Source organism: Arvicola amphibius, chromosome 2 (genome assembly GCF_903992535.2).
Source record: "Arvicola amphibius chromosome 2, mArvAmp1.2, whole genome shotgun sequence".
Taxonomy (NCBI): domain Eukaryota; kingdom Metazoa; phylum Chordata; class Mammalia; order Rodentia; family Cricetidae; genus Arvicola; species Arvicola amphibius.
In genome coordinates, this window is record NC_052048.2 from 151691492 (window position 1) to 151763580 (window position 72089).

The 72089-nt window shown below is 40.1% G+C and overlaps 1 protein-coding gene across 6 annotated transcripts; it reads right to left on the reverse strand.

The window, feature by feature from the left end:
- Positions 1-6285: 6285 nt before the first annotated feature.
- Samd9 (sterile alpha motif domain containing 9) lies at positions 6286-36517 on the reverse strand. 6 transcript variants are annotated; one of them, XM_038320343.2, is made up of 5 exons: positions 36374-36482; positions 32129-32208; positions 23753-23833; positions 21025-21074; positions 6286-11469 (listed from the first exon to the last, which is right to left on the reverse strand). In XM_038320343.2, exon 5 carries the CDS (start codon positions 11459-11461, stop codon positions 6713-6715), a length of 4749 nt encoding a protein of 1582 aa, XP_038176271.1. In that variant the 5' UTR covers positions 11462-11469; positions 21025-21074; positions 23753-23833; positions 32129-32208; positions 36374-36482; the 3' UTR covers positions 6286-6712. The 6 variants fall into 6 exon arrangements, with proteins under 6 accessions (XP_038176271.1, XP_038176270.1, XP_038176272.1 ...); XM_038320342.2 differs by lacking the exon at positions 32129-32208 and having other exon boundaries at positions 36374-36516; XM_038320344.2 differs by lacking the exon at positions 21025-21074 and having other exon boundaries at positions 36374-36483.
- Between the last annotated feature and the right edge of the window lie 35572 nt (positions 36518-72089).

Genomic DNA, 72089 nt, shown 5'->3' on the forward strand with positions numbered 1-72089 from the left:
CTGCTGGTATTGGAGACCAGGATTCTGGTATGGTGGGAGTGGGGGAAGAAGATGTATGAAGAGGTCTCTGTGATCTGATAGGGATAAGGGCAGAGAGGAAAATGAGACTGCATCAAGTTTTCTGCTACAGAGCAGGGGCTAAGCCTGGAGAATATAGAGGAGCAGAATGAGAGGTGTGGATCTGCCCTCAGTCTACTTGTTGCCCTAGCAGGAGTGGCTCTTGGGTTAAGTAGGGGTGCCTGGGGTTGTGGACTGGGACAAAGCAATGAGTAGGGAGTAGGAGGTTAGAAGTGAGATTGACAGGTGATGGAAACAGGGGTACAGTGAAGGCTAAGGGTTTTCTGCTGAAGAGTTGAGGATGAGACTGGGAATTGGATCTGGGGGAACAGCTAGAATTCTTAAATTTTTCTATATGGTAGAATTCTCAAGTAAAACTATTTGAGGCTAGTTTAGGAGTTTTTGTGTGTGAATACATGTTCATGTATGTGTACATGTATACGCATGTGCTTGCGTGTTTATATATGTGGAGGCCAGAGGTTGGGTGTCTTCCTCAGTCACTACTCACCTTATTTTCAGAGCTGAAGGTGGAGTTCAATGCTTTGGCTATCAGGCTCCAGGCGTCATTTCCCTGTCTCTAGCCCGTGCCCACTAGACGTGAGGTTAGAGGCGCACCCCAAGTCATTGCCTGTTCCTATACCCTGAAAGGTTTCATGTAGGCTTTTCTCCAGTAGTCTCAAAGTTTTAGATAATTTGTTTCTTTTCTTTTGTGTGTGTGAGTCATGATAGAGGTCATCAGTTTTATTAATATTTTATAATAATTTTTAAAAGTTGATTTTTCTTTGTTGTTGTCATCTTAAAATTTAATTTTGCCAGTTCCTGTCTGTTCCCTTAAAAAGAAGTGCATCTTGGTGTGCTTTTCTCTGAAATTATAGGGCTAAGGTATTCTTAGCCTTTTGCCAAATTTACAGTACTTTTAATCATTATTTCTTCAAGTACTCTCTCAGCTCTGCTTTATTTCCTCATCCTGATTCCCTACAAACAAAATATTTTCTATGTATCTACCTATCTGTCTGTCTATCTATCATCTATATATCCATATCGATCATCTACATTATCTATCTATCTATATCTATATTTATCATCCATCTGTCTGTCAATCTATTATCTATCTATCTATCTATCTCTCATCTATCTATCTATCTATCTATCTATCTATCTATCTATCTATCTATCTGTAATATTCATCCATATGTCATCATCTATTTACCTGTTATCCAACTACCTATCTTATATATACATCTATTACATTACATATGCTTATATGTATATTTATTGTCCACAGGTTCCTGAGTCTGCATTTTTTCAGTGTATTGTTCCTTGGTTGCTCAGAATGAATGTTTTCTAGTGTGCTTTCTTCAAATTCACCAACCCATTTTTCTGTCTTCTTAATTTTGCTATTTGATCAATCCATTGACTTTTTTATTTCAATTGTAAAATTTCTGTGTAGTTCTTTATAGCCTTTATTATTTATTATGTTTCACTGTTTCTCATTTCTCTGATGGATTTCTGTTTCTTCTTTTAACTATGTCATACTTCTTTATGACACATCTTGACGACAGACTTCCAATTATTTGTGAGGTAAATCTATCACTTTTTCTGCCTCTACTTCAGCTTCTTTGCACTGTAGTCTGAGAATGTGAGTCCCTATTATAGTTATTATTTGAAATTGGTAAGAATTTATACAGTCTAGTCCTGAAACCAGGAAAAATAATCTGAAATGGATAAGACTATTCATCAATAATTTTACCACAGGACTGTGTAAATTCTTGAGCCCTTAGTTATGACAGCATTTGAATAGATTCGGACATCCTATAGAATGCCATATCGAATCCCTAAGTAATTGAGTTGCATGAATAGGAAATGACAAATTCATTTGGCAGCTTTGTGAGGACCAATGCCTTGGAGGATGTGAGGTAAGCCCCAGGAAGTTTCAGGAACCTACTGCATAGTTAAAAGTTTGTTTGCTTCCAGATGAATGTGAGTTGTCAGGATTTATTATTATAACTCTTGAAACATGAGTAAATGAGATAGTATTTAATTCAGGTTGAAGTAAGTAAAAGAACATTATTGCTCCATTTGATGATAGTTTCTATTACTGAACCAGCATGTGGAGTTGAGTGGGACAATGGTCTGTACCCTGTCAATTATATTTTAAATAAATGCTGATTGGCCAGTAGCCAGGCAGGAAGTATAGGCGCAGTGACCAGGTAGAAAGTAGAGGAGGGGCAAGGAGAATTCTGAGAAGAGGAGAAGTTTGATTCTGCAGTCGTGACTCAGCCACAGAAGAAGCAAGATGTGTCTGCCTCGCTGAATAAGGTATCAAGACATGTGGCTAACACAGACAAGTATAATGGGCTAATATAAGTTATGAGTTAATAAGAAGTCTGAGCTAATGGGCCATTCATTTTATAACTAATATAGATCTTTGTGTGACTTCTTTGGGACTTAACGATGGTGGGAACCGGGCAGACAGAAAACCTCAGACATTATAAAACCCCACTTTAGATTGCTGCATATTATATGAAACACAGTAAAGGAATTTAGAAAATGGTTAATTTCTATATGAGACTATTTCTTCCGTTTCTATCTCTTTGTGTGTATGTTCATGTACATATGTGTGCACACATGTGTGGAGGCTATATGTCGGTTTGGAGTGTTCACAGTTGATGTAGTTTCTCATTGGTGTTGTGGGATAATCTTTTTGTACACTGTGAAGATGTTTCTTTGCTCAGGCACCTTATGACCGGTTTAATAAAGAGCTGAATGACCATTATCTAGGCAGGACTTCTGGAAAGATATAGGAACTCTGGGAAGTAGGGAGGCAGAGGATTTGCCTGTGAGACAAGGAGGAAGTCAGATGTACAGTATGAAGAAGAGGTAGTGAACCAGCTGGCAGAACGTAGGATAATATAAATGGGTTAATTTAAGTTATAAAAGCTAGTTGGGAACAAACCTAAGCTAAGGCCATGCTTTCATAATTACTAAGAAGTACTGGGACCTGGAGTTTGTCAATTAGAGTACCAGTACTTTACCAGCACTGGGATTACCACCCAGGTTTTTTTTTTTTTTTTGTCAGTGCCAGGGATTGAACATGGGTCCCCTTGTTTATTTAGCAAGTATTTTACTGCTATAGCTGTCTCCTACCCACTTCCTGTTTTATGTGATCTTTTGCATGCTATACGATCTTTGGATCCTTTTTACACTGGTCAGCTCCTTTCTTTTCCAGTGCTAGGTACCTTAGTTTTTTTCTGTAGTCCACATTTGAGTCAATAATAAAAACATTTTATTTAATTCTCAGTTCACTTAAAGCTTCTAGAAAGACATTTGTTGAAATAAAGTGTCTCACTTTCATAAGCATTCGGAAGCAAATTGTTTTAGTTTAGCATATCTGACCTTAGACTCAGAACTGATCGCAGGTACCCTAAGACTGGTTTCTGAGAGATGTACGGCTCATTTGACATGTGGGTTTCCAGGAAAGTGTTAGAGTTCTCCAGGGAAATAGAATCAATAGCAGATTCAATAGAATACTCATCTTTCTCCTTATGTATATATCTTATGTATATATAAAGAAAGTAAATAGATTCTGGTGAGATTGAGAGAAGCCATCAGACTGTTGCAAGTTTGACCCCAAGCAAGAAGATAGAGAAAAGACTGAAGCATCTTTCATTTGCCAGATCTCTGACATTTACTCCTAGTTTTTTTCTAATCATTTGAAAGTTCCTTTTATTCTTGAACTTACTTTTTGGGGGGCCCATCCTCTGGCTCCTTGTTTCTTTTTTTTAAAGACTTTTTAATAATTGGTTCTTTGTGGTTGATATTCTATATTTTCTTAGCCCCATTTCCAGGCTGCTATTTCTTTGGGGAGCATTGATGAACCTATTTGTTTGATTATTGAGTTAATTAATTTTGCTGTTTCACAGTGACCCAGTCAATACTTTTTCCAGGAAAGCATTTTGCCTTCCTAGTTAGGTTGAATTGGGATATAGAATATAACACACATAATATCTAAGCCCAATTAGTGTTGTCTTTATTTGTATGTATTTAAGGTTTATCTCTTGGCTTAGGGTAGGAATCTCATACCTGAAAATCATAAACAAACAAACAAAAACAATAACAACACCACCACCACTTCAGCTCTTCCTTTCTCAACAGTCGTTCATTCCCTGTAGCTCTTTACTTAGGGGTGGAGCCTTGTGAATTTTTTCCCTGTCCATGTTGGCGTGTTGATTTGTGTGGTCTTTGTAGGTCTTGTGTAGGCTGCCATTTTGTTCTGAGTTCATAATTGAAACATCCCTGTACTGTCTACAAAGAATTATCGCATAGTCATTTTGATCCTTTGACTTAAGTCTTTCTGTCCCCTCTCCCACGATGTTCTCTGAGCCCTAGGTACAAGGGCTGTGTTATATATGTCCAATTTAAAACCAACCACACCATGATCATTGTCTGAATTTTGTCAAGTTGTAGAATGCTCTAATAGCCTCCACCTGTTAAGAAGAGAAGCTTTTTGATGAGATGTGAGAGCTGCATTTACCTATGTGTATACAAAAACTAGTGTTTAAAAAGCAGTTGAAAACTACATTACTTTAAAAAGATGGTAGTGATGAAGTCTCCTCTGGGGCCTAGGTTCTTTGCTAGATTTATACATGTGAATTCTCTCCAATAGAGTGAGTTTTAGACTAAGTTAGACAGCCATTGGCTACTCTCAAGATACAAGTTCCTGTATCACTCCACTGAGGACATAGTGTTGGTCATATTTTTATTGTGATTCTCAAGCTTTATAGCTGGGTGGGAGTACTGATTTCTTTTCTCATTTGGGATCTGGCCATCAGGAAGGAGGCTTCTATGTCAGTACCAGCTTGATTTAGTCAAGTCCTGTGACAAAGTATGTGGTTTCTTCAGAAATAGGGCCTTACGTTCATGTCTGGCAGACAGCTGAACATAATGACAACAGCTTATAATATTTTGGCAGTCTCTTTGATCCTCTTGACTAGGAACTCAAAAAGAGGTACTCCTTACTCATGTTGGGGTAAATAAAACAATATTTGTAAAAATATTTGCTTTATCCTATAGTCTGTACCATGCCTACTGCTGGCATTGAGAAAGTCAGAGTTTAGAAAGAGGCTCTTTAAAAACTATTACTATTTCAGTACAGGAGATTAAACTAGTGCCTTGAAAATGCCTGGTAAGTGATTTATTGCTGAACTCTATCTTCTGTCACAAAATCCTTTATTTATTTTAGCTCTGGGGACTGAACTAGAGCTTTATGTATCTACATGAGACCTCTGAACCTTCAACCCTTTATGAGGAGGTACTTTTGAAGAAATTTCCTTAGTCTACCAAAGGAATCTAGGCACAGAAATCATTCAGACAGCCTTCTGAGAGGGCTTGGTGCATATCATCCTAAATTTACAAGGCATCTTGCGATTGAAACTAGAAATCAGCTGCACCATTTTTCAATGGTGAAATAAACACTTGTGCTTGCTGTGTATCCAAGATGGGTCATGAGGAAGAGAGTGCTTGACCCAAAAGATATTGCACTCAAAAGAATCAGCTGTGAAGGTAAGACTTCAGCAGGGGTGATTCTATGCAGAATGCACTGAAACCTGACTCAGAAAAATGCCATGACCAGATATCCTAACTTCTATACTAAGACTGTGTTTGCTTAGAGGGATTATTTTTAGAAATAATTAAAATATCTTCACCAATAATAATCTTAAGATATCACCATCTGTCAGAAATAAAATAAATTAAGTATGGAAAAATCTATAATCTCACATAAATGTGGAACCCAAGAAACTGAACTCATGAGAGCAAAGGCACCAGACAAAGAGTACATTGCAATTACTAGGAAGGTATTGAAAATGAAGTGCTACTAGTAAAAGGGTATGAGGCTCAGAGTAGGTAAGAGATTCTATTCTACAGTATGATGATTATACTTAACAGCAAAGCAGCACATTACTGGAAATTCTAGGCTGGACATGATGACCTACCCCTTTAGTCCTATAACTTGGAAGGCAGAGGCAGGTCAGTCTCTGTGAGTTTGGGGCCAACCTGGTTTATTTAGTGAGTTCCAGGACAGGCGGGGCTACATAAAGAGACCCTGATTCAAAACAAAAACAAAACAAGCCAACACACACACGCAGATAGAGAATTGCTGGGAGAATTTCAGATATTCTTATGACAAGATGTAAGTTTGTGAATCAATAAATATATTCTTCAACTTAATTTAGTTTAATCATTTTGTAATTTATGCATATTTCAAAACATCACATTGGTTACCATAACTATGTATTTGTCAAGTAAAAGTAAAGAGTGAGCTGATAGATTATGAGATGAATTTTATGTAGGAGGCAGGAGGGAATCTCCTCCCAGCAAGATTCTAGTGAGACTATGATGATCAAAACAAATTATATATTTTGGCTTCATTTTATTTTGTGGCTATTTTAGAGTAATTTCTTGACAACATGGTTATACAGGGGAAAGTAAAAAGGATTCTATGTACCCATTGCACAGAAATAGCCTGAAGTTCAGTCTTATTTTTCTTCAACTACTCCTATTCCCACTACACAAAATTACCGAATTATATCTATAAGCAAATTAAAGAAAAAAGATGATACTAAAACCACATTTCTAGATAAAGAAACTCAAGATCTTAAACAGTTTTAATGTCATAAGCAAGAAGGCCTCCAATGGAAAACCCTAGATAAAAAGACACCTTTTCTATGCTCCTCCCACTTCTAAGTTGACCTAAGTGAGCAGGTGAAATTGGTATTGTGATTTTTTCATTGATTCCATACTCTATGTATAAATTGTTGTTTTCAGCTCGTCCCTGTAAACGATCCAAAAGATCCTGGACTTTTTTCTCTTCCCATACTTTTCCACTATGCCACCAAGAATTAATATCAGATACATTTTCATAATTTTCATCAATTTTCCCTTTGTGAATAAGTCTGTTTCTATTGCTGCCTTTCCCAAGAAAGAAATATGCAATTGGTTGCTTTGTGCGATACATGCGCTTATATTGCCCCCTGAAAGAATTTTCCAGTGCCCAAGCATACTTTTCCATTTGTTTAGAATCTTGATCTAAGTTTTGGGTTTCTGGCCAAAATAAAAGAGAAGCTAGGAAATAAGGTTCTGAAAACTTGTAAGTCAATCCAATTGATTGCAGGATCTCTCGAAGCTGCTCTTTCAGTCTTTTAATTGGTTGCACTAATTTGGAGGTAGGGTTAATACAAGAGAGGATGATGTTGGCCAAGATGAAATTTTGCTTTTCCTTTTGCTGGGTTTTGATAACACCTTGCTCAAGAAGGGAAGTGTATTTGTTCACTATGTCTTCCATGGAACCCACAGCATCTTTGGGACTTTTGATAAGATATTCTAAGAGTCCAGAAAACTTGTCTGCTTTTAAAGCTTCTAGGCTTCTCCGAGTCTTTTCTACTTGAAGTGGTAGACTGAGCTTTGATCTAATGTTCTGATTTTGTGATTCTTCCAAGGGGCCAAATATTTCTACATACCTCTTAAAGTACAAACCTACCTTTCTCCGACTTTTAGCCTCTTCATATTGCTTTATATTGTTTCTGGGTTTTAGAAGGACAAAGTAATCATCAAAAAAGTCAAAGGATCTCTTCAAAGAAGACTGCAGGTTAGTTAGATAAGGAATAAAATTCTTGAGTGCTGACTTAAATTCATTTAGATTCTCTGGAATATCACATTTTCCTGATATAAAGTTGATCATATCTCGTTTAGATAGTTCATTTTTGTTGTTAAAGAAAGGAATGAGTTGGAGGATCTGGATAGTGTAGAGTCCCACTTCTATCTCCCCTTGATAACCAGCTATGTTGTATGTATCATACCTCCTTTTAGACTTCTGATACATCCTTTCTTTCCCTTCATATTCTCTATCTTCAGTTTGGCGTTGAGAATCTTTGAAAGCATTGGATGCATGCACAGCTAAATCTAAGAGGTCAGTTAGATCATCAACTGAGATAGTCCCATTTCTTACATTGTCAACTATCCACCATCTTATTTTACTTTTGTAGACTTGACCTAGTGTATCTGAGATGTAGGAATTATCAGGCTGTATCTTTCTTGCTTGTTTTGCCCAAAAGAGAGCATTTGTAAAGTCCTTCTCTTTAAGGTAGAAATGTCTTGCTAAGGCTTGGCAAATGAATGCATTGGGGTTGAACCTACGATTAGCTTCAAGTAATACATCTTTAACTGCATCATTTCCTTCTTCTTTATGTAATGCTTCGATGAATGGGGAGAACAAGTTTCTTGTCTCACCTTCATGCTCATCACGCTGTCTTGTGAGCAAAAGTGTTTGCATGTCTTGGAAAAACTTGTCTTTTCCTATACCTGTGTCATAGAACAAATTTTCTGTGAGCATATCCATCACGATTTTACTTTTGTTCAAGTTGTAGTTTCTCTTCAATTCTTCCAGTGAGGCAGTGGCAATCTCATGGTGAATGATACGTACTCCATAGTAGCTCCCGCATTCTATCACCTCTGATTTGATTAGAATTGTAGAGTAGGTACCCATCTTGTCTTCAAACTTTTCTGTTCCCCAGAAAGCCTTCTTGTTTGAGATTCCTAGGAAATGCTCACACTGTGAGAGGGAAATGGTAGTGTCAGGTACATATGTGTTAAGAAGAGCCAGGAAAGCAAAGAGCTTTGCTTCCTTGGTAGCAACATTTTGCCCTTTCAGAATGTTCCTGACCACATTTTCTATATACTCTCTGTTAAAGCTCGTTTTCACGATCATAAAAGAATAAAAATCTTCAAATTTTTCATGCTGTTCTTTGATTTCTTTCAATTTAAGCTCAAATGCTCTCTGCTCTTTGTCAGACAGTTGGTGTACTAGAGCAACACTGTCTGGGGTCTTTGCACTTTTCTCAGGATTTTGTGACCTTGTACAATTTATAATGATCACCAGAGGTTTCTCATATCGAATATGTTTGTTAGCAACAGCAGTTTGAATGGAGGCCTGAAGAAGGTAGACGTTGTCTTGTTCCTCAAAATCATCAACGAGGAGCAGCACAGGTAAGTACTCCTGATGGCTCGTTGCTCCATAGGTGATTAAATTAGTCACCTGTTCTCCAATTTCTGAGAAATCCTCTGTCTTATTTTTCAGCACAGCACATCTGAATTTCTTTCTTAGCTCCCAGAGAATATGCATGGCCAAAGTGGTTCCTCCACAGCCTGGATGATGATAGAGATGGATAATTTTTGCACAAACTGGTTGAGAAGAATCTGCCCATTCTTGAATTTTTTTTTCAAGTTTTGCATATTTATCCCTTTTCACAAATGATGAAGAATAGTTTTCAGAAGAGAAGTAGAAGTTCCACCAGGATACTTTACCACCCCTGTAGAAGTCTTCCTCTTTGGATGTCTTGAATTCAAGTAATTTCTTTTTGTCTTTTTCCAAGAGTGTACCTTCACATTCATTCTCACAGAGAATTTCCAAGGCTGTCATGACTTCTTCTTCCTTTTTCAGAAGGACAGTAGATGAACCAATAGATGGTAAGAATCGCGTTGAAGACTGAGTTAAAGATTTTAACTTAAGAATAGTGCCATTTATCTCTGCAATATTTAAAGTAGAAATGCTTTGGCTTGATATTTCATCTTGTTGTCCTGATAGTCTTACTTCAAGAAGGTCTTTCCATACCTGATATATGTCTGGGTGTACACAAATACACAGTATGTTTTCCATTCCTTTAAGATCTTGATAGAAAGCACAGAAAGTCTCAATAAGAGGGTCTCTTGGGTCATCCACAGGGGACAGTAATAAAAATATTACCAAGAATCTCCCTTTTGGCATTATGTCATCATGTGTAAGAAATGAAATCAGCTTTCTGACCTCAGAAGCTCTTTCTCTTTGCCAAGAAATTGGGTCTAAGGGTTTGTATTTTTCACTTTCAAGGTCTAACCTGCCATTGCAGAAAATCCAGCTGGGTTGCTGGTAAAGATTCAGACTGTAAATTCTCTCATTTAATGTGTTTTTTCCTTCCATAAATTGGCTTGGGAAGTGGAGATTTGCTACTCGGCTTCTTTTGAAAGCCTTGACTACCCCTTTGCTCTCAGATTCAGGATCAAATTCCAACACAGCAAACCATTTAATTTCCTTCAGGAAGTCTAAGTGATTGTTTTGATCCGGGTGGCACTTATTGGTGACAAGTATGTACCATTCATAGTATGAGTTATCTAACAGATCCTGGTTTCCTGTCAAGAGTTCAATTAGCTTTTGTCCCTCGCTCTTGTTTCCATCGACTTTTACTTTGCATTTTGCTTCTGCTTCTTTCCTAGACTCTGTCACCGCTTTTAAATCTAACTTAAAGGTTTTGAAATCAACTTTATTCCCTATGATGTCCTTACTTTTGGGCCCATCTCGCACAAAGACTGAGTACTTTGAACTTTGTTGCCATGTTTGGGTCTTAAGATGTTGCATTTTGATCTGGAAAAAGTCTTCTCTGCATTCAGAGTATTGTGGAATGACATCTACTTCAATAACAAATCTGTTAGATGGAGTACTGTTTGGCAATAAAACTTCCACAAATCTTGGCTCTCGGATACTCTTCTTTGCTTGTTGGACCTGATGGACCTCAAAATACTGGTCTATCATCAGATTGAAGTGGTCAATTAGGGCATCCTTAGTGACCTTGGTGAGTTCCACGCCAACAATTTTTCCTTGGGGCTTGTCTTTGACTCCAAAATGAATGGTGCCATTAGTACGTGAATTCATACAAGCTGAAGCAAAACGGAAAGTCTCATTGCTAAATTTCATCTTAATGTCCACTTCTGTGGCTGTTTCTGTGTTTGTGAAGGCTTTGAATTCATGTACTGGGTCAATGAGATTAAGTGGCCCTGTTTCAGGCTGTAAGATGAAATGTAATTTGTAACGATATGGATTACTGAATTCATTAAAAGGGTATGCAACACATGTTGGTCCTGAAGGTGACTGTTCACCTTGTTGCTCTGTCTTGTCTTCCATCAGCTCATTTTTTTCTGATTTAGACCCTTTAGTCTCTGGCCTCACTACAGAGGCATCAGCCTTATCTGCATTCTCCTTACCCCTCTGGTTTTGCTTTGAAGTCTCTCTACATTCTGTCTGTGTTTTAGGAGTTATTTTATTACCCCCTTTCCCTTTAGATGTCTGGGTAGAATGTTTTGAAGATGTTTTCTGCAATTCTTTGAATAGCTCTTCTATTTGGATAGCTGGTCCATGGGTTAGGCCCATTTCAACAAGATTGTTTTTATTTAACCACTTCAAGACTGCTCCACTCACATCTTGTGCCTTCAAGGTTTCCCTGTGCTTTTGGTCAATCTTGTGGCTTTGTAACCACAGGTTTACATCCTCTTTAGTCCAGTCATCTGTATTTTCTGGAAGGTTGAGTTTCTCTGCCATTCTGATAGCTGTATAGAGAAGAAGAAACACGATGTTGGAGTTTATAAGTGAAGACATGAAGCATGCTGATTTTAAGTAGGTAAAATATGCACATGTCACAACATTTGAAAAGCTCTGAGACCAGTTTATTTTATGTTAACCAAGAGAAAACCCACCAAATACAAATGCACAGTACTTTCATATGAACTGTGCACAACTCTCTTTATTTGATTTGCTGTATATATGAGGTATTTGGGGATACTTCCATTCATAGATCATCCTTTATATGGTTGTCAACTATAATGTGTATTTTCTCTATTATTAAAAACGTTCAAATCTGGCATATAGAAGAAAAGAAATATTTGACACTAAGTGTAGAGCTAAGTATAGTTTGTTCAACTTGATGTGATAAGACAGATGAAACAGAACATGAGTGTCAAGCATAGTCAGAAAAGAGTAGAATAATCAAATAGTAATTAATGATTCATGATAGACATAAAATACATAATATTTGGAAATATTAATTGGGTTTCCCCAATTCTGATATTTTGTGCTATCTACTCAGAAAACATAAATTCCAGGGTAGATTACCAAGGTAATTGAGAGTTAGCTGTGGTCAGATGTAATTACTTGTCTACATCTTTCTAGTTAGAGCAAGTATAGGCCATTCAATGAGAACCTTTTCTATTGTTCAGTCTTATTGGATAGACCCAAAATATGAACACAGAAAGAGAGGTAGATTTCAACATTTCGGACAAGATGAGATTGGGTGCATTTAGGTTCCAGCCCTTTAATTAGCAAAAGGATGTTATTAGATTGCCATATTTTGTGCATATTTTGTGTAAAATATCTAAAGAAACATTTAAAAAGCTATTAAATAATTCATCAAAATATTCATATAAATGTAATTATAGAAAAACTGTCCAGTAGCTGAAAAGAAGATAGACAGATAAGATGGGCAAAGAAAAACAGAGAATAGAGAAAGCACAGAGGCAGTTAATCCTGCCCTAACATGTCAATAATCACTTTTAATATAAATGTTTATAAACAGAGATTAAAAATACAGAATTAGTAGCTTAGATTATAAACATGGTTATACTGAATCTTGTTTATATGACATCCAGTTGAAATATGATATGAGCAATTAAAAGTAAAAGTATATATAGATCTATATCATTCAAATATTATTCAATCAAACACAGAAGTAGTTATATCAACAAACTATAAACAAAGCAGAAAACATGATAACAGAATAAAGAAAATAATCAGGGACAAGGATATTATATATTGATAAAAGGTTACCCAACAAGATGTCACATAAATGCTAAAGGTATTTGCACTAGACAAAGTTGTTGCAAAATGTGTGATGTAAACACTGTTGGGATTTTACAATTTTAAGCAAATCTACATATATAACTAGAGACTTCAATATATTTCTTTGCCTTAATAGTAGATACAATAGTTAAACAACAATAGAAAAATATAGAAAAATTTAAGATTACCTTCAATCAATAGGCTGTAAACTGCTTTTATATAATAATCTAAGAACCACAAAATACCATTTTTAATAGACAAGATTTTCCATTTCCTAAACTATAAGACAAACTTCAACAAATTTAAAATAATTGAAATCATATAGGATGTTTGCCAATCACAATATAATTCTTAAGATTTTAATGCATTATTTAGTGCCTTTGGGTGTATATTTTATGTGTGTACACTGATGGGTACACGTGATTGTCAACTGATGGATTTTAGAACCACTATAGAAACAAATCTTTGGGCATTGTGGTGGTTAGAATAAGAATGACCCCCATAAGAATGCTTAGGGAATGGTGCTATTTGAAAGGATTAGGAAGTGTGACCTTGCTGGAGGAAGAATTTAGGATAGGCTTTGAGATTTTTAAAAGTTCAAGCCAAATCTAGTGCAATGGCTATTATTGGTTGTCAACTACATCTTGAATAAACTACAATCAAGTAATAGATTATAATCTTAAAAGTAACTACAATGAAATAATGAATGAATGTACAATCAAGTATACCTGTGATAGGTTTTTTACTTGCTTGGTTTGAAGTGAGTGAACCCACTTTTAGTCCAGACCTTTGTAGTAGGAAGACACATACCTTTGATATGGATCTTGAGACAGAATGATACCCTTAATCTGGACTATGACTGCTGGAAGTCTATATAAGGGCATAAAAGAAGGAAGCTTGCATTTTTTGCCTGTTTGCCATCATCTTGCCAGCACATTCATTCTTTCCTTCACTGGTATATTAGTGCCTACTTTGAGATTACAGCCTATACTGGAAGGCTAGCTGAGCCATCCTGTGTCTTGTGGACTGAGCAACTCCTGGATTCTTAGACTTTCCGTTCAGCTGGACTTTAGTCTGTAAGTCATTCCAATAAATTCCATATCCATACATATATGCATGCATACACATATACACACATATATACACAACACACACACACACACACACACACACACAGAGAGAGAGAGAGAGAGAGAGAGAGAGAGCCATTCTATAAGCTCTGTAGTCATTCTAGAGAATCCCGACTAATACACCCAGTGACTCTCTCTTCCTGCTGCCTGAGGACTTGATAACTCTTAGCTCCTTCTTCAGCACCATGTCTGCCTATATGTCACTGTGCTTCCTGCCATGCTGATAAAGGACTAAACATCAGAAACTGTGAGCCAGCCCTAATTAAATGCAGGATCATGGTGTCTTTTATAGCAATAGAATATTGCCTAAGACAGGCATTTCTGTGAGAGATTGTCTAGATTTGGTTACTTGAGATAGGAAAATTCAACTTGTAGATGAATGGTGCTGTTCTAAGGGCTGGGATCCAGGACTGAATAAGGAGAAAGCAAGGTGAGAACAAGTGTAGGTGGGGTTTTATCTGGACCACTGGTCCCCTAATAACCACTTAGAGACTTATTATTGCTTATAAATGCTCAACTGATAGCTTAGGCTTGTTGCTAACTAGCACTTATATCTTAAATTAACCCATATTTCTAATCAATGCTCTACCATGTAGTGGTACCTTTTTTCAGCTTGGCATGTTCATTTCCTGCTTTCTCTGATTGTGACTCGCGATTCTGCCTTTTTTCATCCCCAGTCTCTCTCTTTTGTCCACAAGTCCCGCTTAATCTCTACCTGCCTGGCTATTGGCCACTTAGCCCTTTATTCAACTAATCAGAAGGTACCTTGGCAAGGACACATCTTCACAGTGTACAAGAAGATTATTTCATGACACACAAGTTTTCATTACTCTCTGTTGTTGCATAGGGAGGGGGCCGCTTGTTTGTCCTGGCTGACTGGGTAGCTTACACCCTAAATAACCACACAGAAACTCTATTAGTTAAAACACTGTTTGGCCATTAGCTCTAACTTCTTATTGGCTAACTCTTACATATTAGTACCATCTCCATTAATCTGTGTATCGCCACGTGGCTGTGGCTTACTGGAGATTCTAACCTGCATCCGTCTCAGGCAGAAGATCCATGGCTTCTCTCACTCTGCCCTTCTTCCCAGCATTCAGTTCTGTCTTCTCCACCTACCTAAGTTCTGCCCTATCAGGTCCAAAGAAGTTTCTTTATTCATTAACCAATGAAAACAACACATGAACAGAAGAACTTCCTACACCACTCTGCTTCTTGACTGGGAACCCATGATGGAAGGAGACAGTCAATTCTAAAAAGTTGTTTTCTGACCTCTACATGCCTTGTGTAACATGTTTGCACACACACAAGTACATGTGCGCACACACACACACACACACTTATTCCATATTTAATTTTTTTATTTTACATTCAGTTTCTCATGCTGTTTTTGGCTGTTTATTTTACAGTTTTACAGATATACTTCCCACTTCCTTACCACTCTGTCCATTCTTCCTCCTTCCCACAAATCTTTTTCTCATGTTCATGTCTATTCTTTTTGTTTTGAAGCCCCCAAGATTAATCAGGGCCATCTGATGCACATAATTTTTCAAAAAAGGTTGGAAACAATTTTTAGCAAAATTTCAATAGTTTTATGAGTAGACAGTATTCTTTGTACTATTATAAAATTTATATGGAAAAAACCAAAAGATACAGTAGGATAGGTTAAAGAATAAGGTGGAGGAATCTTTCAAGACATTTTGACAATTACAATTATTTAAGGTCTGTGCTATTAGTGAAAAGACAAATATATCACTATATTAAGTTCCCAGAAATAGACTCATGCAAATATACCCAAATGATACTTGAGACTGATTCAAAACTTGATTCTGTGGCAGAGTCTAGGACAGTTGTCTCAACAAATGGATGCTGGCATAATGGGAAATCCATCATATACAAAAAGTGAATTTGGAATGGGTCATAGTTTTACATATATAATGCAAAACAATATTATGAAAATGTATACAAGAAAATCTTCATCATCTAGAAATAGTCAAAAATGCCTGTCCTGTCACCAAAAGCATTATTAATAATGAAAAAGCTAATCAGTTTAACTTAAACTGTCAAAATTAAAGACAACATAAAGATAATCAGAAAACAAGCTGTAGAGAGAAATATTTGTATTCAAACCACAAGAAGGACTTGTGTCTATACTAAACACTTAAAACTCATAAGTGAAAATATACAACTAGAAAACTAAGAAAAGGAGAGAAAGAGATATTACTGCTGAAAACGTAAATGGCAAATATACATGTTGGAAAACGTTAAACATAATTAGCCATCAGGAAAACGTAAATTAAAACCACAAAAAGATGTTAATATGCATTCATTTGACTAAAACAAAAAGTAGTGGCAGTGGTCACTCCAGGGAGTGATGACAGGCTGGAAATTTCCTGTGTGACTCCATGAATAAGAGTCAGGGTAGTGCAGGATAAACTGTGTTTTGAGGAAAGAAAGAACATTGGGAATCAAGAGAGAGGTAGTAGAACACCAAAAGAGCATGAAAAAGCACAAAGATGATGCATTATAAGTAGGAAACAGACAATACCCCCATCCCTCTACCCCATAGTTGGGAATAGATGGGGACTGCAGGGGACAAGAGAAAGCAGAAGCTCCAAACACAAGGCAAGCCCTGCAGTCCTGGTAACAACACACTGGCAATCTTGGCTTTAGGAAGAACTCCAATTCTCCCAAGGCTTAATCCAGTGTACTCTGGCAATGACTCCCCTGTGTGGCAGGCCAGCTAGTACTGGACAGAACTAAGGTAAACACAGGCAACACTTGCTCCACCAAAGCAGAAAGAAGCAGTGGCTGAGAACGTAATACCTTCTATTTCATTTTACTGCTTATTTGACTTAATATCTTTTTAATATAAATTTTTAATTTTCTAGTTTATAGGCATATCCCTCTTTAACCTTTAAGATTCTTTTTGCTATATACATCTATGTATTTGAAGCATTCAGTTGATATGTTTTGGCTTGTATGTTGTTGGAAAAGGTTCTTATATCTGTCTTTATTTTCTTCAAGCCAAATATACAATGTTTTCTCTACTTTGTTTTATACCCCTAGCCTATTTGCCTCCCTTCTCATTGTTACTATCTCCATTATTACCTCTTCTCATTCCTTACTTCACTACTTAAATATCAATTCCCTCCTTGCAAAAAAACAAAAACAAAAAGAGAAAAGCAAAAATCAACTCCTCCTCCCAAACTCTCTATAAACTGCATATTCCACAACCAAATCAGTACCCTAGCGCTTCTGTTTCCAAACGTTAGAAAGGACACAAGTAAGATTCCAAGGTCTTGCCTACCAGCTGACACTGGGACTGCTGTCACACCCCCACACTGCTACTGTTACAACTACTGTGTGTTAGTTATTAATACTCAGACTGACTGGATTAAAAAACAAGAGCCTGCTATCTGTTGTTTTCCAGAATTTAACATAGTAAGTGTGGTAGTTTGGATGTGATTGCCCCCACAAGCTCATAGATAGTGGCACTATCAGGAGCTGTGGCTTTGTTGGAGGAAGTGTCACCGAAGAGGAGGTCTCTGAGGTCTCATATATGTCCAAACCACACCCAACTTCCTGTTGCCATCAGATCAAGATGTAGAATTCTCAGCTCCTCACCATGTCTGTATGCACACTAAAATGAACTGATATCATGATAATGGACTGAACCCCTGAACCATAAACCATCCAATTAAATGTTTTCCTTTATAAGAGTTGCTCAGGTCATAGTGCCTCTTCACAGCAATAGAAACTTTAACTATAAAAGTAAGAAAGACATCTAAAATCTGAGAGTCAAGGGTTAGAAATTCATCTTCCAAGCAAATGGAAGTTGCAGTAGACCAATAAATCAACACAGGGATTTTTCACATCTGTTAAAGATTTCAAATCCAAACTAACCAGGAGAGATAAAGAGAGCTTTATAGCAAACCATCCACTGCAGCCCCTCTTCCTCTCTGTCCCCATTCCCAGTGATCATGCAGATTTTCTCCTACATCCTTCCTCGACTGCTTCAGCCCTATGTCCCAGCCACCACCCTGGCACTCCCTGGAACTCTCCTGGCCATGGTGGTCAGGGAATCAGGTAGGTGATTGTCACTCTCCCTCCTCTTCTTCAGTTAAAATTCTCCAGTCTTAACCTCATCTTTGTAGTAGACAACTTGTTGTTGCTTCTCCTTCCTCTGTCCCCATTTCCAAGGTCTGCATAGATCTTGGTGGCACACCCAGCTTTCCTCCCTCTATGTGCTCCTACAGCCCCACCCCTCTAACTCATTCACATCCCTTAGTGTCAGCTCCTAATACCTAGAAACAAGTTTTATCCAGGACCTGAGTGGCCACACCTGGATTTCAGGAATATACCCTACCAGGCAAACCACACTCTCCTAAGAATCTGAGAGAACAATGGAAAACCAAGAACAAAAACCTCAACAAAGACAGACCAGCTATCAGCCGCTAGAATTACAATGATCCCAAATTCAGATGTCTTGACACCAGCATAAAAACGCAAACAATAATATCTGAAACAACATGTCTCCTCTAGAGCCCATCAACCCATCAACAGGAGGCCTTGAGAAATAAAATATAGTTGATGCACAAGAAAGGATGTCTATGAATATGCTCAAGCTCCTTAAAGAAGAGATGAAAAAATTCCTTAAAGAAATCCATGAAAACACAAACAGTGGAATGAAAAGAATATGGAAATGGAATCATTAGAGAAACCCAAACTGAGGTAAAATTGGAAATGAAAAATTTGGGAATTCATGCAGAAAGCTCAAAGGAAAGTTTCACCAATAAAACATTAAAAATGGAAGACAGACTCTCAAGCACAGAAGACAAGATAAAAGAAATCAAAGGGAATGTTAAATCAAAGGGAATGTTAAATACAAAAAAATAAAAAATAAAAAAATCTGGGCACAAAACATCTAGGAAATCTGGCACACTGTGAAAAGACCAAAACTATGAATAATAAGAATGGAGGAAGGAAAAGAAATACAGAAAAAGGAATAGAAAATATTTTCAACAAAAACCATAGAAAAAAATCCCTAACCTAAAGAAAGAGTTATCTATCGAAGTATAAGAAGCATACAGAACACCTATTAGAGTGGATCAGAAAAGAAATTTCCCATGACATAAAATAATCAAAACAGTAAGTGTATACAACAAAGGAAGAGTGTTAAAGCTTCAAGGGAAAAACATCAAGTACCATATGAAGATAGACCTTTTTAGCATAACATTCCAGTTTTCAATGGAGACTCTAAAAGCCGGAAGTACTTAAGAGATCACAGATGCCAACCCAGATTACTATTACCAGCAAAACATTCAATAACAATAGATGGAGGAAGACATTCTAATATAAACCAAATACAAGCAGCATCTATCTACAAATTCAATTCTACAGAAGGTGCTGGAAGATGATTAACCTGAAGAGATTGACCACACACAAGAAAACCCAAGAAATAATCATCTCAGACCAGCAAATTAAAAAAGGGAGGGGAGATCCCACACCAGAACAACAAAATAGTGGTGATTTAGTTGGTGCTATAATTGATGTGATGAAACACCATGTCTAAACAACTTGGGGAGGAAGAAGCCTTTTGAATTGCATCTACCCACCACTGTTCAGCAATGAAGGAAGTCAGACAGGAACTCATACAAAGCAGGAGCTTGGAGGCAGAAACTGATTCATAGGCCATAGAGGAGTGTTGCCTACTAGCTTGCTTCTCATGCTCAGCCTGTTTGTTTATAGGACCTAGAACCACCAACCTATGGTGGCACCATCTATAATGGACTAGACCCTCCTTCATCAATCATTAATCAAGAAAATGCCCCATAGGTTTACCCAGAACCTCATCTTATGGAGACATTTTCTCAATCAAGGCTCCTTCATCTATGATGATTTCAGTTTGTGTCAAATTGATGTAGAACTAGCCAGCACAAAGGGAAACAAACAAATACTGCTCATAGATGACTCAATATCAATGGTCTCAATTTTCCAATAAAAAATACAGACTAACGTAACAGATAGAAAAACTGGATTAATTCTTCTTCTGTATCCAGGAAATATACCTTAACATCAAGGATAAAACATTATTTCAGAGTAGAAAAATGTAAAATGATGTTTCAAATAAATAGACACAAGGATTAAGCAGGTGTAACCATTTAAGGTCTGAAAAAAATAAACTTCAAACCACAACTATTCAGTAGAGATAGGGAAGAACACTAGATACTAAGAAAAAAATCTACCAAAAAGACATTGTAAATCTATATATCAAAAACAAGGGCAGCAAAGTTTATAAAAGAAACACCACAAAACTAAAATCACATATTGTTTCTCACACTGAGAGTGGGTGAATTCAGTACCCAAATTTCACCAAGACAAAAACTAAACAGAGGTGTTGGTGATAACTAACATCTTAAACCAAATAAACACGATAGGTATTTACAGAACATTAATACAAATGAAAACAGTACACCTTCTCTGAAACATCTCATGGAACTTTCTCCAAAACTGACTGCAGACTCAGACACAAAGCAAGTTTCACCCTACATCCCATCTGACCACCATATCCGCAACAGAAAGCCTACAAGCCCATGGAAACTGAACAACTCTCTACTGAAGGAAAAAATGGGTCAAGACAGAAATTTTTAAAAAATTAAAAAGTTTTTAGAATGAAGTGATGGAGGAGAGTTATCTATGTTTCTTTCATTGGTTAATTAATAAAGAAAACTGCCTTGGCCCTTTAAGAGACAGACAGAACAGAATTGTGGGAACAAGGAAGTAGAGTGGGGGAGACGCTTCAGGCAGTCGCGATAGTGAGTCTCCATGCTGCTCCTCTCCGAGATGGACGCAGGTTAAGATCTCTCCTGGTAAGCCACACCTCGTGGTGCTACCCAGATTACTAAATATGGGTTAAAGGAAGATGTGAGAATTAGCCAATAAGAGGCTGAAACTATGGGCCAGGCAGTGTTTTAAAAGAATACAGTTTCCGTGTAATTATTTTGGGTAAAGCTAGCCGGATGGCGGGACACAGCCCCGCCGCTTCACACTACAATGAAGTGAAAACAGAACATACCCAAAGTTATGGAAACAACAAAGGCAGCTATAAGAAGCAAGTTCATAACACTAAGTACTTACATAAAAAGTGGAAGATCTTATTTCAGCATTTAATAGCACATGGGAAAGCTCTAGAACAAAAAGAAGACATCACCCAAAAGAGTAAATGACAAGAGATAAACTCAGTGATGAAATCAGTAAAATAGAAACAATAAACAATCAATGAAACACAAAATCAATTTTTTGAGAAAATCAATAATATTGACAAACCCTTATCCAAATTAACTAAATGACAGAGAGAGAATATCCTAATTAACAAAATTTAAGGACAAAAGGGAGACATAACGACAGATATGGAATTCAGATAATCATATGAACATACTTTAAAAGCCTGTTCTCCACCAAAATGAAAAAAATCTAAAAGAAATGGATAATTTTCTTGATATATATCAAATACCAGAGTTAAATCAAGATAAAACAAGTGATTTAAGCAGATATATAAGCCCTAATGAAATAGAAGCAATGATTAAATCTCCCAACCAAAACAAGTCCAGGGCCTGAAGGGGTGTGGCCTATCAGCAATTATGATTAACCAGAGTAGCTTTAATATATAATATTCAGCTTTAATAAAGGAAAGAAAGGGGAACTTACAAAAGCCAAGGTTACAGCGAGGAGCACAGGGAAACAAAGAGAGTAAAAACAAACAAACACGAATCTTTTAAAGGTATTTGGAGCCCTGGAGGGGTCATGCCCCTCAGAAAAAGGGATTGGTCAGCTCCCCCATCAAGTGCCAGATAGTTATTAAGGCAGAATTCTGCAGACTTTCAAAGAAGAATTAACACCAACCTCCTTAAATTATTTCTCAGAATAGAAACAAGGAACATTTCCCAATTCTTTATACAAGTCCACAGTTACCCTGATACCTACATCACATAGAGACCCGATAAAGAAAGAGAGTTGCAGACTGATTTTCATTATGAACACAGATGCAAACATTCTCTGTAAAAGAGTTGCAAACAAAATCCAAGCATAGAAAATAGGTTATCAACCATGATCAAGCTGGCATCATTTGCTCTCAAATATTAAGATATTAAGATCCAGGGATGTCTTAATATATGTAAATAGAAAAATGTAACCCACCATATGAATAGATTGAAAAGCAAAAAAAAAAAAATGATCATTTAAGATGTAGAAAAGACCATTGACAAAATCCAACACCACTTTCATGATAAAAGTATCAGGAGAGACTAGGGATATGAAGGACATATTTCAAAATAATAGAGGCTGTGGTGGTTTGAATAAGAATGGCCCCATAAGCTCATATATTTGAATGCTTTGTCACCAGGGCTATTTGAGAAAGATTAGAAAGATTCAAATGTGTGGCCTTGTTGGAGGGACAGTGTTAATGGGAGTGGGCTTTATTAATGGGAATGGGTTTCCAGAGCTCATGCCAAGCTCAGTGTCTCTATCTTGGCCCTCATATCACAGTGTAGCTCTCAGGCACTGTTCCCTGCCATGATGATAAAAGTAGTCCTTTATCTCTGAAACTGTAAGCAAGATAGTGAAATATCACAGAACAAAATTATGTCACTTGCAAAAGAAAAGGTAGAACTGGAGATGGTCAAGTTCAGCAAAGCTAGGTCAGAAATATAATGGAGGAAAGGCACAGTGGGGAACACCTGCCTACTTCATGTCAGTCAGGAAGCAGAGAGGGAATCAGAGAGGAAGGGTCTGGTAGATCAAACAAAATCTTCAAAGCATGCCTCTACTAACACTCTTCCTGTAACTAGGCCACTTCCTTTAGTTTCTACTACTTTCCAATATAGCTATCAAACCACAAATCTATCCATGTGTTAATTCATGTATTCTGTCAGAGTCTGGATGATCTGCACCCTTTTAAGATGCAGTATTTCCATACATTGTAAGGAACAAGTTTTCAGTACATGAGCCTCCAAGGGATATTTTCTATCCACACCACAACACACAATACCCTCGTAAATCCCAAGATAATTCTGTGGAAAGAAAAAAGTCAGCCCCTGATGTCACAGTCTGTACACTTCAACTAACACATATTCTTGAAATGGCAAGGCCATTATAATGAACAGCAGATTAGTTGCTATTGGAGTTAAGATAAGATGGAGTATGAGAAATGAGCACAGCTAGAGAGACACACAGGAGAGATGTCTGTGTTGCAGTGCTTGTGTTTTGAAGGCACAAATGCCAATGCTGTGTTGTACTGTAGTGTTGAATGACTTTACCATTAGGGACCCTTGATAAAAGGTATATTCGCTATATGATTATTTCTTATAACTGCATTCAGATGATGGTGATTGCAAATAAAAGTTAAATTTAAAAGTATGCAAAATTAGAAAGGCATGCTTTAAAGAGAAAATATTTAAAAGAAAACAATAATGAAAATGTTGAGTATCAAAACATGAAAGAAATAGTACCATCAATGTCTGTGAAACTTACAGGATTTTATGCTTCTATAAAAATAAAAGAATGACTGACAGTTTAGTGAGTTTAAAGTGCAGCACAGCAAGCTTAAATAGGGAAGAAAGAGGAAGAAAACAGAGTTAACGGAAGAAATTCACAGAGAAAAGTAGAAAACAGTCACAAAGGAGATACCCACCCAAGCCAAAAAGTGATACTCAATACAAGGTAATGAAATGCAGAAGAATCCATCAAGAATAAAAGAGCGATGGAACAACTTACCAGATGCTACAGCAAAATTTAGGTGAATCAGAGGATATTGCAACCAACTTCACATGGATAAACTGTGAAAAGTGAGAGGAAATGTGTGACTTACCAAAACTGCCTCAAGAGTCAGGGAAAGGACTCCCACTGTCCAGTGTAAGGGCGTGGATCACAGAGGTCACTGATGTTCCCCCTAGAGTGACAAGAAACAAGATTCACGCGTTTGGAAAGCTGAGACCTTTGAGGTTGTGCAGCTGAAGACAGCTGACATGGCAGGAGTGTGTTCAGATCCGGGGATGGAAAGGTCTCTCCCTAGGTGAACTAGGACAATTTGCCAATTCTGGGTTGGAACTGAGGACAAGCCAGGACGAGTTGGAGGATGACAAACCAACGGGACTTTTGCCAGCCATGAGGATGGATGCAATAGGTTGGAGTCTACAGCAGCTCCAAAATCTTAGCTGGTTGTAGACGTTAAAAATTAAACTGCATGGAGACAGAGGCCCAGGGCCTCGGTGTGGACCTGAGGGAGGACGCTGCAGGGGCCCACGGTGGAGTCGGGTCCTTGGATCATGAAGCACCTCCAAGACTTGGACATGGTGAATCTTGAGTGAAGTTGCATTTTCTTAAAACAGTTGGCGGAGAGCTGCTTGGCCTGCAAGGGGACCTGTCAGTCTGCCAGAGGATCCATCATTCTTTGGGGTGAGTGAGGAGTGAGTGCCCGAACTGCGGCAGCCGCCCGGAGAGGGACCACCTACACTCCACAACTCCCCCTGCCTCCAGCACACTTCCTGCTCTTCCTGCAGGGGTTATTCTCCCCGGATACCGCCTCTCTCTCCCTGTCCCTTCCCAGCTTGCACCCAGAATCCTCCCCCCCTCCCCCTGCCTCATCCTCCCGTCTTTGGGGCCACAAAATCCCACAGCTCAGCCTGTTTGGGCTCTGGGGACCTGGAATTGAGTGCACCCAGACCGGTGGGAGGTCCCCTCCTTCATTTGACTGCCCGGGGCAAGGTAGGCCTTTGTCTGAGAGCTGCTTGGCCTGCAAGGGGACCTGACAGTCTGCCAGAGGATCCATCATTCTTTGGGGTGAGTGAGGAGTGAGTGCCCGAACCACGGCAGCTGCCCGGAGAGGGACCACCTACACTCCACAACTCCCCCTGCCTCCAGCACACTTCCTGCTCTTCCTGCAGGGGTTATTCTCCCCGGATACCGCCTCTCTCTCCCTGTCCCTTCCCAGCTTGCACCCAGAATCCTCCCCCCTCCCCCTGCCTCATCCTCCCGTCTTTGGGGCCACAAAATCCCACAGCTCAGCCTGTTTGGGCTCTGGGGACCTGGAATTGAGTGCACCCAGACCGGTGGGAGGTCCCCTCCTTCATTTGACTGCCCGGGGCAAGGTAGGCCTTTGTCTGAGAGCTGCTTGGCCTGCAAGGGGACCTGACAGTCTGCCAGAGGATCCATCATTCTTTGGGGTGTCCTGCTCCAGTTCTAAGGCCATCCACCCAAAGGGGTCAGACTCTGGCCTCCAGGCAGGTCTGAGGATTCCTGCGGAGGGGTGCGGGCTCCTTCAGATTGTGCTGCCAGGTTCGCTGTGTGGTATTCCATCCCGCCCTGCCCCCACCTTGGCCCTTTTGTCTGGGCTGCGACCCTGGGCTGCCTGGAATCCCTGATCCTGTGCACTGACATTCCATCTGAACTGGTGAGTGAAGGCGGACCCTGGGGCAACCTGCCCTGGAAGAGAGCACAGACCCCCTACCCCCACTTCCCTCTGCAGGCTTGTGTCTGTTTCTCCCGTCCCTGTGTCTCCCAAGCTTTCCCTAGTGTTCTCAGGTGTCCTGCTCCTGTTCTAAGGCCATCCACCCAAAGGGGTCAGACACTGGACCTCCAGGCAGGTCTGAGGATTCCTGCAAGGGAGTGCGGGCTTCTTCAGATTGTGTCACAAGGAATAGGTCCTCCTCTGGCACTGGGGAGATCCAACCAGTTTCAGTCACAGCAAAGATTGGTCTAGGACACCAAACGCCTCCGGGCTCCCTTTGAAGGAAGAGATGGGCAGGCGCCAAAGCAGGAGCTCCTCCAACAACATGAAAGGCAACATGACATCACCACAAGCCAGACATCCCGAAACAACAAGAATTGAACACCCTACCCCAGAAGATATAGAAGAAACCGACCTTAAACAGTACTTTATGAAAATAATAGAGGACCTTAAACAGGAGGTAAAAAACTGCCATAAAGAAATGGAGATGACAAACAAAAAGGTAGACAAAATAAATAAATCTCTCAAAGATACCCAAGAAAAACAAGAAAAACAAGAAAAAGCAATCAAACAGGTAAGGGAAACAGTACAAGACCTGATAAATGAAATGGAGGTATTGAAGAAAACACAATCTGAGGGACGACTGGAAATGGAAACTCTGAGTAAACGAACAGAAACTTCAGAGACAAGTATTTCCAACCGAATACAAGAGATGGAAGAAAGAATCTCGGACTCTGAAGATACTATAGAGGAAATAAACTCACAGATTAAAGAACTAAACAAATCTAACAAATTCTTAACTCAAAACATTCAGGAAATCTGGGACACCATGAAAAGACCAAACCTAAGAATAATTGGGGTAGAAGAAGGAGAAGAATTACAACTCAAAGGCCCAGAAAACATATTCAACAAAATTATAGAAGAAAACTTCCCCAACCTAAAGAAGGATGTTCCTATGAAGGTACAAGAAGCCTACAGAACACCAAATAGACTGGATCAAAAGAAAGCATCCCCACGCCATATAATAATCAAAACACAAAACATACAGAATAAAGAACAGATATTAAGAGCTGCAAAGGAAAAAGGTCAAGTAACATATAAAGGGAAACCTATCAGAATTACACCTGATTTCTCAATGGAAACCATGAAAGCCAGAAGAGCTTGGATAGATGTGCTACAGACACTAAGGGAACATGGATGCAAGCCTAGACTATTATACCCAGCAAAGCTTGCATTCACCATTGATGGAGAAAACAAGATATTCCAGGACAAAAACAGATTTAAACAATACGCAGCCACAAATCCAGCCTTGCAGAAAGTAATAGAAGGAAAATCACAAACCAAGGAGTCCAACAACGCCCACAATAACTCAGGCATCTAGCGACCCTTCACCAGCACAACTAGAAGAAGGGAAACACACAAACTCTACTACTAAAAATGACTGAAGTTAACAACCACTGGTCATTAATATCACTTAATATCAATGGACTCAATTCACCTATAAAAAGGCACAGGCTAAGAGACTGGATACGAAAACAGAATCCAACATTTTGCTGTTTACAAGAAACACACCTCAACCACAAAGACAGACATATACTCAGAGTAAAGGGTTGGGAAAAGGTTTATCAAGCAAATGGCCCTAAGAAACAAGCGGGTGTGGCCATTCTAATTTCCAACAAAGTTGACTTCAAACTAAAATCAATCAGAAGAGATGGAAAGGGACACTTTATACTCATAACAGGAAAAATCCATCAGAATGAAGTCTCAATCCTGAATATCTATGCCCCTAATATAAAAGCTCCCACTTATGTAAAAGAAACACTTCTAGAACTCAAGGCAGCCATCAAACCACACACACTAATAGTTGGAGACTTCAACACTCCTCTCTCACCAATGGACAGGTCAATCAGACAGAAACCTAACAGAGAATTGAAAGACTTAATGGAGGTAATGAACCAAATGGACTTAACAGACATCTATAGAACATTCCACCCAAATAGGAAAGAATATACCTTCTTCTCTGCGGCTCATGGAACCTTTTCGAAAATTGACCATATACTTGGTAACAAAGCAAACTTCCACAGTTACAAAAAAATATTAGTAACCACCTGTGTCTTATCGGATCACCATGGATTAAAATTAGAATTCAACAACAATGCTACCCCCAGAAAGCCCACAAACTCATGGAAACTGAACAGTCAACTACTGACCCACACCTGGGTCAAGGAAGAAATAAAGAAAGAAATTAAAGTCTTTCTTGAATTTAATGAAAACAAAGACACAACATACTCAAACCTATGGGACACAATGAAAGCAGTGCTAAGAGGAAAGTTCATAGCACTAAGTGCCCACTTAAAGAAAACGGAGAAAGTGCTTATTGGTGACTTAACAGCACACCTGAAAGCTCTGGAAAAAAAAGAAGCAGACTCACCTAGGAGAAGTAGAAGACTGGAAATAATCAAACTGAGGGCAGAAATCAACAAAATAGAAACACAGAAAACAATCCAAAGAATCAATGAAACAAGAAGCTGGTTCTTGGAGAAAATCAACAAGATTGACAAACCCTTAGCCAAACTAATCAAACGGCAGAGGGAGAACACGCAAATTAATAAGATCAGAAATGAAAAGGGGGACATAACCACAGACACAGAGGAAATTCAGAGAATCATTAGATCTTACTACAAAAGCCTGTATGCCACAAAATTGGAAAATGTAAAAGAAATGGACAGTTTTTTAGATAAATACCATATACCAAAGTTAAACCAGGACCAGGTAAATGCTCTAAATCGTCCTGTTAGTCGCGAAGAATTAGAAACTGTTATCAGAAACCTCCCTACCAAAAAGAGCCCAGGACCAGATGGTTTCAATGCGGAATTCTACCAGAACTTCCAAGAAGACCTAATACCTATACTCCTTAAGGTATTTCATAATATAGAAACACAAGAGTCACTGCCAAATTCCTTCTATGAAGCTACAGTTACCCTGATACCTAAACCACACAAAGACTCAACCAAGAAAGAGAATTACAGGCCAATCTCACTCATGAACATTGACGCAAAAATTCTCAATAAAATACTGGCAAACCGAATCCAAGAACACATTAGAAAAATTATCCATTACGATCAAGTAGGCTTCATCCCAGAGATGCAGGGCTGGTTCAACATACGAAAATCTATCAATGTAATCCATCATATAAACAAACTGAAGGAAAAAAACCATATGGTCATCTCATTAGATGCTGAAAAAGCATTTGACAAAATTCAGCACCCTTTTATGATAAAGGTCTTGGAGAGATTAGGGATACAAGGGTCATTCCTAAATATAATAAAAGCTATTTACAGCAAGCCGACAGCTAACATCAAATTAAATGGAGAGAAACTCAAGGCTATCCCACTAAATTCAGGAACACGACAAGGCTGTCCACTCTCTCCTTATCTCTTCAATATAGTGCTTGAAGTTCTAGCAATAGCAATAAGACAACATAAGGGAATCAAGGGGATTCAGTTTGGAAAGGAAGAAGTTAAACTTTCATTATTTGCAGATGATATGATAGTATACATAAGCGACCCCAAAAACTCCACCAAAGAACTCCTACAGCTGATAAACTCCTTCAGTAACGTGGCAGGTTACAAGATCAACTCCAAAAAATCAGTCGCCCTCCTATACACAAAGGATAAGGAAGCAGAGAGGGAAATCAGAGAAGTATCACCTTTCTCAATAGCCACAAATAGCATAAGATATCTGGGAGTATCTCTAACCAAGGAAGTGAAGGATTTATTTGACAAGAACTTTAAGTCTTTGAAGAAAGAAATTGAAGAGGATACCAGAAATGGAAGGATCTCCCCTGCTCGTGGATTGGGAGGATCAACATAGTAAAAATGGCAATTCTACCAAAAGCAATCTATAGATTCAATGCAATCCCAATCAAGGTCCCATTAAAATTCTTCACAGAGATTGAGAGGACAATAATCAACTTTATATGGAAAAACAAGAAACCCAGGATAGCCAAAAATTCTTATACAATAAAGGTTCTTCTGGAGGCATTACCATCCCTGACTTCAAACTCTATTACAAAGCTACAGTATTGAAAACGGCTTGGTATTGGCATAAAAACAGAGAGGTTGACCAATGGAATCGTATAGAAGACCCAGATCTTAAACCACAAACCTATGAACACCTGATTTTTGATAAAGGAGCCAAAAGTACACAATGGAAGAAAGAGGGCATCTTCAACAAATGGTGCTGGCATAACTGGATGTCAACCTGTAGAAGAATGAAATTAGATCCATATCTATCACCATGCACAAAACTCAAGTCCAAATGGATTAAAGACCTCAATATTAATTTGAACACATTGAGCTTGATAGAGGAGAAAGTGGGAAGTACTCTACAACAAATGGGCACAGGGAACCGTTTCCTACGCATAACCCCAGCTGCACAGACTTTAAGGGCAACATTGAATAAATGGGACCTCCTGAAGTTGAGCAGCTTCTGTAAAGCAAAGGACATTGTCACTAAGACACAAAGGCAGTCTACTGACTGGGAAAAGATCTTCACCAACTCTGCAACTGACAAAGGTCTGATCTCTAAAATATATAAGGAACTCAAGAGACTAGACGGTAAAATGCCAATTAACCCAATTAAAAAATGGGGCGCTGAACTGAACAGAGAATTCTCAACAGAAGAAGTTCGAATGGCCAAAAGACACTTAAGGTCATGCTCAACCTCCCTAGCTATCAGGGAAATGCAAATCAAAACAACTTTGAGATATCATCTTACACCTGTCAGATTGGCTAAAATCCAAAACACCAATAATAACCTTTGCTGGAGAGGTTGTGGGGTAAGGGGTACACTCATCCATTGCTGGTGGGAATGCACACTTGTGCAACCACTTTGGAAAGCAGTGTGGCGGTTTCTCAGGAAATTCGGGATCAACCTACCCCAGGACCCAGCAATTCCACTCTTGGGAATCTACCCAAGAGATGCCCAATCATACAACAAAAGCATATGCTCATCTATGTTCATAGCAGCATTATTTGTAATAGCCAGATCCTGGAAACAACCTAGATGCCCTTCAGTGGAAGAATGGATGAAGAAACTGTGGAATATATACATGCTAGAATACTACTCAGCGGTAAAAAACAATGACATCTTGAATTTTGCAGGCAAATGGATGGAAATAGAAAACACTATTCTGAGTGAGGTAACCCAGACCCATAAAGATGAACATGGGATGTACTCACTCATATTCGGTTTCTAGCCATATTTAAAGGACATCGAGCCTATAAATTTGGGATCCTTGAGAAGATAATAAGAAGGTGAACTCCCCAAAAAAGATATAGTAATCCTCCTGGATATTGGAAGTAGACACGATCGCCAGGCAAAATTGGGAACTTGAGGGTTGGGCAAGACTGGGCCAAGGGAAGATGGGGAGAGAAAAGTGTGAAGGGGAGAACGGGGGGAGCTCGGAGGAATGGGGTGCTTGGGATATAGGAAGGGTGGATATGGGAGCAGGGAAGCATATATCTTAATTTAAGGAGCTACCTGAGGGTTGTCAAGAGACTTGACCCTAGAGGGGTTCCCAGGTTTCCAGGGAGATGCCCCCAGTTAGTTCCTTGGGCAGCTGAGGAGAGGGAGCCTGAAAAGGCCAGTTCCTATAGCCATACTGATGAATTTCTTGCATATCACCATAGAACCTCCACCTGACGATAGATGAAGAAAATGACAGAGCCCCACATTGGAGCACCGGACTGAGCTCCCAAGGTCCTGATGAGGAGCAGAAGGAGAGAGAACATGAGAAAGAAAGTCAGGACCGTGAGGGAACCTCCAGCTGGCGACAGATGGGGAAGGTGACTGAGCCCCACATTGGAGCACTGGACTGAGCTCCCAAGGTCCTGATGAGGAGCAGAAGGAGCGAGAACTTGAGGGAGAAAGTCAGGAACGAGAGGGGTGCGTTCACTCATGGAGACGGTGGGACAGAACTAATGGGAGATCACCAACTCCAGTTGGAATGGGACTGATGGATCATGCGACCAAACCCGTCTCTCTGAATGTGGCCAACAGAGGGGGCTGACTGAGAAGCAAAGGACAATGGCTCTGGGCTCTGATTCTTCTGCTTGGACGGGCTCTGTGGGAGCCTTCTCAGCTTGATCGATCACCTTCCTGGACCTGGGGGGAGTTGGGAGGACATTGGTCTTAGCATAGAGTGGGGAACCCTGATGGCTCCTTGGCCTTGAGAAGGAGGGAGGGGAGGTATGGGTGGAGGGGAGGGGAGGGAAGGGGGAGAAGAAGGGGAGGGAAGGGGGAGGAGGAGGGGAGGGAGGGGGGAAGAGGAGGGAAGGAGATGGAAATTTTTAAATATAAAAAAAAATAAACCATGAAAAAAAAAATTAAACTGCATGGATGTCATAATGCATGTCAGCAGAATGGCTGGCATTAAACACTGTAACCGCAAATGTTGGTAAAAGCATAGAATGAATGGTGTTTTGGAAAGTGCTTGTGGGAATGCAAATTGCTTTAGCTAATATGAAAAACAGTTTGAATGTTTTCATGAAACAAAGTATATACTCACCTCATAAGTCAACAATTTCAGTTAAAGCAGAAAGACTGAAATGCTGATTCAACAACAACAGAGAGTTCACATACATGAGAGAGCATTTAGGTTTTAACAAATAATGCTTGCCTGAAGATCAGAGTGCAGAGCTAAACCACTAGAGGCCAGGGAGTGGTGGCACACACCTTTAATCCCAGGATTTGGGAGGCAGAGGCACATCTCTGTTAGTCCAAAGTCACCGTGGGCTAAATAAGGTTGAATCTGTCTAAAAGAGAAACAAAGATCACACAAAGTTGATCCCAGCACTTGGGAATACATAACTTTAGTCCCAGCACTAGGGAGGTAGAGCCTGGAGTAATATGGCTGGGTGGAGGGAGGGATGTAAGGCAGAAGGAGACAGGAGCTCAGTGCAGTCTGAGTTTTGGTGGAGACAGTTGCAGTCAGAGGACAAAGTCTCCGAAGGCTGAGGACAAGATCGTCCCTTCAGACTGACCACTGGTTGAGGTGAAAGGTCTCACTAGTGGCTGGCTGCACTGCCTCTCTGAGCCTTTAGCATTCACCCCCAATATCTGACTCTGGGTTTTTATTATTAAGAACAATTAGAATTCAAGCTACAGGCAACGAGGGCACTGACACAGAGAACACACTGTATGAGTGTATTTCCATGAAGTCAAGGACAGGCAGAGGTAATCTAAAGCAGTAGTTTCTGCTTAGGGCTGTGCTTTCTGGGAATGGGAACTAGGAACATGGGAAGCTACTTAAATGACTGTGTGGAACTGTATCATGGAGAGAAGCTCCTGTCACATAAATCACCCTTCACTCAAGAAGCTGATGCCTCCAAAATACATGATGGGGTAAACAGATGACTGAAATACAGCACAGGCTGCTCCAAAATCGAGAGCAATGATGAGTTCAAGTCCAGGTATTCAAGTCTTCAAATTTTATCAAACAGTCAGTACTTGTACATCAGATTTCAGGACTAGCTCCAACTTGCTTATTCCACTCACACTTCATTCTGAGTACTGTTTTCCTTGACTTCTCTAAAACTTTACCTCAACATTGTCTACTTGTGGATATAGCTCAGTGGTAGACCTGGGGTTAGACTTCCAGCTCATGAAAACAAACACCACTGAAGGAACTGAAGAAGTATCTACCCTCCCATTAATACAGGTCAGTGGACAAGAGTAAGTACAAACACCTCACTAGGCACCAGACTGCAACCTGAACCTACATTACATCCATATTTGTGCAGTTTTTTAGGTGACAAACTTGCTTCAGGCCAATATTCTTAGCTATATCTTGTGGATTATTTATTCTCTCTCTCTCTCTCTCTCTCTCTCTCTCTCTCTCTCTCTCTCTCTCTGTCTCTCTCTCTCTGTCTCTCTCTCTCTGTGTTTTTGTTTGTCTCTGACTGTGCTGTGTTTGTGTCTGCATATTTCCTTTCAGGGTGAAAGTCTAATAGAAAAATTCACGTCTCACTTTGCAGACTTTGAAGTGGAATAAACTTTCTGAATAATGAGACTGATTTCAGTGAAGAGAACTCTTACACTATGAATTTAAACTGCCTGAAATTACAACCCCAGCACATCAGAAAGTCCTTTGACAATGCCCACTGATCCTTGCTGTCCATTGTTTGACTAACATTCTTAGTCAGCATACAAGATAATGTTTTTAAAATAGTATTTAAATTTTTTACTTATGCATTAAATGTGTGTGCATGCAAGCCTATGCAAGCATTCATGTGTGTGTGTGTGTGTGTGTGTGTGTGTGTGTGTAAGAGAGTGTGTGTATATGCCTGCTCTTGGTTGGTTCAAGATTGGGAGTCCTGTTCTACTGCTATGCATTTTATTCCTTCGAGTGAAGTTTTCTTATCCAGACTGCAGGTAAACTGGAAACCAGCAAAAACCAACCACCCCACAGTGTTTTTGGGTTACAAGCAGGTCTCTACTCTTGGGTTTATTAAGTGCAAGCTTAGGATTCCAACTCAAATTCTTACACTTGCACACACAGCAAGTGTTATCCTTATCCACCGAGCCATCTCTTCAGCCTTATATGAAGACATTGTCATGTATTCTGTTTGACTTTAAATTTCAAAAAAGCAGACAGAAAGTTGTTTTATTTATATCTCATTGGCTTATCTAATCCATGGCTCCCTGGCTGCACACAGACAAGGACAGTTTAGAAATACAGTCCAACCCATAGTTATAACCATACTTAAAACATCATGAGTGTGTGTGTGTGTGTGTGTGTGTGTGTGTGTGCATGTTTGTGTGCATGCACGTGCACACTTGTGTGTACATGTAATTTGTTTGTGGGTGGATGGCATGGTTCTCAAACATGAACCTTGTGGATGACTCTCTGTCACAATGTCAGTGTTCTTCTGCTCACCATGTAGGGCACTGCGAAAGACAACTTCCTCGTACACATCACTCTAGAAGTCCTAGAATTACATTCCAAATGACCATTCTAGAGGCATGCTCAATGCTATTGCCTTCCCCTTTAGAGGTCCTTGTAGTAACTTTTATCACTTGGTTGACCTTGTTTTAAGGCAACATTCTTCCTTTTCTTTGCTGACAGAGGTGCATAATTCATATCCTAAGCGTCATATATATAAATGGCCAGGTAGGTGCACTATTTTCTATAAATTCATAACATTCTAGTAAATTTAGTATTCTCTAGACCAGAAAGGAAAGATTCTGAAGGACACTGGACATTGGAGATACATACTATCCTGTCTGTGCCCAGTAGCCCACCTTGGCCTGGTCCTACTTCCCGGCACTTGTACCTTCGTAGCTTTCCAATACTGCTCGACTAACGAATTGTAAGACAACATAGATCTTAAGAGCATCAATTTCCACATCTTTTGACTGCACCTTTGTGCATGAAAGTCTTTGGGACTCAACGGAAATGACCCAGACATGATACAAGGGCTGTGTGAATGCCAGAGAAGTGCCATCTCCGTTCTGTCACCGCTTCCTTCTGTACAGTTGATGTGACTTCTGGGCAAGGAAGAAAGAGGCAGGAAAGGACTGTGCCTTTACTTACGTTGCAACTGTCTGACACCTTATCCCACTGACCACTAGTTACTCCCATATATAAGCAAAGCCTCATGCACTCACAGGCAACTGTCCAGCTCTGAGCTCAACTACTACCTGCTTTCTCTGCTCTGTCCAGGGCGCCTCTGCTGCCCTCTCACTGCTGAGACACAGAGTGAGCCATGATGGCAGTCCAGCTGCCTGCTGTGCCCAGGCTCCTGAGCACAGGCCCGAGGTTCTGGTGCCACACGTTATCAGGACACCAGGAGTCTCCCTAACGTAATCAGTGAAAACCTTTCATAGTTATACACATGTGGTCGCCACGCCTTTGGGTGTAGTGGAGTCATGAGTTAGGTGACTTATCTGTGCCTGAGCTGCATGCCATAAACACATCAGAGTATAGAGTCTCCACATCAGAGTTGGAGGCATGGAGATCTAGGCTGGAATATTTGGTTGAGAAAGTAAGCAAGTGAAATTAAAAGGTGAATTTACACTGTTTTCCCTCCTAGCTAATGGAACTGAACAGATTTCACTTTCCACACTGTTTCCTTGAGAGCGGTGGCTCTCAGCCTTCCGAATGCTGTGACCCTTTAACACAGTTAACACCCCCAACCATAAAATCATTTTCATTGCTACTTTGTAGCTGTAATTGTGCTACCAAAGAGGCCACTTCAGGAGAGTTCTCTAGGGGACAAACTTCTCTCTACATGCTGCTGTAGTAAGTTTCTTTAGATGCCCTGTGTTTATGAAAGAAACCGGAAAGGTACTGCAGGATCACACAGATATAAAATCCCGACACACACTTAGGATTCGTGGGGTTGACTTTCTTGTCAGCTTTTCTGAAGGAGGTCATAACTCAGCAACACATTCCCCTTGAGTGACATCATCAGTTACTTTGGGGGGAAATCAGACATAAGCTTCCTACTCCCACCAGGAACATGAAGCACCCCTATTTCAAACTTACGAGAGGAAGCCCTAGCAAATCAGTCCTTCCTGTCTCTCCCAGGTGCCTCTGATCTGACATTACTCTCCAAAAGTCTGTCAAGAACTCCATGTCTAAACTGCCTATCCTTAGAGTGACTTGGGGGCTGTGTATTCCAAAAATGTAAGCATTACAACATTTTTTTTCCTTCTGAAGATGCTGCTTTTCTTTGGGAGACATTAGTAAAGTGTCCCTGATTTCCAACTGCATCTCAACAGAAGGCTGTGACTAATACAGAGCACATTCCTTTCTCAACACAGCAGGGCCCAGATGATCGAGGTTCCGAATATTATTAGTTTTGTTTTAAAGCACATTTAAACTTTCTAGCCACAAAGAACATTTCTGCCTGTTCAATAAGCGGTTGCTGTAGACACCAATAATAACAACAATAATAGGAGAGATTTTGTACTCACCAAAACGTTCAAATTTCTTCTGTTTGAAAGAACAAGGGAAAAACTGTCCATTTTGGTGAAGCAAATGTCTGGTGTCTGTATTTTCTTCCTCCTGAGAAATCAGAGAAAAACACCTTCATTTAGTCTTGATGAAAGCTTTCCAGACAATACTTCTACCTTGGTACCAGCTCAAGCCGGCTGAAAAGTACCAGGGTGTGTCTGACGCTGACAAGGAAGTGGGAAGAAAAAAATAAAGCTGTCTCCATCGCAGTTTCGATTCTCTGATGTGAGAAGACCTTTTCCTGAAATGCTTTTTTCTGTTTGCTTTCTCTCTAGTAGACACTCTGCCACCTTCTGGTTGGTTTGGGTAAAGCCCAAAGACTTTTAAAAATCTCAATTTTTAGGGACTGACAGGGAGCCCAGATGTCTACATGCAAACTATGAGTGATTCTGTTCAACTGACTCCCTGAGAACACCAGTGTTCTTTTATTTACCATATTTAATATAGTTTTATCATATGTTCTCTTGCTTAACTGGATGCCACGGACTAGTGATTCATAAACTAAAGGAATGAGTTCCTTATGATTTTGAGGCTAGGAAGTCCCAGGTGAAGGAGCTGCACCTGCGGGGCACCTGCTGGCTGCCTGGGATCCATGTGTCCCCAGGTAGACAGAGCAGTACTGGCCGAGGTGGAGCAGGCTTGCTCCCTTGGGTCTCTCCTCCTCATCTAATGAAGCTACTACAGGGTTAAGTGCCCTCATGATCACATAAAATCCTAATTATATCCAAAGGCTCCATTGCAAGATACCATTAACTTAGGTCCTGAGGAAACAATTTTAAACACAAATTTTTAGAAGTTACAGATTACAGCAGTGAATGCATATCAATTTCAAATGAACCAATATTTTTATAACAATGCTAACATGTCACTAGATCACTTTGTTTTTGTCACTAGTGTTTGTACTAAATGAGCCAATCAAAGAGCAGTGCTACAAAGAAAGTTTGACACACACACACACACATATATACATATACACATATATGATTAACAGATGTTAAATGGTTGTTTTGATATCTTCAATTATCTAAAAGTATCACTTGGAGAATTCAAAGAACCTTATTAATGGAGAAATATTCATTATTTCTGGGAAAAAACAGCACAACTCTGCACACAGATAGTCCCTAGCTCAGCCCAGTCCAACTCTCCGTGTTCTACATCCAAATGTGTGCTGTCATCAACAATGGGTCTTTCCCTCTAGTTCCCTTGGGCAACCAGGAGAAATAGCAAGAAGACAAATATAACATGTACTCACTCGTAAGTTGCTTTTAGACATAAAGCAAAGAAAAACCAGCCTATAGTCCACAACCCAAGAGAACTAATACAAGAAAGACGACCTTAAGAGAGAGATACATAGAAGGGAGAAAAAGACAAGATCTCCTGAGCAAATTGGGAGTGTGGGCATCATGGGAGAGGGTGGAAGGACAGAAGGAGGGAGGGGAACAAGGAAAAATGTATAGCTCAATAAAAAAAGTAATGAAAAGAAAAGAAAGTATTAATGTAGAAGGCCACCACATTATGATAAGACAGCACACAACATTAAAGCAAACAATAATTTCTAAATCATACATATGACCCGACTTCCTTGTCCTGGCTAATTTGAGCAACGTATCCTTTCTTACCAATCAAAGCATCCCTTACATAGAAAAGGCTTGTTCCTTGAATTTTCTTTCCAAATTAACTAACACACACAAGATATTCTAATATTTTCTATTTAATTTTATTTATTTTAAAGTACCTTTTATTCTCTTATTTATTATTTGCACTTTAGATGTTTAGTGGTTTTGTTTCAGATTGTGTCTTTCCTGAATAAGTGTGGTCATAACTGCCTTTTCTCTTTCCTGCATTTACTCCGTTATTTTTTTAAGCCTCCTAATTCTAACTCATGTCTTATCTATTTTTTTCTAAGTCTTTTCTTACTGCTTAGTTTTTAATACTCTTAGCTCTAAAAATACTATAGTCTACCTTTGGTCACTAGCCTATTGCCAAATAGGCTTACTCTTACTGGGATGCATTTGCAGGATCCAAGTGCCTTCTACTACAAGTTAAACTGGAAGAGCTGCCTGAACTCCATATTGGTTAAAGAAGTCTACACACCCCTCTAGAAGTAATGAACTACAAAATTCCAAGTGAAAGCTCATCAGTGAATGAAAATGAGGACAGAATAGCTCCAAGGTATGGTGGAGGACAAGTTTTTTGTTGTACATACAAGGGAGAGAAAAAACAAAAGCACCTGGGAGACTCCAGAGCAGCTAGAAAAAGCAGTAGTAGACTAGACATAGCTGATCAAATGAGAGGAGAGGGAGAGGGGGACAAGAGAGAAATAGAAGAGGGAGGGAAGGGCAGGAGAGGGGAACAGGAAAGGAAGAAGAACCAAAAGGCCAAGAAAAGAACTAAGAGCACCAAGAGAAACCAAGAGAATGGGTGCCTGAAAAGGCTGGTTTATATATGAATGAGAAATGGGAGAAGGGAAGCAAGCTCAGGGACTGGAGAGGTTCATGGTAGGGGCTGGGGATGGGAGGTGCTGAGAGGAACTAGGACTCTGTAACAGGTACTTGTGATGCTGAGAGAGCCTGGTGGCCAGAGTCTGTCTTGATATGTTAATGGTACCTCAGTCATTTGTCCTAAGTTTTTTTTGGGACTTAACTCTTAGGTCTCAAACTCAAAATGGCTAATTGAGGTGTCTATTTAAAATATCAAAATATACTCTGGATGCTGGTCCCCCTCAGGCCCTACTCACAAGTACCCTTTAACATAGTTATCACAGTTGGCATAATCTGCCTTCTACTGTAAACCTCCAGTCTCAAACTCAGGAAAAATGGCTAACTCTAAGAAACATATAGACTCACAGAAAATAAGACAATCAGATTAAAAAGAGTAGGAGAAGAGAAAAAATAAACACCACTAGAGGGCATGTGTATCTCATAGACAGACAAAACACAACAAAGAAATACACTACACAAATGCACACACACACACAGTAGGAGGAAATAAATTACCATGATTTCTCCCTAAATTCACAGCTTCTCAATACTAGAAAAAAATGAAGTTTCAATAAAATAATTTAAAATCCTCTTTTATAAAGGATAAGTGATCAAATAGATCAACTAAATAGATAAATGAATAAATTGTGTTCAATAACTATGGGACACATTCAGAGATCAAATGTAAGAATCCATGGGATGAAGAAGTGGCTGAAATGAAGAATAAAAGCATAGAATTAGTTTAGTGAAATAATTACAGAACATTTTTCAAGGCACCACCAGAGAAGAACTGCTCTGTGACATGTAATAGCCAAGTTTTCAAAAATATAAAAAACAAACAATATTAATGATGAAAGAGAAATATTAGTTCCCACACAAAGAATCAGAATAAATCAGATCTGTGTAACCAACTCTAAATGAGAGAAGGCATGGGATGGTGTAATTAGAAAATTTTAACATGTTGCTATTTCCAGCAAAATTATCTGTTAAAGTGATGGAGGAATAATAATTTTTCAAGACAAGCACAAATTAAGCAACTAATGACAACCAAACCAGCACTGCAGAAAATATTTAAAGGAGTATTATATATTGAGGAATAATGAAACCAATATAATCTATAATAGTGCAGAAGTGAGAAGGTAAACCAACAAATTGCTAATACAAACAGGGAAAGAAGAAAATAAGGTGTAATTCAACCAAATAGAGCAATATCATGAATAGAACAAAGAACTCTCAACAATAACCTTAAATGAAAGTGCCTTAAACTGTCCAATTAAAAGAGGTAGACTGACCAGGTGAAAAAAAATCAACAGCAAAAAATTTAAGAAAAAAGAACCAATTACTTTTTGTCTGTAAGAAATGCTGAAGAAATATCCAAAAAGTGAAAATAAGAGGACAGAAATGACCCCACCAAGCAGAGGGAAGCTGCAAATAAGCTGGCATATCTAATTCTATAAGGTACTAAAAACTAGAAATAGAAGGGGAATGCCTCTACATAAACAATGTACAATGAATTTACCACTGACAGCATACCTGATATGCAAGTATTGAAAGCATTTCTTTTAAAATCTGAATCACAAAGTGTTTGCTTTCTCCACTTTTATTTAACATGATACCTCCAGTGTTAGTGTGATCAACAAGACAAAAGAAATAGGATGGGTACAGATAGGAAATGAAGAAGCAAATTTATCCTTTTTAGTAGTGGACCTATTTAAACATCTTAAAAATTCTACCAGAAAGTTCTTAGATATGATAAACACTTTTAGCAAAGTAGACACAAAGCCATACAAAACCCCATAATTTTTTTGAGTAGTAATAACAATTTTTGAGGAAGAAATTAAAATAAAAAACACCCACAGCAGTCTAAACAATGTACAGGAATAAACTTAATCAAGAAGGTGAGTGGTCCCTGTAATGGGATAAATAAAAAACTGCTGTTCCCCACATAGCCCACTAGGGACAGCAGATCCCAGGCAGGGAACCATGTGGTGGGTGAGAGACTTTGGTGGGGCAGCCAGTCCCATGAGGAGCTGCAGCTTTGGTGGGTGATAGACAGAGACAGATAGACATGCCATGCAGAGTGAGGTTGGATATTTATTTAGTGGGTTATGGAAGGGAAGGGAAGGGAAGGGAAGGGAAAAGGGAAGAGGAAGAGAAAGAGGCAGAACGAGAATAAAGAAAAACAGAGATGTGGGAGGGAGAGAAGAGGAAAGCAGCTACCTCTTTGGGAGAGAGATGGAAGGGAAGTACTCAGACTGGAAGCCAAAGGAAGATCCACCTATGGACAGGGGAGAAAGTGGGCAGGGCTTGTCTCTTAAAAGGACAGGACAGTCCATTACATTCCTATCTCTTTTTTGTAATAAAAAGACAGAGGAGGTTAGGCACAATAGGTTAAAGGATTTGGGATGGCACATTCTCAAGACTGCTTCCTGCTTATTTGTGGTTGTCATCCTTTGGGGGAACCTGAGAAAGCCAGGTGCCAGTCACATCCTGGTGTAGCTGGTCTCTTTGCTCCTGTCCAGTGTTTGTGGTATGAAATGTCTGGTGTCTCTTACACCTGCTTAAGGTATTGGCAGAATAAAGGACAAAGTTAAGTTTAGGAAAAAAAATTAGGACCAGAGAATTGAGAGTGATATATCTGACCAGTTTAAGGTGGGTCCTTCAACTCAGCTCCCTGGAACTCACAAGAATTCTTTAGGTTGTGAAAACAGAAGTTTTAGACATATACATTGTATAAACATTAGCATATTTATGTCATAATGACTGTGACAGACGATATTGCACAATAAAAAGTATTTTTAAGACTATGGAAAGCAGTGTTAGAGAGATTTGATAACTTGTACTTGTTGAAATTTGTTTGGTGAGGCTGTTCTTTTAAATGACAAAACCTCTCAGCTGTCAAACTGCATCAGAGGTCTTTGAGAAGGATAAAATTTTACTTGAGTTATTGATTTAAAACAACAAATAACTTACTTGGTTGGCACCTAGAGCTACTCCTCAGGATCCTCCATGATTGATGAGGTTCATATTTTTCTTTTGCTGTTTAGCAGAAGGCCTGCCAGGCTCCAGAAGATCCAGTGGGCTAAGAAACCTGTAGGAAGACAAGCCTACCTTGACCTCGGTAGCTAGGTTGTTGATTCCAGCAATTCTGTCCACATCAGGAGATGTTCAGTTTGGATAAAAGATAGTTTTGCCCAGTTGTCAGTGCTTGGCAGTTGAAACAAATTGTTGATGGACATTGTTTTGTACCCATTTGTTTTCTATCTTCTTTGGAAGAAATAGAGTGCTGCTGCTAGGAGCCAATCTGTCTCTCTCTGTTATGAAAAGCCTTTTACTAATTAAATATTTAAATGCCATATTCCCCACATCTCTGAGCAGTTGAGGGATTTTACCAGGTATAGATAAAAGTTATAACTACAGTATAGAATCTGCTTGGAGAGCTGGGTCTGAGCTTGACTATACTGGCTCTTAACAGGTAAGATCTACACTTGTAAAAAGTCAGAAGAAAAACTGCTTGCAATAGAAGGTTAATAGCAGAACTGACAATAGTAGAGAACAACTTAATATATTTTAAATCAGGGTTGGATTAAATATACCATATTTTTGTAAGATACCTAAAGGTACATACCAATTTAAAACATGAAACTTATTGGTTTGTTAGTATGGAGTGAGATATAATGAACAGACAATTATAACATTTAACAGTAAACACAGGTACATTTAAGTTACATGTATGAACATACACACACATATATTGAACAGGAATTGGGCAAATTGGATGCTCTTGGTGAGCACTAGCAAAGGCATGCCACTGGGCAAAATACACATATAACAGAGTCAGCATGGGAGAACCTGGAAGAGAATAAAGATGGCAGAACTTGGTCACCTGACCTGGATCTCAGTTAAGATGTCGGTGAAGTCACCTGACCTCAGTTAATATGGTGGTAAGGTAACGTGACCTTAGTCAAAATGGTAGCAGTCATATATTGTATGGAAAAACCATGATTTTTGAGCTGCAGGAGTTTTTAAAACATGATAATAAGAGAGACCTAGAGGCGTGATCTGCCCTGTTGCCAAGCCACCATGCCACAAGCCATGGCCAGAGCACAAAGGCTGGAATTGAAAACAGTTGCCTCATGGATCCAGTCAGTCTTGTTGGTAGCAGTGGCAGGGACAGTTTGAGGAAAAGCAGAGCTGGCGTGACACCAGTGGAGCATAGTTTGAGGGTTTATACCATAGCTGAAAACATGAAAACCACGAAAACCACTACAGGGCCTATAGAAGAGTGTCCTCTCTCTATAGGAGGGTGTTAAGGCTGGACTGACTCCAGTCCAGGTGACTCAGAAGTCAAAGAGGCTAGAGGCTGCTCTGAGCAGTCTCTCATGGTGGGGACCACTGTTGCGGGAGCCCCTTCTGCTCCTTCAGCCAATAGCTGCTGAGATACCAGACCACTGGGGCGTGGTCTCTCTTTTTAAAAATGCGGCCACTTCCCTACACTGGCTCTCTGGCTTCCAGCTCCACTTCTGAGGACTAGACTCCCTTCCTGATTGTGCAGAGGGCTGTTGTCTGGGACGGTGATCTGTAAGATTTTCCCCTTTAAATAAATAACCATTCTATTAATCATAATTCCAAACTGGTGTGGGTTTGTGATTTCGCCTTCATCTGGTGCCCAACGTTTGGTTTTAGGACCCCTCTTTTCCCTGCTTGGCTGCCTGCCACCAGCGCGGCTTGGCGCGAGCCCTCCCTCCCTCAGCTGCGGCCTGTGCCTTGTGCGTGGAGACAGTGTTTAATATAAATTATCACACAGTGGCTTTTCTTGCTGAAATTCTTTATATTTTCCCTTTACATGCCTCAGATTGACTCCAAGTCCCTGCGCACCCTATCGTTTGCCTCCCCACGTGGATTTAAACTCTACAGGCCTGCACAGTCTCTGCCCGCCTGGCCTACTCTTTTCTGAGATGCTTTTAAGTCTCCCTTGCAAGCGCAGCGCTTGAGTGGCGCAAACCAGAGTGCAGGCGGTTGCCGAAAAACTGCAACCCTTTCAGAGTGACTCTGTCACATGGAGGCCATACGCGGGTGCGGCTTCCGGGTTGCTCTTGTTTACCCCTGGATTCTGGGTTTCTAGTTCTGTGTATGGAATTGATTTAATTACATTTTCTTTGTTGAGCAACTCGCATTTCCCAGTTTTTAACAAATACTAAGATGGACACTGAAACAAGACCCCGTTTTAGTCAAATTTGCAACAGTTCTAGTCACGACTCTGCAACAGCGCCACCGCCTGGATAATAGGTAATATGGCAGTTTTCGTTTCCAACGCAAATTTTACTGTTTTGTTTATTAATACAATGGATTATATCATGCAAGGTTTATATGATTATGGGGATGCCTTAATTTGCTTGTTACTAGGTTTCAGTTTTATTTTCCATATTCTGTCATTAAAAAAGAATAAGGCACTCATAAGAATGATACAATCTCTACGAACTAATAATGAACAATTAGTTGAAAGGATTAAAATTATTGAAAATCAGAGGTTATCTGAACAAGTGGATACTATGATAGACAAAATTGACTCCATATCCAAGGGTACTAGGAAGTTACCTGAAAGGGTTCAGGCTGTTGAATTTGACGTTCAGACGTTATCACAAAGTTTTGATAAGGTAACAGACAGAATGTACCTCCAAGATGGGAATCTACATGATGTACAAGAAAAGTTTAAAGAGGACATGTTATCTTTGAAGGAAAAAAATTAAAACTTTGGAAACACAGGTACAGAATAGGGACCAAAAAGTTGATACCTTAGTGAAATCACTAGAAACACATACAGGTCAGGAGATTCAGGATTTAAGAGAGATGATGATAAAAAGATTTGAAAAGATTGAAGAACTTATTGGAGCTGGTGAACAGAGTAAGGAGGCACAAGGACAGGATACAATGCCACCACCAGCTATTAGAACTGGCTTACCCAGGGTTTTAGCAACATACCCTGTAATTTCTTCTGACAAAGCATCAACTTCTAAAGGCTCAAAGGGAGTCAAAGATGCTAGATGGAAGCCAATAGAACTGAATGATCTAAAAGAAATTAAGCAAGCTGTCGTTAATTATGGCTTGCACTCTGCATTTGTTAAGGAAATGATAAAGACTTGGGCCTCTAATGTCAGAGCTACCCCCCATGATTTCTCTCAGTTAGTGTCTGCAGTTTTAGATGATGGACCTTCCTTGATGTTTGGAATTTATTTCAGAGAAGAATCCAAACATATGGAACAGCAAGGAAGAGAAAAAGGTGTGGAGGTTTCCCAAGATCAAATTCTTGGTGTAGGCGCGTATGCTGATCCACAGGTCCAAGCTCTTTACGACGAAGAAGTATTATGTCTATGTCACCAAGCAGCCTTAAATGCTTGGAATAGGATACAAGATCCAGCGAAAAGGGTTGAATCATATACCAGGATTAGGCAGGGACAGAGAGAACCCTTTATTGACTTTTTGCAAAGATTAATTAAGGCTCTGGACATAGGGGTAACAGACCTAGAAGCTAGACGAATATTCTTGAATCTCTAGCTTTTGAAAATGCAAATATAGATTGCAAAAAGATAATTGGGCCTTTAAAGTCTAGATCAGCACCTATGGATGAATGGATTCAGCATACGATGAATGTTGAGACGTTTAGTTATAATGATGAATCTTGGGTAGGAGAAGCAATTTCCAAAGCAATGAGGAGACATCAAACTGCCAGGTGTTTTAATTGTGGTAAATTAGGGCATCTGCAAAGGGATTGCAGACAAAGAACTTCTAGGAATAATATCTCCTCTGGGAATGACAAAAATAGGAGACCTCGGCCTTCAGGTATATGTAGGAGATGTGATAAAGGCCGACATTGGTCCAACAAATGCAGGTCAACAACAGACAGACAAGGCAACCCGATACCTTCGGGAAACCCCTTGAGGGGCCTCTCGCAGGCCCCCAAGCCAATAGTGGCCCAGTCATTCCCAGTCACAGTGGAGAATGTGATTCACCAAGAAAACTAAAAGCTCCAATTTCTGCTGTAAAAAGTAATACTGGTCTAAATGATGAATTATATGTGGAGGATGAGTCAAAAAATCCAGTAGGACAGAGTAAACGTATATTTTGGCAGACTTCTATTAATGATCAAAGACCAAAGCTAAGAGTCTGTATAAATGGCATTTTTATTGAAGACTTATTAGACACAGGTACGGATGTAAATATCATTACTCCAGAATCTTGGCATCCAAATTGGCCTCTTCAAGAGGTAGATGTTCAGTTCCTGGGAATTGGAACCCTATCTCGTGTAAAACAAAGCACAAGATGGGTTGAATGCATAGGGCCTGAAGGGCAAATAGGAAGACTAAGGCCATATATAGCCAATATTGCAATAAATTTATGGGGCCATGACCTGCTACAACAATGGAATACCCAGATTAACATTCCTGCAGTCTCAGGAACTCATAATTCTGGGAAGGATGTAATAAAGTACCATGCACAAAGGTCACCAGCCATTCAGGCTGTACAAGAACATAAAGCAACTAACAAACCTTTAGAGGTACCAACAGCCCTACCTTTAAAATGGCTAACTGAGAAGCCAATATGGGTTAAACAATGGCCTTTAGCTGAAGATAAATTACAGGCATTGGAACAGCTGGTACAAGAGCAACTAGATGCTCACCATATTGAAGAATCAACCAGCCCTTGGAATTCTCATGTGTTTGTTGTAAAAAAGAAATCTGGTAAATGGAGAATGGTAACAGATCTAAGAGCTGTCAACAAGGTAATTCAACCTATGGGCCCACTACAATCTGGAATTCCTTTGCCTTCTCTATTACCAAAAGGATAGCCTCTTATAGTTATTGATTTGAAAGATTGTTTTTTCACTATACCTTTACAAGAAAAGGATAGAGAAAAATTTGTCTTCACAGTGCCTACTTATAATAATTCTCAGCCTACTAGGAGATATCAATGGACTGTCCTCCCACAGGGGATGCTCAATGGTCCCACATTGTGCCAATATTTTGTAAGTAAGCCATTGGAAATAATTCGTAAACAATTTCCCAAGTCAATAATTTATCATTACATGGATGACATTTTGCTATCTGATTCAAATAAAGATACTTTAGAAAGGATGTTTGAAGAAGTAAAGAAAGTCTTGCCTAAATGGGGATTACAAATTGCCCCTGAAAAAAATTCAAAGAGGAAATTCTATTAATTACCTAGGTTACTGAATAGGGTTAGAGAAAATTAAAACGCAAAAGGCACAAATTAGGAGAGACAGGTTACAGACTCTTAATGACTTCCAAAGATTGTTAGGAGACATTTCCAGTCTACGACCAGCTGTTGGGATAACACCTGATCTAATAGTTCATTTAAACAAAACCTTAGATGGTGATAAAGATTTGAATAGTCCAAGAAAACTGACAGCTGAAGCAGAAAAGGAACTGACAATGATTGAGGAAAAATTACAGGAGGCACATGTGGATAGGGTGAACCCAAATCTTAGCTGCATCCTAGTCATATTGCCTTCCAGAATTTCTCCTACAGGGATTTTAATGCAGAGGGAAGATACTATTTTAGAGTGGATATTTATGCCTAATAAACCAAGTAAAAAATTAAAAACTTACATGGAAAAAGTCTCTGAATTAATTATAAAAGGTAAGCTGAGACTTCGTCAACGAGCAGGTATAGACCCAGCAGAAATTATAGTGCCTTTTACTACTGAGGAAATAAAAAAGTTATGGGAAGACAATGAACCATGGCAAAGAGCTTGTGCTAATTTTTGGGGAGAAATTAATAGCAACTATCCCAAAAGTGATAGACTTAACCTCATAAAGAGAACTTCTTGGATTCTTCCTAGAATTGCACGTGATGCTCCAATAACTGGAGCCCGTACATTTTATACTGATGCAAATAAATCAGGGAAAGCAGGTTACAAGTCAGATGAATTGAGTAAGGTGGAACAAAGCCCTTATAATTCTGTCCAGAAGGCAGAATTCTATGCCATTCTTATGGTGCTAAGGGACTTTAAAAAATCTCTTAATATAGTTACAGATTCACAATATGCAGAAAAAGTTATCTTGCATATTGAAACTGCTGAATTTATTCCAGATGACACAGAGTTGACTTCATTGTTTATCCAGGTACAAGATATAATTAGGAATAGGCTTTGTCCAATGTACATAACATACATCCGGTCCCATACGGGTCTGCCTGGTCCTCTAGCACAAGGTAATGCTGATATTGATCAATTATTGATTGGAAGTGTGTTGAAGGCCTCAGAATTTCATAAAAAACATCACGTCAATAGTAAAGGCCTAAAGAAAGAATTTTCCATTACATGGCAACAAGCTAAGGACATTATAAAGAGATGTCCTACTTGTTCTTTCTATAATCAAACACCATTGCCTGCAGGGAGTAACCCAAAGGGTACTCAAAGGAATGAAATCTGGCAGATGGATGTGTTTCACTTTATGGAATTTGGTAAATTAAAATATGTACACCACACCATAGACACATATTCAGGTTTTCAATGGGCTACTGCCCTAAGCTCAGAAAAGGCCGATTCAGTAATCACACATTTATTAGAAGTTATGGCCATCATGGGCATACCTGCACAAATAAAGACAGACAATGGTCCAGCATATGTATCTAAGAAAATGAAACGCTTTTTTGATTATGATAATATAAAACACATTACAGGTATACCAAATAATCCTACAGGTCAGGCAGTTATAGAAAGATCAAATCGTACTATATAGGACATGCTGAACAAACAAAAAGGGACGGAAAATACCCCCAGAAATAGATTGCATAATGCTATATTAACCTTGAATTTTCTTAACGCTAATGAGAAAGGAACAATAGCAGCAGAATTGGATAATGGAAAAGTCTGCTGAACTAAATCAACCGATTTATTTCAAAGATATGCTGACCTCTCAATGGAAGCCAGGAGATGTGCTATGTTGGGGAAGGGGTTTTGCTCTTGTTTCCACAGGAGAAGAAAAATTGTGGATACCATCAAAATTAATAAAGGTTCGATTTGAAGAGGAGAAACCTCTTGGAAAGGTGAAATGACAGCTCATCCACAATGATGATATTCATACAGGTGGTAAGAAAAACATATAGAATGGGGGCAGGATTCTGTTCTTATCTCCACAGGTAAACATTCATCTTTGAAAAATTCAAGGGACCCTGGATGTTTGAACTCTGACAGATGTAAAAATAACTGCCCAATAGGGATTATCAAGAAAACTGAATAGATTCTGCAAGTAGAATATACTAAATCATATTTCAAAATTTATAGAGCTGGTTTTGGAGTTGGACTCTGGCTCAGTCCCTCTCTAATTCCAAGCCTGTTGTTAAGAGAAAATCCCAGAGTTTCTGGACTTTCTATCTCATGTCAAGAGCCATGATATGGGACAGAAAGAAATATGAGTTTAGAAAACATCTTTGCTTTTCTTCATATCTCTCATACTTTTCATTGAATATATCTATCATGCCTTTCATTGAATATATGTATGTCTGTATATGTCTATATGATTAATGTTTAAGCTTTTCACAATGAACAATGAGTTTTTCCTGCAGTGACATTTGAAGTTTCCAGGAAGAAGATGGGGCCCCATAACAACAACTTCACCTGGTTGATATGATGTCATGATACTGATAGTGCTACTACAAGACTACAAAGACCCGTTTTGGGTACCAGCTACACAAGACGGTTCCAACTTGGTTAGCTGAAATTGTGCACATCTTGTACAACATTCTGGCCAGACCTGCACAAAATATTCAGAGACTATTTGAAATTTTAAAAGATATTGATCTTGAAATTTAACCATCATTTTACTGTCACAGGATCCCCCAGAAAGAACGTTGCCCCCATGACATCTGGAAGTAATTCTAGGGGATGACGTCCCCTCTCCCCGTAAAGTTTGTCCTTGGGTTTAGGGACATTATTTAAGGGTTGATTATAATTAGTATACGGTTGAGGGTTGGGGGGGTTGAGGGAGGAATTTTATAAGCTCAGGGATCTTTTTGAAAAAAAAAGGGATAATCGGATGATGGGATAATAGATTTGTAATTGTGAGTTACTGTTTTTAGACAAATAATTTGGTATCAATTCTTGTATATTGATACAAAGTTAAATTATATTAACTATTGTATGCGTGCATGTTTCTACCTCTGTTTAAAACATTTATGTATTGATATATATTGTATTGATATATATATATATATATATATATATATATAGTATGTATTTACCATATTGCATTGTATATTTGTACATTGTTTATATTTGGAGTTCATATTGTCCTCATTTATTGCACAGTTGTTTATTGTCTTAGTCTTTAAGTTAGATACGTATTGAGAATTATATAGATCAGTAGTCATCTATGTTTATCATTTATAATTAGACTAATCAGGTTCGTTAGATAAATAGAGATTATACTCAGAATAGATAGATAATCTTCAACTTCTTCAAAGAGCTGTAGAAAATGGCCTTTAATTTAACTCAGAGTTCCATGGTAGACAAGTAATTTGGTAGTGAGACACAATTGCTCCTGGCAACACCAATCTATTCCCGAGAGAATGTTGAGCACCAAATGTAGCGGCGGTCGGAGGAGTTTGGAAATAACCATAAATAGTCCTTTTAGAATAAATCAGTTCTAATAAAAGGAGAATAAGGGAACTTACAGAGCCAAGGGTCCAGCGAAGCAGAGTATAACGCGGGGGAGAAAAAACAGGGCCGTCCCTCCGGGACCTGGTCCTTTTTAAAGGTACCTTTCTCCCCTGGGGCAGCCATGCCCCTGATCACAGGGATTGGGCCAGCTGCCCCAACATCTCCCCCTTTTGTCTAAATAAAGCAGATTCAGAAACCAAATACAACTATATACAATGGGAACAGATCATATAAAATTACAAGAAGTAAACAATATTAGGCGAGGAACATATAACAAAAATTTTACTAATCATTCTACTTTGGGAAGTCTAAATAATGTAGAAGGTAGCTACAATTATCTAATCTTCAACCCCATCAAAGATCTGAGAAGGGAAGTAATATTACTAAAACAACCAGGAAGCACAAACGAGAAACTTCCAAAATGTGCAACAGAAGACAGAGACAATTGACTACCTGGGCAACCACACGAAATCTTGATAGCAATGTTGAGGCAACCAACTTTGGCTGAGGCCTGATAAAACCTGACATACCATTATACAACGGCAAGGAACCTTTAGTAGAACTATCCTTATCCTGTCTTGGCAAGATAAGACAATTCTGTTTTATCCACTTATGGATATTTTGTAGCTTAGTCAGTAATGGAGGTATGGGCTTTTCTTTGCCCAAAGGCCAGTTCTGCCAAGAAGAAGACAAACTCCCAGTGGAGTGTCTTTGGTGCTCAACGTTCTCTCGGGAGTAGAGCATTGTTGCCAGGAGTGATTGTGTCTCATAAGTACAAAACTCTAGGTTAGATTAAAGGCCATGTTCTACAGCTCTTCAAAGAGGTCGAAGATTATGCTATCTATACTAAATACAACCTCTATGTGTCTAAAAAACCTGATTATCCTAAATATAAATATGACCAACATATAATTCTCAACACATATCTGGTGTATGACTAATAGAATAGACAACTGTGCAATAGATGAAGACAATGATTTCCAAATGTAAACAGGGTCATTACATAAATAATATCTGAGGTAGAAATGTACATTGCAATATAGTAAACAATGTCGTTACATAAATAATATCAGAGGTAGAGATGTACATTGCAATATGGTATACAATGTCAATATAACAATTGTTTCAAACAGAGGTAGTATCATACTCTCTTACAATGTTCAATATATCAATATTCAAGAATCAACACTCATATAGTTTTCACAATAACTCACAAAAATCAATTATTCCTCAGACCACCAGTTAATCCTTCCCCCCTTTTTTTTGAAATAAATATATACATATATGTTGGGGCTTCACATATACATAGTTAATACCCCTGAGTCCATATAAAGCCTTCCTCAACCCCTCAACCCTATACCAGCCACCAATTAGTTTCCCTAAACCTGAGGGTAAACTTTGTTGGGAGGGGGGCGTCGTCATCTCAGATTGCTTCCAGCTGACATAGGGGCGACTTTTCTTCTCGGGGGTCCTGTGAAATCAAATGATGGTAAAATACCCAGGGTAACAATTCATCTAGGAAAAATGTGTCTAGCCTCTGAATATTTTGAGGAAATCTGGCCAGAATGTTGTCAAAAATGTGCACTATTCAAAAGTGTTCTGTGCAATTGGTACCAAAAAACAGGCCAAATATTAGCGCTACAAAAACATGACGTTATAATAACCAGTTGGAGTTGATGTTGCGGGGCCCCGTCTTCATCCTGGAAACTGCAAAGATTACTGAAGAAAAAAATTTGTCGTTTGTTGCGAGAAAGATAAGCATTATCTACAAAGACACATACAGACATATACGTGCATATCTTCAATGAAAGGTGCATTAAAGACAAACATAGATATGAGGGAAGGCAAAGAAGGCAAATATATTGGTACCATTATCAACATTATTGTTATTATTATTCTGTCTCATAACATGACTCCTAACCTGAGATAGAAACTCTGAGAAATCTTTTATAAACAAGGTTGGAATTGGAGAGGTACTGGGCCAGAGTCCAACTCCAAGAAACCAGCTCTAAATAACTATAAAGAAATGCATACTGACACACATTCAAAAAATTGTTTTTTATACTCACGGAGCTTACCCAGTGTTAATGTTGATCCTTGATGGGTTGCAACTGGCTTCCATCCATCAGTATTTAAGATATCCAGGGTCCCTCAGAGCCTTTGAAGGTGAGCATCTTCCTGTAGAGATAAGAAAAGAACCCTGCCCCAAAACTATAGTTCTCTTACCATCAGTATGTTCACCATCCTTGTGTATGAATTGTTATTTTTCTTTTTCAAGGGGCTTCTCCTCTTCAAACCGAACCTTTATTAACTTTGATGGTATCCACGATTTTTCTTCTCTTGTGGAGACAAGAGCAAAACCCCTTCCCCAACGCAGCACATCCCCTGGCTTCCATTGTGAGGTCAGCACATCCTTGAAATAAACTGGTTGATTTAATTCAGCAGACTTTTCCATTATCCAATGTCTTTCTGCAGCCGTTGTCCCCTTCTCATTAGCGTTGAGAAAATTCAAGGTTAGTAAAGCATTATGTAATCTATTTCTGGGGGTATTTTCCACCCCTTTTTGTTTGTTCAACATATCCTTTATAGTCCTATTTGATCTTTCAATGACTGCTTGACCTGTAGGATTGTAGGGTATACCTGTAACATGCTTAATGTTGTAATAAGCAAAAAACCCTTTCATTTTCCTAGAGACATAAGTTGGACCATTATCCGTCTTTATTTGTGCAGGTATACCCATGATGGCCATAACTTCTAACAAGTGAGTGATTACTGAATCGGCCTTTTCTGAGCTTAAAGCAGTTGCCCATTGGAATCCTGAATAACTGTCAATGGTATGGTGTACATATTTTAATTTTCCAAATTCTGCGAAGTGGAACACATCCATCTGCCAGATTTCATTCCTTTTAGTGCCCTTTGGGTTAGTCCCTGCAGGCAGTGGTGCTTGGTTATAGAAAGAGCAAGTAGGGCATTTCTTTACAATCTCCTTAGCTTGTTGCCATGTAATAGAAAACTCTTTCTTCAAGCCTTTGCTATTGACATGATGCTTTTCATGAAATTCGGAAGCCTGCAGCACACTACCAATCAATAACTGATCAATATCTGCATTACCTTGTGCTAAAGGACCTGACAGACCCGTATGGGATTGGATGTGTGTTATATACATAGGGCAAAGTCTGTTCCTGATCATTTCTTGTACCTGGATAAACAATAAGGTTAGTTCAGTATCATCAGGTATAAATTCAACAGTTTCAATATGTAAGATAACTCTTTCTGCATATTGTGAGTCAGTAATAATGTTAAGAGGTTCCTTAAAATCCCTTAGCACCATAAGAATGGCAAATAACTCTGCCTTTTGTACAGAATCATAAGGACTTTGTTCCACCTTACTCAAGTCTTCTGATTTGTAGCCTGCTTTCCCTGATTTATTAGCATCAGTATAAAACGTGCGGGCTCCAGTTATTGGAGCATCACGGATGATTCGAGGAAGAATCCAAGAAGTTCTCTTTATAAAGTTAAGCCTTTTGCTTTTTGGATAGTTGTTATTAATTTCTCCTAAAAAGTTAGCACAAGCTCTTTGCCATGGTTCATTATCTTCCCATAATTTTCGTATCTCATCAGCAGTGAAAGGCACTATGATTTCTTCTGGGTCCATGTCTGCTAGTTGACGAAGTCTCAATTTGCCTTTTATGATTAGTTCAGAAACCTTCCCCACATAGGTTTTTATTTTCTTACTTGGCTTATGAGGTAGAAAGATCCACTCTAAGATAATATCATCTCTTTGCATTAAAATTCCTGTAGGAGAAATTTTTGAAGGCAATATGACGAGAATACAACTGAGTTCTGGATTCACCCTATCCACATGTGCTTCCTGCAATCTTTCTTCAACCATTGTCAGTTCTTTTTCTGCTTCAGCTGTTAATTCTCTGGGACTGTTTAGGTCTCTTTCCCCATCTAAGGTTTTGTTTAAGTGAATTATCATATCAGGTGTTATCCCAACAGCTGGTCGAAGGCTGGAAATGTCTCCCAACAACCTTTGAAAGTCATTAAGAGTTTGTAGTTGATCTCTCCTAATTTGTGCCTTTTGTGTCTTAATTTTTTGCAAGCCTATTCTATAACCTAGATAATCAACAGAATCTCCTCTCTGAATTTTTTCAGGAGCAATCTGTAATCCCCATTTAGGTAGAACTATTTTCACCTCTTCAAACAGTCTTTCTAAGGTATCCACGTTTGAATCAGACAATAAAATGTCATCCACATAATGGTAGATAATGGATTTGGGAAACATCTTGCGTATTATTTGTAATGGTTGATTCACAAAGTATTGGCACAGGGTGGGAGAGTTCAACATGCCCTGTGGGAGGACGGTCCACTGGTATCTCTTGGTAGGTTGAGAGTTATTATAAGTAGGCACTGTGAAGGCAAACTTTTCTCTATATTTTTCTTGTAAAGGTATGGTGAAGAAACAGTCCTTCAAATCAATAACTATGAGAGGCCATCATTTTGGTAATAAAGAAGGCAGAGGAAGTCCAGATTGCAGAGAGCCCATAGGCTGAATAACCTTGTTAATAGCTCTGAGATCTGTCACCATTCTCCATTTACCAGATTTTTTCTTAACCACAAATACAGGAGAATTCCAAGGGCTGGTAGATTCTTCTATATGCTGAGCATCCAATTGCTCTTGTACTAGCTGTTCTAAAGCTTGCAACTTTTCCTCAGATAAAGGCCATTGTTTTGTCCATATCGGTTTCTCAGTCAACCATTTTAGAGGTAGGGCCGTTGGTGATTCTGGAGGGGCATCCTTTGGTTTGTGTTCTTGTACAGCCCGAATGGCTGGTTTTCGCCATCTGTAATACCTTTTGATGTTTTCCTCAGAAATACATGCTCTAGAGGCAGCAGGAATGTTAAGTATTCCATTGCTGCAATAGGTCACGACCCCATAAATTTACTGCAATATTAGCTACATATGGCCTTAATTTTCCTATTTGTCCTTCTGGTCCTATGCATTTAACCCATCTCGTGCTTTGTCTTACTCGAGATAGGGTCCCAATTCCCAAGAGCCGAACATTTACATCCTGTAGAGGCCAATACGGATACCAAGATTCTGGAGTAATGATACTAACATCCGCTCCTGTGTCCAGCAGGCCAGTAATGAAAATGCCATTTACACACACTCTTAATTTCGGTCTTTGATCACTTATAGAAGTTTGCCAAAATACACGTAATTCATCTTTCAGGCTATTTTTGCTTCCAACAGCAGACATGGGGATTTCTAATTGTCCTGACAAGGCATGTTCTCCGTTGTAATGGGAAATGACTGGACCACATTCGCCATGGGGGCCTGCGAGAGGCCCCCCATGGCGTTTCCCGCTTGCAGCGGATTTCCTTGCCTATCTCTTGACGATCTGCATTCACTGTCCCAGTGTCTACCTTTCCCACATTTCCTACATAAACCTGAAGGCTGAGGCCTCCTATTCCTGTTATTCCTGGAAAAGGCATTATTATTATTATTTCTGTAACTCCTTTGTCTGCAATTCCATTTCATATGTCCCATTCTGCCACAATTAAAACATTTGGTATTTTGATGTCTTCTTTTACTGTTGGCAATGGCTTCTTCTACCCAGGTCTCCGTGTGAAACTCAGCCGATTCAATATTCACTGTATGTAAGACCCATTCCTCCAGAGGTGCTGATCTGATCTTTAGAGGCATCAAAATCCTTTTGCACTCTACATTGGCATTCTCATAAGCCAAGGACTCAATTATTACCTGCCTTGCTTCTGGGTCAGATATCCCTATTTGTACAGCTTTAGTTAGTCTATGTAAAAAGTCAACAAATGGTTCTCTTGGACCCTGTTTAACTCTGATATATGATTCCGTTCTCTGTCTTGGGTCTTGAACCCTGTACCAAGCCTTCAAGGCTGCGGTAGTACATATGGATAAAGTGTGTTCATCATAATTAGCTTGTTCTAGAGGATCAGAATAAAGTCCTTCACCCATAATTTGATCTAGGGTGATGTCAACTCCCTTTGATCTTTCCTGCTGTTCTAAAAGCCTAGCCTCTTGTCTGAACATACACTTCCAGCCCAATTGAGATCCGCTCTCTAGAACCGCCGAGACTAGGTCCAATCAGTTCCTTGGTGTTGGGTTCATGGTTATGGACCAAGACTTTAGCATCTCCTTAACAAAGGAGCTATGTATCCCAAAATTCATAACAGCTTGTTTAATTTCTTTCAGATCATTCATACGGATGGGTTCCCATGTATATTCCTTGGTGACCTTAGGGTTTTTAGAACCAGTCACCTTTTCTGTGGTTATCACTGGGAAAATAGGCAGAGTTCTGTTAAAGCTATCCCGGAGAGTTCTATTTATCGATGGTGTTGGGACTTTCTTTTGTACTATTTGCTCCTATTCATGAGAGTCCATAATTTCCTCAATCTTTTCAAATCTATTTACCATTGTCTTCTGCAATGCCTCAATCTCTTGCTCAGTATTATGTTCCAAGGCTTTCATAGAGGATTCAAAGGTATGAAGTTTGTCCAACACCGATAACGTCTCATCCTTGGACAGAATTTTTATGGCATGAATGGTGCCATCTTGTATCGAAATTCTGTGCAGTAATCTTTCATAGCCCTTTGATAAAGTCTTGTTAATACATTCAATGGTTTGAATCTTCTCAGATAATGTTTCAGTTCCTACCGACAGGGATTGCAACTTATGATTCAAATCAGCTGTTCCTGCCTCCATATCTTGCATTTTCCTCTCAAGTGATAAAGTCATCTCAGGGAAAAATCTGTTATTCCTTTCCTCACGAGATTCAAACTTCTCAAAAGCTTCAAACCGTTTACAAAACTCTTGCATATTTTTCTCAATTGACAAAGCCATCTCAGAGGAAACTCTACTATTCCTTTCCTCGAGAGCTGCAACTGTCTTTTCAAGCTGTTTATTGGTGTTTTCCAAACCAGTTATGTCCTTGTTTAGTTTTTTAACTCATGCCTGTAAGGACTCTATCACTTTTCTTTCTTCCAACCACGTTGTAATGAAAAAAATAAAAATAAAGAAGATACCAAGCCCTGTAAATATCCAGCCAAAGGAAACCACATCTGTATTGCTCAAAAATTCAGTCATCGTGTAATTAAACAAATTATAGAATCCTTTAATAGTGATATTATCAGACATTTTCAATCTGAATGCTTAATTTCAATCAAAGGAAAAATTACCTTTAATTACTGTTGTCCGCCAGTAGATGGCTCAGTGCACCTAGGTTCACGTGCTTTTAGGAAACCAAAGATGGCATCCTGGACCAGGGCGCACAGAGCTCGCAGCGGCTGGAGAAATGGGTCGACAGGCAGGGTCGGGCAGGACGATCTGCTAGCTTAATATCAACGTTGAATCTCTGCAAGAGCTGCACAAACAGTTTGGCGGGCGACCCGGCGCCCGGAGGGGGGGGGAAATGGCTGGACACCTGGGGCTCCCCACAGCCGGCGGCTGGACGGGGCTCTGGACGGGGCAGAAACGAGCTTGCGTTCTCGGTCTTAGCAAACGCGGGCAAACAGCTCCTGGGCGGAGCAAAGGCGCAGCAGAGGATGCTGCGGCGTTCGGCCGTGGGCGGTCTCCATATGGAGACGTGGAAATAAAAAAAAAGTGCGTGCCCCGACTCAATCCGCTGAATTAGAATTGAGCCAGTTCAGCCCGCCTGTGAGTTGCAAGTAGAAATCTGTCAACCACAGCAGACTATAGGGTAAGAGTGGTCCCCGGCGGCTACTGCCCCCGGGGTTCTGCCCCATGTGGAGGGCGCCAAGTGTAGCGGCGGTCAGAGGAGTTTGGAAATAACCAGAAATAGTCCTTTTAGAATAAATCAGTTCTAATAAAAGGAGAATAAGGGAACTTACAGAGCCAAGGGTCCAGCGAAGCAGAGTGTAACGCGGGGGGGGGGGGGGGGGGGGGGGGGGGGGAACAGGGCCGTCCCTCCGGGACCTGGTCCTTTTTAAAGGTACCTTTCTCCCCTGGGGCAGCCATGCCCCTGAACACAGGGATTGGGCCAGCTGCCCCAACAACCAAAGACACTCAACGTGGAGCCTTTCTTCTTGGCAGAACTGGCCTTTGGGCAAAGAAATGCCCATACCTCAACCACTGACAGATACAGAGTATCCATAAATGGATAAAACAGGACTGTCATATCCTGCCAAGACAGGGTAAGATAGTTCTGAAAAGTTTCTTGCCTTCAAAAATGGTATGTCAGTTACATTAGGCCTTAGCCAAAGTTGGTTGCTTCAACGCTGCAAACGTGACTTTGGGTGATTGTCCAGGTAGCTAGTTGTCTCTGTGATTTGTTGCATGTTTTAGAAGTTGTTTGAATGCACTTCCTAATTACCAGGTAACATTATTTTCCTTCTCAGATCTTTGATGGGGTTGAAGACTATATAAATGTAGTTACTTTCCTCTCATGACTTGGCCAAGTTATTTATTATACAAGACTTAAGCTAGTTGGAATAGGATATTTGTGCTTATTGTATATAATTTCATAGTAGGTTTAGAATTCTCTTACTTAAAAGGGGGAGGTGTTGCGGGAGCCCCTTCTGCTCCTTCAGCCAATAGCTGCTGAGATACCAGCCCATTGGGGCGTGGTCTCTCTTTTTAAAAATGTGGCCACTTCCCTACGCTCTCTCTCTGGCTTCTGGCTCCACTTCTGAGGACTAGGCTCCCTTCCTGATTGTGCAGAGGGCTGTTGTCTGAGACGGTGATCTGTAAGTTTTTCCCCTTTAAATAAATAACCATTCTATTAATCATAATTCCAAACTGGTGTGGGATTGTTTGTGATTTATGCCTTCAGACCACTTATGAGTTGTCCAAAAGAAAAGAAAAGAAGAGAAAAAGAAAGAAGAAAGAAAACTCCAAGGGGACCTGGGCCCCAAATCAAAAGAACTGCACAGCATATGCAGTGCTAGCACAAGAGGACCAATCCTGGGTTGTCCAGTCACGTTTTTAGCTATGGAAAACAACCACAGATGAATGTTAGTCAAGGACTCAACCCTAGCCATGAAGGTTGTGGTTGGCTGACTGGAAGGGGAAAACTCACCACTGAAGCTGCTGGTGTGTGTAGAGGTTGGCATTCAGGCAGATAGAGAGCAGAGCCATTGGAAAGATACCTGGTTCTGGAGCCCAGGGTTCCACGTGTCCTCAGCAGGGCCACCTGTAGGTGGGAGGAACATGGAGAGCCTGGCTGAGTCACAAACACCATGTAATAGTAAAAATAAAATGCTGCTGTTCCCCGAGTGGCCTGCGGGCCTCTAGGGGCAGCAGATCCCAGGCAGGGAGTCACATGGTGGGTGAGAGACAGAAATGGATAGGCACGCCATGGGTCCAGCAGGGCAGCCAGAGTCGTGGTGGGCGAGAGACAAAGACCTATTAGGCATAGGTGAGAGATAGAGATGGATAAGCACACCATGCAGAATGTGGTTGGATATTTATTTAGTGGGTTATGGAAGGGAAGGGAAAAGGGGAGACAAGGAGAAAGAGGCAAAGAAAGAAAAAGAAACAGAGGGGGGAGGGAAGAAAAGGAGAGGAACCATTGCAGCAGCTATCTTTTTAGGAGAGAGATGAAAGGGAAAGACTCAGACTGGAAGCCTAAGGAAGATCTGCTTGCCTCAGTGGTGGATGGGGGAGGGAGTGGGTGGGGCTTGTCTCTTAAAGGAATAGGACAGACCTATCTCTACAATGAAACTACAAGAAACTGAAAAAAGAACTTGAAGTAGACACTAGATGATGGACAAGCCTCCTACGCTTTGATTGGCAGGATGAATATAGTAAAAGTGTCTCTGTTACAACAGTCTTGTGGAGTTGACACAATCTCCATCCATCTTCTAAGAACTTCTTTATAGATCTAGGAAAAAACTTTTCATGTGTTTTGAGCAAACATAGGGAATGCTGTATTACTGAAGTGTACAATCTTTGGATCAACTAATGATGGCTAACATGAAATATTATACAACAGTTATGTCTGTCACATAACCATTCTTAGTAGAATGCTAGTTTTGTGAGGTTTATGTAAATATTCTTGTGCTGTTTAGTTTTGTCAGCTTGACACAAGCTTGGTCATCTGGGAAGAAGAAACTTCAGTTGAGAAAATGCCTTCCTCCATCAACGTGTTCTGTAGGCAAGCCTATGAGTCATTTTCTTGATTAAAAGTTAATGTGTGAAGGCTCAGATCACTGGGGACAGTGACATTTCTAGGCAGTTGATTCTGAGTTATGTAAGAATGCAGATGAACAAGCTATTGACCACATTCCTTCAAAGTCTTTGCTCCTGTTCCTGCCTTCAGGTTTCTATGCTCTTTGATTTCCTGCCTTGGCTTCTACCAGGGATGGAATATGATTGAGACCTGTAAACCTTTTAGCCATGATGTTTTATCACCTCAATAGAAATCAAACCAGAACAATGTGTGTTTGGGATCAGAAATAAACATATTCATCAGCCTGTCTGTGCATGCTTGTTTGTAGCTTTGTGTACCTACTTTCATACAGCCTGGGCATGCTGGTCTGTGTTTTGCCTGGAGTGAATATAGCATATCAATCTGTTTGCAGGTTCTTGAATCTTTATTTTCCCAGCTTCTAGAGCTCCTTCATACTTAGATTCAGAGCTTGGACCTCACAGTTGCTCAAATCCTGAACAGGCACCAACCTGGTTCTTAGATCATTCATGAATCATTGATACTGCCAGGGTACAAATGAGACTTGTGCCCTCAAAAACTTATGTTGAACATTTACTTTGTGAGACAATAAAAGATGGATCTGTGTGAGACCTTTAAGAGATTACTAGGGCCATGCCCTCATGAATGGATTCATCTACTCACAGGATTAAAGGATCAATAAATCAATGTACTATCTATAGAATGACTATACTACAAAAGGCAGTTGAATTGGGGTTCTCCCACCCTGGCACTCATATATCATTCCAGGTACTAACATGGGATTCTGCCAGGATGAAGGACATCAGTAGACATAGCCTCTTTTTCTTAGACCAGATCTGTGAGCTAACAAACCTTTCTCTTATAATATACAATTCTGTGGCCTTGTGGTTATACTGATATGCATATGAGAAGTCAGAAAAATCATAGCCAGTGTTTGAAGCAAGGGGGTCTTCTGGTGGTAAAACCAAAGGAGAAGGAACCCTAGATGAGATGAAATAAGAGCTGGGAACAGGTACAAAAACCCTTATCTAATTTCAAATTAATTAATTAACAGGGAAGAGTCTTCTGTTTTCCTGAGTTAGCTTTCTTTGTTTCTGCTGAAACATAGTGGGAATAAAGAGAGGGGATTGAGAAGCTGCCTTGATTAAGATCCATCTTGATTTTGGTATGTTCTTCACTGATTGGTGCTTGTTCTTTACATAACTTGTGTGTACATACCTAGCCAATAAGAGCCTGCCTGGGTCTATGTAACACTTGGCTAAAGCCTTTTAGTCATTATGGCTTGCATCTGATGCTCTGCTGGGAGATTGGGTCCTCCACCTCATGAGACAGAGGAAATCTTTGGGGTCAGATTTGCTTTCTCAGAGGAAGATGGAAATAGGCTCATCCATTTTAGTTCCATTTTATTGCTCTAATAAAATGTTCTAACCAAAAGCAAGTCAGTGAATTGTCTTAGAATTTTATTGTTGTGAAGAGATACCCTGACCATGGCAATTCTTAAAAAGAAAACATTTAATTGTGGTGGCTCGCTTACAGTTAAGAGTGCATCATGGTGGGCAGCATAGCTGCATGCAGGCAAAGATGGTGCTGGAAAAATACTTGAATGTCCTACATATTGCAGGCAACAGGAAGTCAACTGACTGTCACATTGAGTGAAGTTTTAGAGAAAGACCTCAAAGAGCCCCCACAGTGACAACACTTCCAACAGAAGTTGTGGCCCAGATTAAAGGTATGCCCTCCAGTTTCAAGGTGTAGATTGAAGGCATGTGCCATCCAGCCTTCTCTAACAAGACCACACTTTCCCCAACAAGGCCACACCTCTTAATAGTGTCACTCTATGCTAGCTTATGGAGCCCAATTACATTAAAATATCACGGGGGGGGGGAAGCGTTTATTTGTCTTACAATAGCAGTTAAAGTCTTACTGTGGGAAAGTCAAGGCAGGAAGTCAAAAAAGCTAGTCACAGCACATCCATAGTGAAGAGCAGATCCAAATGCATATACTCATGCTGCCTGCCACTTGCAAGTTAGTTTTCATATAGATTTCTTCTGCTACATATAGCTTAGGATTCTCTGCATAGGAAATGGTATTGCCCCAAATGGTCTTGATATTCCTACATCAATTATCAATCAAGATAATCCCCTAGACATGCCCACAGTTCTCCCACAGTTGAGGCATTCTTCTCAATCTTGTGACAGGTCAACATTTATAACTATATTAAACTTGTAGAAATAGTAATAGAGTAAGAAAAATAAGCCATGTAAAGATGAAAAACACACAGAGAGTCTGGATTTTGTATATTATTGTCTTTTCTTTGAATTTTTTGACTGTGAAGGAGCTAAGTACAGAGAGGAAATTTCATTGTACAAACTGCTAAGCTAAACCAACATATATATCTTAAAGGTGTCTTGACTTCACAAATTGGGTCTAAAGATATGTTGCTTTGGAAAAGAGGTTCTGCTTTTGTTTCCACAGAGGAGGAGAACCTGTGCATTTCTTCCAGACTGATGTGGTTTGATGGGCCAAGACACCCTGAAATGTCACCGTGAATACCCCCCCCCCCAATTACTCTGCCCAACAAAAAACAGGAAGCAGTTTGGAGAGAACTACACCCAAATTCTCAATTATTGTTTATAAATAATTTTTATTTTATTTAAATGTTTGTTTACATTTAAAGGGGGCTATGATATAGTGATGAATACTTTGCATTGGTATCGATCTTAGACTATTGGTGCAAGTTTTAGGTTAATTTTGTTATATGTATATTTCTGCTCTTGATTAAGATATTGTGTTTGTGCAGCTCATTTTAAAATGTAATGTAAAATTAAGAAATATAGGTTAATAGACAATCATCTATAATTGTCAAGCTTGTAGTCATGTTAGTTAGGTTTTCTAGATATATAGAGATATATTTCAATTAGATAGGTATTCTTCAAATCTTTCAGAGACCTTCAGAATATGGCATTTAAAGTGTTTTAAGAAGTTAGGACTTTTCATGACAATGGAACACATCTGCTCCTGGCAGCAGCAGTCTACTTCAAGAGGATGATGGTCATCAAAGAGGCTCCTTATGGAGTTGGTTAACCATATGGGCAAGAAACTACTTTTGCCTGGACTGCTTGATGTTATGCTGTAGGAACCAGACATGCAGGACCCACAGAAAAATGACTGGTGAAGTTGCCTAAAGAAAGTGAGATAGTCTTTCAGGGTTCCTTCTTCATGAAAGAATCTGCTAGACATTCTGCTGAACACAGAAGACAGTGACTGACAAATTGCCAGTATAGGCAGAACACTCTTTGAAATTTCCTGCTTCATGGAAAAGTCTGCCAGATACTATGGGCCTGTGGGCTGAAGATTGGATGCCCCATGTTATAGAGGAACTTTGGTTGACTGTACAAGCAGCAAGATATCTAGAGTTTTGGAAGTTGCTTACAATGCACTTCCTGTTAACTTAGGTAATATTATATCCTTTTGGGGTCTTTGTTGGAGTTGAAGAATAGATCATTATAATTATAGTTTTTCTTAGTTATGATAAAATATAAAGTAAATATAAATATTGTAACTGCAATTCTTGGTTGATACCTGTTTTGTTATATGTAGTTTTTCTGTGTTAAAGTTAAAACTTTCCTTTTAATTTAAACAGAAAAGGGGAAATGGTTTGAGAAATCCTTCTGTATATGTGTTTCTTTTATTGGTTAATGCATAAAGAAGCTGGCTTGAGCCTATAGCAGGGCAGAACAGATCTAGGTGGGGAAAACTGAACTGAATGCTGGAAGAAAGAAGGCGGAGTGAGGGAGATGCCATGTAGCCCCCAGAGGGGAAAAACACAAGCTGCCAGCTGGAACCTTGCTGGTTGGCCATGAGCCTCATGATAAAATATAAGATAACGGAAATGGGTTAATTCTAGATGTAAGAGGTAGCTAGCAATACACTTAAGTGATTGGCCAAGCAGTGATTTAAGTAATATAGTTTCTGTGTGATTATTTCGGTGCTGAGCAGCTGGGAGCAAACAAGCAGCCTCCACTAACCATCTCAGTTAAAGACCTTCTGCAGTTAAGAGAGCTTATTCCTGTCTTAGGGGAACAACTATCTGCTTTTGAGATTCATGACTCCTGCTATCTTCAATCTTTTTTGGCAACATGTTATCCATAGATTTGCTCTCAGAGGCTCACTCTTGGTTGGCACTCCCTTGCCCATCTAGAACTCAGAACTGTCACACATTCTGGTCACCTCTTGCCTGGCAGCCCTAGGCTTGAGAAAATTGTAGAGCTGTGATACTAAGCTGCTCTCGATTGTCATCCTGTCACCTCTCAGAGTTCAGAGCCTCTGTTTTAATGTGCAAGTTGTCACTCTCATGTGGTAAATAGCAATCTGCCATCTGTGTTTATATCCTCCATTCCCCAGGGTGCTGAGACAAGAACACCACAATCAGCTGCCTCAACAACAGCAAAAATAGACTAACATGCAGGCTGAGGGAAAAGTTTTGTTTCCTGTGATGATAATCAAAATACCTAAACTGGTATTTTGTAATGAAAGAATTATGTCTAGCTATATTTTTGATTAAATTAGACATAATTAATCTAAACTATCTATAGGCTTGCTTTTGGTTTCTTGTTAATTGATAGTCTATTTTGGGGGTGGGATGGAGGAAAGGTTTTGCTTGATTTTCAGATGTCCATCATGGTGGGAAGCCAAGGGAAGGGAGGAGCTGCAAGTGTTATTAACTACTGGGCCTTTGCTTTTGTTCCTGGATTATTTTCTTTTTTGTTTTGTTTATGATGCAAAATGTAAGGAAATGGGACTCTCCTTTGTCCTGTTATACACATTTAAAGCTGTCAATTATGGTCTGTGATTGTCTTCATAAATCTCATGCTCAATATTTCTGTTTCTATTTGAAGTCTGCTGTTTCCTGATATTTCCCCCTTTACTTTCCATGTTTGTCACCTCTTTTGTAAAACATGTTTTTAATTCAAATAGAATTGCTTCACTTCTCCCAACCTTTCCTCCTTCTTGCTCCTCCTCGTTATCCTATCTTGAACCCTTTCCATTTCTCCTATTTTCAAGTTGATAGCCCCTTTTTCTTTTATTATATTTGATATATATGTATATACATATGCATGTACATGTATATAAGCATATTCATAAATACAAATAGACTTGATGAGTCCATTTTTGTTGTTTGTGTGTATATGGCTTTGAAGTTGACTACTCTTCATTGGGCAACCAAATCACTGACCAAAACTTTTCTCCCAGACTCATAGAGATGCAGGAGAGTGTGGCTTGTCCTCACCACATCCTTCTCAGGTCTTGATGCTTGATTCTTTTCTATCTCTCCTGTCAGTACTTGGGGTTTGTGACATGCCAGACAAACTGGATTCCATTCTAGTTCTCTTTGGTTAATCCTTTTCTCCAATGAAATTTATTCTTTTCTACACTCTCATTCAGACTCATTTTTTATTCAAAATTTTTCTTTTTTATCATTTTTTTTGTTTTCAATACATTTCAGTCACAGTTTCCTCTCCATCTCAGTCTCCCTTCACCTCTCCCCAGATACACTCCTCTTCTGTTTCGCTTCAGAAAAGGACAGGACTCCCAGGTATATCAACCAAATATGGTGTATCATGTTACAATAAGACTACCACAGACCCTGATGTCAAGGCTGGGCAAAACAACCCAGTAGGAGAAAAAGGATCCCAAGAGCAGGCAGAGAAACAGAGTCCCACTCCCACTGTTTCACATGAAGACCAAGCTTCACAACCACAACATATATGCAGAGGACCTAGCACAGATCCATGCAGGTTCTGTTAATGCTGCTTCAGACTCTGTGAGCCCCTATGAGCCCTGCTTAGTTAATGTCTGTTCTCCTGGTGTCTTTGACTCTTCTGACCCCTACAATTCTTCATCCACCTCTTTTGAGGAGGTCCCTGAACTCCAAGGGGAGGGAAATCATAGAGATGTTAAATTTGGGCTCTTTCTCTGCCTAATGTTTGGCTGTGGGTCTCTGCATCTGCTCCCACCAGCTGCCTTTGGGAGACTCTCTAATGATGATCAGGCTATATATTGATCTATGGGTATATAAGAATATCATTACAAGGAATTCTTGATAGGGTCATCCTTGTAATATCTTGGGAGTTTTTACTGCACTAGGATTCCACATCGTTCCTCCCAAATGCCCTCCAACACCTTATCTCTTCCCACACTCTCTCCCTCCATTCTTCCCCACCACCTGACCCACCTGTTCCCATTCCTACCTGTCACAGTACTCTGTTTCTGTTCAGAAAAAGCCAGGCCTCCCATGGCTATAAACAAAGCATGGCATATCAAGTTGCAATAGGACTAAGTACTTGCCCTTGTATTAAGAGTGGGCAAGGTAACCCAATATGAGGAATAGTCTCCTCAAAGTCAGCCATAGCATTAGGGACAGCACTTGCTCCCACCATTAGGAGTCCCACAGGAAGACCAACCTACATAACTAGCATATATATGTGGGGGCCTAGGTTGGTCATGCAGGTTTCCTGGTTGTTGGTTCAGACTAGGTCAGTTCCTATCAGCCCAGATTCTTGTCATGTTCTTGACCCCTGTGGCTTATACAATACTTCCTACCTCTCTTCAGCAGGATTTCCTGGGTTTGGTCTAATGTTTGGTTGTAGGTCTCTGCATCTATTCCTGTCAGTTACTGATGAAGGATCTCTGATGACAGTTGAGAGAGTCACCAATTTATGAGTAGAGCTGAATGCTGTTAGGCATCATTGTGTTGACATTTTTCCCCAATTGTGTTTGGTTCTGTCCTAGGTCTCTGGGCATTTCAGTCTCTGGGTTCTAACACTCCAACAATGTCAAGGGTGTGGTCACTCTCATGGCATGGGCTCTGAGACTGAACCACTCATTAGCTGTCCAGTCCCACAATATGTGTGGCATTGTTACCTCAGCACATTCCATGGAAGGACAGATTGTGGTCAAAGGTTTTGTGGCTGGGATGGTGTCCCTGTCCCTTCACTAGAAGTCTTGGCTGGTCACAAGAGATGGTCATAGTTCAGGCTATGTCTCCACTATTGCTAATACTTAGCAGGGGGGTCATCCTTGCGGGTTCCTTGCAAATTTGCCTTGTACCTGATTCCCAAATGCACCCTGTTTCAGTCATCTCTTTCAGTACTCCCCACTCCAGTCATCCCCCAACCTGATTGCTCATGTTCCCATCCCCATCCGCCAACAGTCCACCCATGGGATCTAGTCTATTTTCCTTACCCAGGGAGATCTATCTTTCTATCTGTTAGGAATATTTCCTAATGTGAGCTCGCTACCGACGCAAAAATTCCCAAATAAGCCAAATCAAAACAAGCCAAATTAAGAAATATCCAGATTTAATGTGAGTTCTGCGCTCTCGGGTAATCCTGAGGGGGAACAGGGAAGCCACAGGAACGACACCTGGGAGGAAGAATGGGAGACCACATGTTCCTCTTTTGGAAGATCACTTAAATACTCTGGGGAGTGGTCTGACTCCATCCCCAGGGAGGGGTCAGAACCTGGCCTCCTGGGATTTGGAGTCCAGACCAGGCCTGGGATAGATGTGAGGGGCTGGAGCTTATGCTCTCAAGTTGACATTCCAGATTCTTTGGATATAAGGGTGACAGAAAATTGGAATGACAATTATGACAAACATTTAGGCTCTCTTTTGGAAAAGAGGGTGTAGACTCAAATCTGGCTACTTCCTGGCATGGGATGGTGTGGGGAAGGGAAAAGCTAGGTGTCCACATTTAGCAAGAGGTATGGCTGGAAAGGCATCCCATGAACTGTCATCTGGAGAAGGCAGGCATCTGTTCCTTGGGGGAGATGAGAAAGCAGGTGTCTAGGAAAAAAAACTTGTTATCGCTAAAGATGAGTGTGCCAGGATGAGGAGCAGGTAGGCCCTTCATTGTGGCATCCTGGAAAACCGGAGTGTGGAAGGTCCTGTCTGTTGGACAGACCAAATGTCTTGAGTAGGCACCTGCTTGAGTCTGGAGAGATGGTACCAGCATGGGTGTCCCAAGAGCTTGGCAGCTGAAGGAGTGGTGAGGATTACCATGTGAGCTCCTGTCCATTGAGGTTCGAGAGACCTAGGAGTTAACTGTTTAGGAGTACTCTGTCCCCTGGGGAGAGAGGGGCAGGTTTAGGGGCATTAGGGTCCACTGGTGTGGTGGTAGGAAGACAACTGTCAGTGTGTGAACAGAGAAGGAACCTTAAAAGGGAGAGGTAGGGTAGGTACCCTGCCAGTGGAGGAGTTTGAACTGGGTGGTTATGGTTAAGGAGAAAGGTCCTGCCATAAAGCAGCTCAAAAGGGCTCAGGCCTGTAGGGGAATGTGGGGTGGCCCTGAGGTGAGGGCCAAGATAAACTGAGTTCAATGGAGAGCTTGGTTAGTTGTTGTTTGATGAATCCCATTGTCCAGGAGATGTTGAGAGCCTCTGACATAAGCTCCATGACCCTGAGCCATCACATCTACTGTTTCCCTGGAGACCAGAAATGCTTCTATCCATCCTGTAAAAGTGTCCACAAGTGTTAAGAGATAACGAAGTTTTTTATGAGTAGGTATATGGGTGAAATTGACCAGCCAATCTTTGTCCAGTTGGTGTCCACACAGCTGGTGTATGTGGAGAGCTCCTTATGGGTTGGCCTGGGCACACATCTGGCAGGAGGAGTGAATCTGTAAAATAGAATCTTGGAGATGGGTAGGATCAAAAAGGGGCTCCAAGGAGTGGAACAAAGCTTTGGGGAAGCAGCTAAGGATATCTCCACCAGTAAAGGTGCTTGGCAAGCCGGTGTCACTAAGAAAGAATGAGAGAAAAAATGTCCTGCAAGAATGCAGGGCAGTGGTAAAGTTTTAAGTGGGGGAGGAATGGGTCCTGTCTACCCCTCTAACTGAAATTGGTGAGGGAAACTTAAGGCCCAAGTGAGAATAAAAGTAATGGACTTACCTGCCATTTGTAGCATGACCCTACGCGTGGAGAGGGTTACAGGATATACCAAGTCTGGGCAGCGTCAGTCCTCTGCAAGGTTGGTAGTTTCACTTGCTAATGGTGATAAGGCCAGACCTCCATGGCTTGGCATAGAGGACAAGCCCGCATGGGGGAATTGTGATTTCCAGTGTCCAGGTTGCTGGCAGATAGGCACAACCTCGGAGCAGGTGTAGTACAATATCATGTCATGTGACCATTTAGGCCACACTTGATAGAGCCTTGTGGTTGGCTTCCCTTGTCCCTCTTCATGTGACCTTAGGGCAGCTGCTAAGGCCTGGGCCTGTAGATTGTTGTAGCTGCCTGCTGTGTAGCCTTGTCTGTCAGGAAGACTCAGCTGATTCCTCTCGGGCATTAAAAACTTTAAAGGCCATTTTCACCAATTCCCATATAGAAGTTTGGGGACCATCCTCAACTTTTTTTTAACTCTTTTCATATCTGGTACTGACTGAGGAAGCAGAATGATTAGTAGAAAAGGACCCTAGCTACTTTTCTATCTGAGAGAGATCTGGAAGAGAAAAAGGAGTATGGGAGGGGCTAGCCCAGTGTGTAGAAAAGGTCCAGAAGTAGAGGGGTGAGGTAGGAGGGAGAGGGGAAGGTGGAAATTGACCTTGAACCTCCAAATTGGGAAAGGGAGGGAAAAGAATGTTACTCCACAGGAGGGGGTTGGGAAGTGTGGGCTTGAGGGAGTAGGGGAGGGGCCAGTGCCTCACGGCAGCATGGTGCCATGAGACACTGGCTACTAAGGGGAGGGAGGGCGAGAGCGCAGAGAACAAAAACCATGGACATATATATATGTAAGTTCTGTTCATTTGTATCAGACAGGCTCAATTTAAAAAGATTTTTTGTAAGAGGCTTACAGGGGCAACAGCAGACCTGGCTTTGAACTGTAAGTGCCCATTTTAGAGTCTATGCCCACCTATGTGACCTAAGTCCGCTTTAGCGCATTCACCAAAATGGCTTAGGACCCAAAGGGGCCGCAGAGATTGAATGCCCAGTGTCCCAATACAGACAGATCTCCACCTCAGCCAAGCTTGGGTCACGTTCCCAAGGCTTCCTGGTTCCCCCTCGGGGACACCTGAAATGCAGAACTCGCATTAAACCTGGATTTTTCTAAATTTGGTTTGTTTTGATTTGGCTTGATTGGGAATTTTTGCATTGGCTGGGAGCTCACATTGGGAAATATTCCTAACATTTTGGAGGTCCCACCTAGCTGGGGCAAGCCCTTTCCATGCAGCAGGCCACGTGTTGAAAGGACCCAGTCTACAGTTTGAGCTCTCTACACCATGCTTAAAACCTTAAAACCGGCTTCTGGGCTACAGTGGCTGCGTCTTGGTAAGTCCCTTTTCTTATCTATGCTGTAGGGTTTTGGGAGTCCCATTTGTACTTAATTTTGTCATTTTCAGATTCCTGTTGAAGTCATGAGCTCACACCAGGAATTTGAGTCCCAGGTGGCAGTCAAGGCCTGGCCTGCTGGGATTTGGAGTCCAGACCAGGCCTGGGGGCTGGGATAGATGCGAGGGGCTGGAGCCTACACTCCCAACTTGACTCTATCCTTGACCCTTTCTTTTTACCTGGCCACACTGGGTCTGTGGTTATCCTTTACTTTATAGCTAACATCTACTTACAAGTGAATTTATATCATGTTTATCTTTCTGTGTCTTGGTTACCCCCTCAGTATGATATTTTCTGTTTTATTCATTTGCCTTTAAATTCCATGATGTCATTGTTTTTAACAGCTGTGTAATAATTCATTGTGTAAATGTATCACATTTTCATTTTCCATTCTTTGGTTCAGGGGTATCTAGGTTGTTACCAGGTTTCCAGCTACTAAAAATAAAGCTGTTATGAACATAGTTGAGCAAGTGTCCTTGCGGTATGATTCAGCATTCTTTGGTTATATGCCCAACATTAGTATATCTGGGTCTTGAGGTAGATGGATACCCAATTTTTCTGAGAAACCATCATATTGATTTCCAAAGTGGCTTTACAAGATTGCACTTCCAATAGCAATGGAGGAGTATTATCTGCTTGTTTACCATCAGCTAATTGCTAATGAACTCTCTGGACAGAAACCTGACTCAGACACAGAGCACAGTACTTTCTCCCTTAACCCTTGTTTACAGAGGTCGGCAGTCAAGGAGGGGATTTGATCCTTTCCTTCCCCCTCCCCCGAACAGGCACCTAAGATATGGACTTGCATGAATTAAAATGCATGTTCTGAAGATGGGTAAGACTGGGAAATGGAGAAGTGTTCATCCTAAGGCAGGCACAATCATCTGTTCTGTTGCAGAAGCACAGGCTTTATTAAAGTTATTGAAAAGGGAAGAACTGCGGCAGC